This window comes from Amia ocellicauda, chromosome 14, assembly GCF_036373705.1.
Source record: "Amia ocellicauda isolate fAmiCal2 chromosome 14, fAmiCal2.hap1, whole genome shotgun sequence".
NCBI classification, from domain to species: Eukaryota; Metazoa; Chordata; class Actinopteri; order Amiiformes; family Amiidae; genus Amia; species Amia ocellicauda.
This window is the reverse complement of record NC_089863.1, coordinates 14,836,883-14,908,971: the sequence shown is the minus strand read 5'-3', so window position 1 is coordinate 14,908,971 and position 72,089 is coordinate 14,836,883. Positions and strand designations below refer to the sequence as shown.

At 39.7% G+C, this 72,089-nt stretch overlaps 2 protein-coding genes across 2 annotated transcripts in view; both read left to right on the top strand.

The window, feature by feature from the left end:
• Nucleotides 1-12,957: 12,957 nt before the first annotated feature.
• Nucleotides 12,958-46,509, top strand: LOC136768037 (transmembrane protease serine 9). The gene is made up of 21 exons (XM_066722093.1): nt 12,958-13,093; nt 14,448-14,468; nt 14,971-15,133; nt 15,885-16,156; nt 17,061-17,218; nt 17,479-17,749; nt 18,385-18,520; nt 18,971-19,224; nt 19,463-19,554; nt 19,947-20,192; nt 21,134-21,241; nt 24,092-24,233; nt 32,238-32,252; nt 32,575-32,737; nt 35,659-35,930; nt 37,525-37,682; nt 37,877-38,147; nt 43,028-43,163; nt 43,556-43,812; nt 44,053-44,144; nt 44,387-46,509. Exons 1-21 carry the CDS (start codon nt 13,042-13,044, stop codon nt 44,633-44,635), a joined length of 3,528 nt encoding a protein of 1,175 aa, XP_066578190.1. The 5' UTR covers nt 12,958-13,041; the 3' UTR covers nt 44,636-46,509.
• Nucleotides 46,510-67,063: 20,554 nt separating this feature from the next.
• Nucleotides 67,064-72,089, top strand: part of LOC136768808 (prostasin) — a 12,632-nt gene continuing 7,606 nt past the window's right edge. Inside the window, exons 1-3 of the mRNA XM_066723181.1 lie at nt 67,064-67,210; nt 71,900-71,920; nt 72,088-72,089. The exon at nt 72,088-72,089 is cut by the window's right edge and continues 161 nt beyond it. Coding sequence (XP_066579278.1) covers nt 67,075-67,210; nt 71,900-71,920; nt 72,088-72,089 — 159 coding nt within the window. The 5' untranslated portion in view covers nt 67,064-67,074. The remainder of the gene's footprint in view (nt 67,211-71,899; nt 71,921-72,087) is intronic.

The window sequence follows — 72,089 nt, the reverse complement described above, 5'->3', positions numbered from 1 at the left end:
CTGCAATTACATGCTTATTTGATTACCCAGAGAAGCAGAGCCCAGTGAAATAAAATGTAATTAATTTTATTTCAATTAGCTTTCATGTTATTACCTATGAATAAAATAGCTCAAAGAACTAAAAACAGATATACAATAATTCCAGAAATCATTCCTGTAATATATTTTATCAGTAGCAGTAATGGCAGCCTATTGTAGTCTACATGAAGTCTCTGGACTGGAAAGATTTAATCTGTGTGTCTCAAGGGAAACCTTATGGACATTATCACCAGAGAGTAGCAAAGTCTAATAAGGCCCAGCAAACACAAATATAAAACACGATTGGACCTAGGTGTATAATTCCCAGCTGCCCTTCAGTTGCATTCAAGTACTAAGCTCCTCTTTCAAAATCACTGTAAAGTTTTGACAGAAAACTCCAATTGAAATAATTAGGTTACCATTCTATGTAGTTCCACTGCGTGTATAAGCAAGAACTCCAGGGCCGGTTTTACTAACGAGATCAAATATTTCGATTGGATCTGAACTCACTGCGGCCGGATCGTAAAGAAGCGTCAAAACAGGTTCAGGCAAGAAAGGTGTTGAAAAGGTCCTTCTAAGAAGAAAAGGTTATTATGTAGATGGAAAGGAAGTACAAGTGTTACAAAGAAAAAACAAGTGGGAGGAAATGATGACAGCTGATAATAATTGTGCTGGTACTGTTTTATCCAATAATGCAATGGTAAATAAACATAATATGCTCAGGTTAACTTTAAGTATACATTACAATGCCTATAAATACAATAGCCTTCGCTCCCCACGTTCATCAATGAGCCTTGGCCACCCATGACCCTGTCACCGGTTCAACACTTTTCCTTCCTTGGACCACTTTTGATAGGTACTGACCACTGCAGACCGGGAACACCCCACAAGAGCTGCAGTTTTGGAGATGCTCTGACCCAGTCGTCTAGCCATCACAATTTGGCTCTTGTCAAAGTCGCTCAGATACTTACGCTTGCCCATTTTTCCTGCTTCTAATACATCAACTTTGAGGACAAAATGTTCACTTGCTGCTTAATATATCCCACCCACTGACAGGTGCCATGATAACGAGATTATAAGTGTTATTCACTTCACCTGTTAGTGGTCATAATGTTATGGCTGATCAGTGTACACACACACAGCAAGTAATAGTTGCATGCCCTTAATTTGATTGCACTTGTACACGTATTAATGTTTGAATTGGTTCAATGCAATGTAACTATACAGCCAGATAAAGGAAAGGAGAAGAGGTGAGAGGACGAATTGCGCAAGTCTGAAAGCGATAGTGATTTGTTAGAGGATATGTAATGAATTCTTCCACACCGTGTTTATTTTCACTGTGAATGAATTGTACTCTTTGTTTTAGCTCTCACAGTGTCAGCTATGGGGAAATGCGCTCGGAATTCATATAATGAAAAATTACATTAACACAGGATCAAACTCAGGTCTGTGTAGTTCCACTGTGCCCAGATCTGTTTCATGGCAGACATTACAAAAGGCTATGGTTCATGAACAAAATGACACCTGTTTTCAAATGATACTGCAGGCAGGGATGAGCCATTGTAGACTGATGGGAGTGCAGGCAGCCAATGGTATTTTCCAAAACATTAGCCAGGGAGGGTGTTAGTGTTGCCTGAATACTGTTTACACAATTAACCTTTCCACCCGCACATTTGCATTCACACATTCCATACTTGAGGCACCTGTCTACATAATTCATCAACAGACACCGCCAATAAGCACTGCTAAAATTGTGCCATTGCTGATTGATGTGAAATGTTAAAGATTGCAATGCAAGGATTTCAAGCAGATAAATATAGTAACAGTCTTTTAAATAAACTGAGCATTCTTCATGTAAACACAACCTTTCTTTTCCTGCTAAATATTTTCCTATTAAATCTATCTATTGAGTGTATTTACTTCTAGTATACATTGTATCAGGGTGCATGGGAAAAAAGCACTTAAGAAAATAAAATTTAGATATTCAAATCTCTGTGTTAAAATAAAAGCTTTACTATCAACAATATCAAAAGTGTGTGCTGAGCCTCTTTCTCCTCTTCTATCCTGTGACTGGCTAATAGTATGCAGACATTATATATAAAATTAATATAATTAAAAATAAATTACTAAAGAGATACAAACACTAAAAATGAAAAAGTAAAATAAAGAAAAAGTGTGATTCTCCCAAATGTACATACTTTCTCCTCCCTTTCCTCTGCATTGTTCACCCTGTCCCTTATGCAAGCTGTTCAGTCCTCAAACAATTGATCTCCTTTCTCTCAATGTATGAATCCTGTCGTATATCTTTCAACTGCTGGATATACTCTTATTTCAGACACAATAGGCGATTGATGATAATCTACAAAATACTGCTTCAGAGGGGGAGAGAGAGAAGGAAACCAGGTGGAGGAAAATTTTGAAAGGTGAAGTTAAAAAAGGAGGAGGGATTGAGGGCAGTATGACAATAGAGAAAAAAAAGATAAAAAAAACTATCAAAAGCTGTATCCCTGTATGCTTGTAATCTGGGAACCCAAGAAAGGAGGAAACCAAGAGAAAAGAAAGATAAATTGGGAAGAGAACTGACACACAAAATGTACTTCGGGACCATGGCACACTGGATCGGTCTGGTTTTATTTATGACTCTGACCTCGTTCAAAGGTAAGCAATGGTCTTCAGATCCCAATAACAGCATAATTTACCATGAGGCATGTGTATTAGTTTAGCCTCACTCTAGCCTCAGCACTGTCCATGCCTCAGAGACCTGGGTTAGGAGTAAATCTCAAGTGGAATGAAAAACAGAGCTGCAGACCCTGTTTCTGGTTGTCCAAAGTCTCTTCCGGAGAGCAAGGGGTGAACTATTTATCAACGCTTGCACTGCAACCACAGCTTTAGGACTCACCTGAAGAACAAAGCAGGTAGAGGCTCAGTCAAGTACAGAAAATGTCTCAAGGTGATGCACACCTACTTATGAAATTAAAATAAATAAATGCACACATACATAATTGTTTTAATCTGAATATATAGAAACCATGATTTGTATGTTGTATATATGTATGGTGTATATACACTCACCTAAAGGATTATTAGGAACACCTGTTCAATTTCTCATTAATGCAATTATCTAAACAACCAAGCACGTGGCAGTTGCTTCAATGCATTTAGGGGTGTGGTCCTGGTCAAGACAATCTCCTGAACTCCAAACTGAATGTCTGAATGGGAAAGAAAGGTGATTTAAGCAATTTTGAGCGTGGCATGGTTGTTGGTGCCAGACGGGCCGGTCTGAGTATTTCACAATCTGCTCAGTTACTGGGATTTTCACGCACAACCATTTCTAGGGTTTACAAAGAATGGTGTGAAAAGGGAAAAACATCCAGTATGCGGCAGTCCTGTGGGCGAAAATGCCTTGTTGATGCTAGAGGTCAGAGGAGAATGGGCCGACTGATTCAAGCTGATAGAAGAGCAACTTTGACTGAAATAACCACTCGTGCAGCAAAGCATTTGTGAAGCCACAACACGTACAACCTTGAGGCGGATGGGCTACAACAACAGAAGACCCCACCGGGTACCACTCATCTCCACTACAAATAGGAAAAAGAGGCTACAATTTGCACAAGCTCACCAAAATTGGACAGTTGAAGACTGGAAAAATGTTGCCTGGTCTGATGAGTCTCGATTTGTGTTGAGACATTCAGATGGTAGAGTCAGAATTTGGTGTAAACAGAATGAGAACATGGATCCATCATGCCTTGTTACCACTGTGCAGGCTGGTGGTGGTGGTGTAATGGTGTGGGGGATGTTTTCTTGGCACACTTTAGGCCCCTTAGTGCCAATTGGGCATCGTTTAAATGCCACGGCCTACCTGAGCATTGTTTCTGACCATGTCCATCCCTTTATGACCACCATGTACCCATCCTCTGATGGCTACTTCCAGCAGGATAATGCACCATGTCACAAAGGTCGAATCATTTCAAATTGGTTTCTTGAACATGACAATGAGTTCACTGTACTAAACTGGCCCCCACAGTCACCAGATCTCAACCCAATAGAGCATCTTTGGGATGTGGTGGAACGGGAGCTTCGTGCCCTGGATGTGCATCCCACAAATCTCCATCAACTGCAAGATGCTATCCTATCAATATGGGCCAACATTTCTAAAGAATGCTTTCAGCACCTTGTTGAATCAATGCCACGTAGAATTAAGGCAGTTCTGAAGGCGAAAGGGGGTCAAACACAGTATTAGTATGGTGTTCCTAATAATCCTTTAGGTGAGTGTATATATATATATATATATATATATATATATATATATATATATATATATATATATATATATATAGTGAACAGTTTCAGGTCCCTACTAAAGCTACAACACAAGAGGGTAAAATTGCCAAGGAACAAAACATAAAATGAGTGGCAGCAAGAGGGCAGTGTTGCTTTTTTTAAGTGCACAGGAGAGGCGGGTAGAGGCTAGTCTAAAAGTAGACTCTCAGTAATCAACAGGGCCCAGTTTTTCTAAACTTTCAAAACTGAAAAGGGATTCTGATCTTTGAGGTTGGGATTTAGATCTGGTAATCGAATCCTACCTTTAATCAAGCTTAAAGGTTGTTTTGTGGTTATTCAAAACTCAAGGTTGAGATAAGGATAGTTTTGATGCTAAAAATCAGGATATTCTTGATCACACTGGAAGGGTGGATTCAGGGTGGATTTAGACACATATTGTGGTGTTACTACAGTGGGGAATCTTGGAAAAGATAAACGACTATAAATCAGTAACAGTACTTAATTTTTACATTTTATTAAATTGACACAAGAAATTAGATGTTCCAATAATTAACAAATTCCTCAATAATATAAACAAAAATGAACAATTTAAGGAGAGAAAACACTGTCAGCCCTCCCCCCGCTCTCAGATCAGGGGGTATTCATAAAACATGCGGGGCTGTAGCCCCTACTATCACTACTATCCATATTCTCCTCCTCACTCACCTCAGCCAAGACGTCTTAATTCCAATCACTGTTTGAATCCACTGTCAACAACCCCTGCAAACTGTACTCCACCTTCTCCTCCCTCATCGCCCCTCCTCGCCCTCCTCCTTCTTCCTGTCTCTCTGCTGATGATTATTCCTCCTTCTTCTCCTCCAAGATCACAGACATCCACAAGCTCTTCAACAGTCCCGTCTCCTCTGCCATGCTGCCCAAGTCTCCACTGATGAAGCTTCCTTTTGTTCATTCTCACCTCTTTTGGACCCTGGACCCTGATCCTCTCTCCTCCTAGGTCACAAACCCACAACATGTGCCCTGGACCCTCTTCCTACTCACCTCCTCCAAGCAACTGCTCCTGATATACTCCCCTTCATCTCCTCCCTTCTCAATGCCTCACTCCTCTCTGGCTGTTTCACCTCTGCTTTTAAACAAGCTGCTGTCATCCCACTCCTCATGAAACCTACCCTTGACCCCACCTCTCCGCATAACTACCACCCTGACTCCCTACTCCCCTTCCTCTCAAAGACCCTCGAGTGTGCTGTCCGCTGTCAGCTCTCTGCATTTCTTCTTCACTCACTCCTAGATCCTCTGCAATCTGGCTTCCGCACAGCTCACTCCACTGAGATGGCTCTCCTGGCAGTCACTGACTCCCTCAGCTGTGCTCGGGCGGCCTCCCTCTCCTCAGTCCTGATCCTCCTTGATCTCTCCACAGCAGTCAATAGCTGATCACTCCATCCTCCTCTCCTCCCTTGCTGACCTAGGAATCTTTGGGACTGCTCTCACCTGTTTCTCCTCCTACCTCAACGACCGGACCTATGAAATGATATGGCGAGGCTCCTCATCCACCCCCCAACCTCTCCTCACAGGCGTTCCGCAAGGCTCTGTCCTGGGCCTGCTCCTGTTCTCCCTCTACACTTGTTCCCTAGACCCCTTCATCACATCACATGGTTTCTCTTACCATTTTTACACAGATGAAGCCCAGATCTTCCTGTCTCATCCCTCCTCTGTTCCTCTCATCCCCTCTCTCATCTCTTCCTGTTTGTCTGCTATTTCTGCCTGGATGCACTCACACCACCTCAAGCTCAATCTCTCCAAATCGGATCTCCTCTTTTTTCCCCACTCTTCCTCACCTTCTGCTGATCTCTCCACCTCAATCCCCTTGGAATCCACCACACTCTCACCTTCTTCTTCTGGTTAGAACCTAGGAGTCACCCTCCATCCTGCGCTCTTCCAAACCCAGCACATCACCACGCTGATGTAAATTCATCCACACCTGTAGATTCTTCCTGAGCACCATACACCGAATCCGACCCTTCCTCACTGACTACTCAGCTGCTCGTCCAGTCACTGGTCTTCACCTGCCTGGACTACTGCAACTCCCTCTTGGCCGGCCTGCCTGCAACTATTACCCGCCGCTCCAGCTCATCCAGAACTCTGTGGCTCGTCTGATATTCTCTCTGCCCCGATTCACACACGCTACTCCACTGCTCCGCTTTCTTCACTGGCTCCCGATAGCGGCATTCAGTTCAAGACACTGACCCTCACCAACCGCTGTCTGGACCACACTGCACCAAGTTACTTGCAGACTCTTGTCATATTTTCAGATATTTGGCTGCTTTACAGTGGTAAGGAACATAACTTGCATTTGCTTTAAAATTACAGAAATCAATGGACTTTGGGTACTTTGTGGTAAATAATAGAACCCGATTAAAAATGCATAATAAAAATATGCATAGACACTACAGACCTCAAGCTTCTCTGTGTGGCCTTTGATTGCTGTACTTTTGAACTGGCCAGTGACTTTGCTTTACTATTTGGTGGTTTGATTGTGTTTATATTTGTTTAATTATATTATTATTTGGGTGACGGGGTTATTGGTAAATTACTTGGCACAGACCACCGGTAGACATTCCCACGTGGATTCCCCTGGTCATCTAATCAAATTGCTTTCATCTGTCCCCCTAACCCGGTGAATTGGCTAAAAAAGTCTCTTTTCTCTTGAGGAGAGATCGGTGCAAGCAGTAAGCGGGCAGAGCAGCCAGCACAAGAGTAGCCACAAACCCCAAAGACCAGGGCAGGAGGGAAAGCCCTCCATTGCAGTCATCAGAGTGGTTCCCAGCGCTGCCGTTCCTGTGGAATCTCGTGGTCTGGTGACACCCTCTGCTGGGGTCATCCAGGTGGGCCCCATCATCAGCAATCCGGGATCCCTGTCTTCTGGCCAGCTTGTTCCCGGGGGCTGTTCCTGTTACTGCGGTCGCCTGCTGCTAGTCATCCCGGGGAAAGAGTGGTGCTGCTCCCGCTTGAGTTTCCCTCTCCAGATCTTCTAACCTCTTACAGCTGACTCCACATGACACTATAATGTATTCAGGTAAATTCACCAACTATTAGCAAATAGATATTACTTATGATAATATATTTATCCGAATACTATTTTACAGAAAGTTTGATGTAATGGCCAATAAATACAGTCAAAATAAACTACGACCTGAGCATTTTCTCTTTCAAGGTTTCAGCAGTATGGGATTTACTTGGCATTGATTTGACAGGACAGGACCCCTTCCACAGACTTCAGATGGCTACAGATACATCTTAACTTTTCTAAGTGAGTTGAAGCTTACCCAATGAAAACTAAATGTGCAAAGAAAGTTGGCAAAACATTTTGTTCGGTAATTTTCAGGCATGCTGTCGCATCCTTTCTGACCAAGGAAGAGTTTGTTAATTAATTGAGTCTCAAGTTTCCAAGATTTTGTTATGGACAATTGGAAAGAGTGCTAGTATGCTAAATATATGATATGTACAGATGTGGAAATACTTGTCAATGTATACATGTATGTGCATATGTTTGTGTATTGCTGTTTTTGTAAAACCAAAATTCATACTTTGGTAACTTTTTTTAATCAGTGTTAAAGATTAACTCCACACTGTGTGAACTGCTGTCAAGTACCAGTGTGACAGCTGCTTATCACCCACTGACCAATGGTCTTGATGAGAAAACTAAAGATAACATCAAGAGGTATTGTGCATTGGCATAATTCCATCTTTTCTGTTGATTATTCTGCCACCTAAGTGGTGTTCATACATAAAATGTAATTATTTTGCAGTTTTCAAATTTTAACCTATAATTATGTGCAGTTCAACTTATTTTGCCCATAGTATTTTATAGTGATCAAATAGCTTTTTACGCGTAGATGACAGGATGAGCTACCTTGGTTTTAAAGGGGTTCAAATACAGTATGAGTGTTGAAAAGCAGAGGGAAGCACATTGTGATGGTTCTGTCTGACAGGATGAACTACCTAATGTTTTCAATCGGGGCAACTCATCCTGAGCGGTAGAAAAAATTTTCAGACTAGTCTGACAATCTGAGCTACCGGGTAGCTCATCCTCATAGGGAAGCTCAGTTTCTCAGAACGCCGGATTAAATCAAATCCACCCGCTAATACAAACCTGTACAGCATAGCAGTTACAATTAAGGTTAGAAGGTTAGAAGAAATTGGCATATTGCTAAACATGATGACACAATTCTGTAGTTTTGTATCAGCGAGTGGATCAAAGTTTTGATTTAATCCCAGTCTTAGGCTATAATTCAATTGAATTATATCCACCAGAAGCCATCATTTTGACAATATAGGAAATAATAATATCTCACTTATGCAGAACGATGTTTATTTACGTATTTGTATGTATCAACCAAGACATTGCCGTTGATGTATTGAACTAATTCGATCCATCTGTATTGATCTATAATGTATTTTAGACCCATATCAAATAAAATATGGTCGATGCCACATAAGTTTTATTTTTTTTATCATATATTGCAGACAAGGTATTTATTTTTGTATACAATAGGCTATTGATTTCACAGAGAACATGTTTTTATTATTTTCTAGAAAAGTGCAGGCAATAACTATAAAATAAAATAAAATATATAATCTATTGCAAAAAGCCAAATAATTTCTCTAGAATCATTATGCATTTTGTGACCTGTACAGGTATATACATCATTCATTTAGTATTGTGTCATATTATAAAATATTTTTAAAATCCACCAGAGACTCTGTACAAAATAAAAAATGCTGAAATTGGTTAGCTGTGCCCAAATCATAACTGCATGCATGTGAATACTCTGTCTTCTCTGACAACCTGTTGTGCCATTGTGATTTTAAACCTGGTTACACAGGATTCCAGTTTATTTGTTACTGTAAACACAATTCCATTTCGATGATGTCTGTATGACTGCAGTTCTGCCAAATTTTTATTTTTGTTTAGTCTACATGGTGGTGTGCATATAGTATGTTTGCATACTCAGTATCTATCTATATGTATCATTTACACACACACAAAAACAGAAAACAACTTATCAGCTTTTTATTATTATTAAGTATTGTTTAAATATTTGTGATATAATCAGGATATACCCGATTAGGTGAAAATACGCATTTCTGTGTTTTATTTGTTTTATTATATGCTCCAAAGCTGCATGTAGCATATGCGCTTTTAGTTTTCTTGGTAAACCTTTAAAGTTTTAGTTTTTTATTACATATTTACAGTGTTTCAGTTATAGTACATGTATACAGTATTTTCTATTCAGATTTGTTTCATCAGGTTTTTTAAATAGTTGTTTTGCTCTACTTCAGGTGTAGACTAATTGCTGTACAAATTCCATTTATTTAAATGATTTTGGTAGATCAGTTGCTTTAGTAATTAAGTCACTGGTATGCAGAAACGTCCAGCAATACTTTTATAATATATATTTTCATAATTATAAAATATATTAATGATTATGCTAAATATATGTCTCTTTTATATTTTAATATATATTTCATTTTTATAAAGGAGGAAAGTTCGCATAAATAAAGGTCAGGTAGCATTTGATGAAAATCATGAATTGCACAAATATCAGTAATTGGTTAATGTCACATCACAGTGCTTCTTTGAAAGCAGTTAGGCTATGATAGTGTCCTTCTATCTCAGGGTTGTCCAGATGAGAAAGTTAGTATTTTTAGGGCATGCCAGACAAATCAAATCAAATTGTGATATTAAAGTACAATCACATGTACTTGTAAATAAAACATTTTGTTTTAGAAAACACTGCTCACAGATACAATAACATTATACACTGTATCTGAGGTGGGGTGAACTAAGTATGATATCAGAAAATAAAGAGTATGGGTAGGCCTACTTAAAAAACAAAAGGTTTCCAAACTGGTATGCCAGATCACAGTGACAAAACAGTAATGTAATTAAAAGCTTAATAATCACAACACAAATGTGGGATCTGTGCAGTCAATGACAAGGCAATGACACGTTCAACTAGTAACAACTAGATACAACTAGTAAGAGCAGGTTGAAGTCTAAGGTCCAACCTGTCTGTGCAGTCTGACCTGTATAATAATTGGAATGTGTTGTAACACTCACACCCTTATCTATTAGAACACTCTTTAGAAACTTTTATATCGAAAGCTGGTGTGAATCTCCAATTTTAACATGGTTTGCAGGAATGAATATATATATACACTGATCAGCCATAACATTATGACCACCTGCCAAATATTTTGTATGTCCCCCTCGAGTCCCCGTCGAGGCATGGACTCCACTAGACCTCTGAAGGTGTGCTGTGGTATCTGGCACCAAGACGTTAGCAGCAGATCCTTTAACTCCTGTAAGTTGCGAGGTGGGGCCTCCATGGATTGGACTTGTTTGTCCAGCACATCCCACAGATGCTCTATTGGATTGAGATCTGGGGAATTTGGAGGCCAAGTCAACACCTTGATCATGTGATTCATCAGACCAGGCCACCTTCTTCCATTGCTCCGTGGTCCAGTTCTGATGCTCACGTGCCCATTGTAGGCGCTTTCGGCAGTGGACAGGGGTCAGCATGGGCACCCTGACTGGTCTGCGACTACGCAGCCCCATACGCAACAAACTGCAATGCACTGTGTGTTCTGACACATTTAACTGTATGACTCCCCTGTTCCTGACTTCATACATTATGTGTTTCAGTTTTAAACCCCAGGCAGCCATTCGCTTGAAAATCAAGAACAATATTTGTTGCAAACCCAAAATAAAGCACAGGATTTATTCAATAGCAGTGAGAAATATACAGACAGAATGGGAATTCCAGGTCATAGTGGAACATAGGTGAATGTATTTACTAGTACTACTATTACTACTAATAATCATCATCATCATCATCATCATCATAAAAAATATAAATTTTGGATCCAGATAATCAGGGAAATGTATAACGGATGTGCCAAGTAAAATTGATCTAATAAAATAATACACAGATAAAACAAATACACAACTACAAGATGATGTAAAAAAAAGAAGAAACACGTCTTGGAAGTGGGAAAGTGAACAAATTAGTACTAGATCTTGAGACACTTTTTTGACAAACTGCAAGCTGGTTCTTCGGATATTTTTTTCTTTAAATACAAATACTACAAATGCCAGCTACAGTACAGTGTTGATCTTTATTACAATTTGGGTGAGTTCAGCATTTTTTAAGACTATAGACTTTTGATGGATGGTAGGAAACACCCATTACCTAAAATAAAAGAATCTCAAAAAGCTTTTTGCACTCAGATCCGTGACTGAAAAGCTTACAGAGTGGTTGGTGTGAAAACAATAATTACAAATGGCATGCAAACTATTTCTGTAAAAATAACAAAAACTGGTTTCTGATTCTGATTGTTGTATCTGTTGGTATGAAGATAATAAAGGAAAGGTTCCAAGGACTAAACTATAATCTTCAGCTGACAATGAATTACCCCACGCATCTCTATGTCCTGACATTTGTACTGTGCGTGGCATCTAGTGTTGGGCAGGGCAATTCCATGCCTTTAAGGAGGGGTTCTTGCAGCTTTATTGGTACCTTTTAAAAAAAAAAAGGCTCCACCTATTTCAGCACATTCACTACTTTACAGGGTGAGGAATGACTGATTATAGATCTAATCACTTCAAATCTTTCTTCAATCACAGTGATCCGGAACAATTGTTCTGGGGATTTAATAACCTAATAACATTTCAGCAAGTTCCAAACCTAAAGTCTCTGTGGCTCTCTCTAGGACTACTGACCTCTGTCTAGGATGGAAACCCCAGAGTAAAACATAGGCAGGACTGATTGGTTGAGGAGGACTACAAGAACACAGAGTGTAGTATCTCACCTGCTCTGCCTGGATGATCCCATAACCCCTGATGTTAATGTTATGAGGTTATGTTGCAATATCCTACAATTTACATACGTTAGTATGTGGTGTGAAGTGACACACCACATATTGTTATTGTGTAAGAGATGTCACTTCATGCAGTTTGGGCAAGAGGATAGTAAAGTGAAGCAGAGCCATTCTGGCTTCAAAATGCATAGAGATAACATCTCCTATACAATAAAAGACTTGGTTCACACAGTGTGCTAACCTATTATTTATTTATTTATTAGCAGACCCCCTTGTCCAGGGTGACTTACAATATATAAGAGCAATACAAAAGTGCAATAATCAAAACTATTTATTATAAAATAAATGTACATCTTGTGAAACTTGCACCACCAGCATTTAAGTGTCCTGAAATGTTATTGGTAACTGAAGAAGTTTTAAAACCCTGATAATTCTATTGCATGGGATGACCATTTATACACAAGATATAGGAATAGGAATGTGTGTAAATGCTGCTCTGTGATGGGATTTATAAGACATCCACATGTTGTAAATTTAAGGGCAAGAATAATTTGATAATTTGGTGTAAAGGAATGATAATTAATGATCTTTGATAATATTCATGTTTTATAAGAGTGTACATGTGATTTGCATCTGCCTTGCTCACTCCCTTCCTCCCCTCTATCAAGGTATATACGTAGGTGAAGAAAAAACAATGGTGAAAGGTGAATGTGAAAAGAAGGAGGAGCCGTTGAAGGCAGTATCACAATAGAGAAAACAATATAAAAGGCTAAATTCCTTGCATACTTCTCATCAGGGAGGAAACATATAAAAGAGAAACACTAATCGTGGAGAGACCTGACACACACAGTGTACTTCGGGACCATGGCACACTGGATTGGTCTGGTTTTATTTGTGGTTTTCACCTCGCTCAAAGGTAAGCAACGTTCTCCAGATCTAAATAACAGCATCACACAAGCCTCACCACTATCCATGACTCAGAGACCTGGGTTAGGGGTTAGAACTTAAGCGGTTGTACTCAAGTCAAGAGGAATGAAAAAGACCCTGTTGCTGGTTGTCCAAAGTCTTTGCTGGAGAGCCTGGGTCAAACTAGTTTTCTAACTAATTCAAGTTAGGTTCAATCGTGTACACATATTATGCATATCTCTACACAATTTTCACATTTTTTCTATTTCTTCTATTTGTTGGATACCATAGATATACATGCACAACAAATAAGGATAACTATAATTTAACAGTTAGAAAACAATGATTGTGATCTTGAAGGTCAATGAAGGTTTCTTCCTCCTTGCTCTGTAGACCACTATCTCTGAAATGTACTTTCTTATTGTATGATTCTTATTGAGTACCATCTCACAGTGGCTACAGCTTGCTTTGCCTAGCCTGGGACAGGACGCCCCAGTGAGCTTTAACAGTATCACTTTGGACTGCCTTGTGCAAGTGTCCTCTGTGACATCACTGACATTTTAGTGTACTTTTCACTCAGAAGAGAAGAAGCAAAACCTGCCATTGTGTTATATTCACCAAGGAAAAGGATAGGAGGTTGAAGGAGGCAGGTGGTGAATTGAGTGTCAGTCTAAAAAAAAGGGTGTGAACATGAATCTCTTCCAACGAAAAATGTTTTGTTTTGCCTTTGTTACTCTTCATCTGTTTGAAAAGATCAATGTCTCAAGTTTCACAATCGTTCTGTGTCAGTATGCAGCCAAACCCAGGTCATCTCTCAGTGGAGTTGTATTGTTTGATTTGCTCATTGCACTGGATTCTCTTGAATTTTTTTTAATTGGTTGTTCACTTTTTTTTAGATCTCAGCCTCCATCCAATAAGACCACTTGCAAAGACAATATTGTATTGCACTAGTAAGCAAGAAAGGAAAATATGTTGATGTTCCACTCATGAATCTCTTGAGTTGGGGGGGACAGGTATAATCATATGACTAAATCATAGAAACTAAATACAGTCCAATGTTTACACAGCGTTGTCTGAACAGATACCAATAAAGTGGAATGAGCTTAATAAAATAGAAATATAAAGTAAAAAACTGAAAAGAGTCATAATTATTAAACTAAAATGATCACCACAATAGCAAAGGAAGGGGATGTTTACACTACATTGGTATCTCTACATAGAGCTGTGAGACTCTGGACAAGGGAATGGCTGAAGATTTTTTTATATTTTTTAAATCAAGTGTATGTATTACTTAATCACTGTTGTTGCTCTTGAATATCAGAAACTCTGTGAATGATTGTTTTCTTGTTTGTCTCCTTTTACAGAATCACAGTCTCAGCCTAATGGTAAGATTGCCTCATTTCTAATTTGAAAAGAAGAAAATTAATATGTCAAAGGAGGAAGACCTAAAAGAGAATTTCAATTAATGCCAATAGAGAGGACAAGAGAGATAGCAGGGAGATAGCAGAAGATCTCAAAAAAATATAATAATATTAATAATAATACACAAATAATACACACACATGCCCTTGATACAATATTATGTACAGAGAGAACAAGAGAGAATGTAGGGAGGACACAGTAGTATAGTATTCATAATTAAATTATCAATACACACAGCTTACCATGATACCATCATAGGTACAGAAGAAGTGGAGATCAGAACCAACAAATCCACACACTGTCATAAGAGACAGAATAAGAGATCACATCACAGGATATTTCAGCCGATAATGTAAACTAAAGTAATAACATACGTAATTTTGCTTGTCATCAGAGCAAACAAATAAAGATGCAATAATAAATAATAAAGAAAATGCTGCATTGTTATCTGTTTCCCAAATCCAGTCTGTGGGCAGGCCCCACTCAACACCAGGATAGTGGGGGGTGAGTCTGCCACCCCTGGGAATTGGCCCTGGCAGGCGAGTCTCCATTGGCAAGGGGACCACTTATGTGGAGGCTCCCTGATCTCCAGTGAATGGGTGCTGTCTGCTGCGCACTGCTTCGAAGGGTAGGGAGAAAGTGACTCTTTATGTTGCTTCATAAGGAGTCTGAGAGATTACTTCAGGGGCTAATTGCGTAAACATAGACTAAGTCTTTGTCTTTGTATAATAAGTCATACTAAAGAAAGACACTCAGTTAAAACACTCAGTTAAAAAAATCTTTCCTTAGACTGGTCTTAATATGTCAAACACACACTGCATTCCAGGAATTTAAGGGAGAGGGAAAAAACAACAACATGGCGAACTATCCAAGCTCACAGTAAATATATGCTTGTTACTGGAATATAATGCAGAAAAAATATAAACTTTTGGGGTCATTTTCTGACAGTAATGCACTCAAGCACAAGGTGTGGGAAAAAATGCTGTCAACCCGCTCTGTATGCAGTCTGTAAAAGACATGCAGAAATGATGGAAGAATGTGCTAAAATAAATAGTTAAGGAAATATCCACAGGAGAGGCCCTCCCTAAAAATGTAATTAGTGGGATTGGTTATTTAAGAGTTTCGATGTTTTGGGGGATTGACGGTGGGTGGGAGAGCACATTATAAACAAACAGGAAACAGAAAAGGGCCTTTTGAGTGACTCACACAGGAACCTATCAGGCAGCTTTGATAGTAAGTGTTTCTATGAGGTTTCTATGGTAACAAGCTAAACCCCCCTAGCTCATTAATTTAAGAACAGTAAATATAGATATTAAATACAGTAAAAATGAGACTTGCAACACCAGACACTGACGACCACTGTCTCTGTCTCTGTCCAGTCGTCTTAATGTCAGTCAGTGGACTGTGTATCTGGGATTACACACACAGCAGGGCTCTAACCCCAACTCACAGTCCAGGGAGGTCCTGAAGATCATTGTCCACCCCAACTACAACACAACAACCAAGGACAATGACATTACCCTGATGAAATTGAGCAGCCCTGTCAACTTCACCAAATACATCCAGCCCATCTGTCTGGCAGACAGCAACAGCACCTTCTACAATGGCACTGAGTGCTGGGTCACTGGCTGGGGCAACATTGCCTCTGGAGGTAATTTGTGTTAAGAACATATAAAAGTTTACAAACAAGAGGAGGCCATTTGGCCAATCATGCTCATTTAGTGTCCATTAGTAACTAAAGGATCTAAGGATCTTATCTAGTCCCCAAATGTTCAGCTTCAACCACGTGTTGACCAGTAGACATTTTCATACCAAACTTTCAATTTTTTATAGTGAGATGTTTATTTATTTATTTATTTATTTAATTTTAATAACCACATAATTTCAGCTCAGATATTCACATATTCAAAACGATTTCTGAATTGACATGATTGTTATTCATGGAAATTCTACGTGCTTTAAAGAGAAAACAAAAAAATATTTACAGAAATCGAAACTCTCTACATACAGCTCTGGAAAAAATTAAGAGACCACTTAACACTGATTTCTGAACTCTGGATTTTTTTTCCAGAGCTGTATATAATTCAGAAGCTTTGACCAATCTCTAATAAGACTTTGATGGATGGAGTGTAATAATTTATTTAGATTAGGATCTCTGTTGGATGAAGGGACAATGGCCTGGCTGTGTGGAAGACTCATCAGAACCCCGCTACTGTGGAATAGCCAGGGAGTTTGCTGAAAAGCAGGGTTTGGGGAGGATGGAAGGATGTGAAGGAAATATAGGGAAAGTAGTGTTGAGCCCTGTTTGTATGCCTGCAGTGGGCAGTATTACGGTCCAACCATTCAACCACTTGTTTTACTTTTGATTGTTGTGTGAAACCTGCTGGTTGCAGGCTGCTACCAGATTCCTCACTGAATTTCATACATTCTCCTTCAAATGGCTTCTGCATATTCCTTCATTCCAAGGTCTACATCTTGGTCCTTCTTTGCTTCCTGTGAATAAATCTGTACATAAAAACACAGTAAATGAACTTCCCAGCTGTGTTGTCTTTCAGTGTCTCTGGGAGGTAACCAGACCCTGCAGGAGGTTGAGATACCCATCATTGGGAACAATCAGTGTGGCTGTCTGAACGACGTGGTTTTTGGAGCAGGCAGCATCACCAACAACATGCTCTGTGCTGGACTGGTGGAGGGGGGCAAGGACTCCTGTCAGGTGCAGAAACTACTTGCTCATCTTCTTCTTCTTCTTCTTCTTCTTCTTCTTCTTCTTCTTACTGGTCTTCTTTCTGATGTTCTGTAACTTCTTATAGGTCCCTACAATAATAATAATTGACTAGATGGAATACCAGTGCTAATAAGTAGGCGTACTAAGCAAACCAAGACCAACACAATGTCACCCTATGGTATGAAGTCTTTCTTATGTTATTTATTAGTCTTACTGTATCCCCTTACAGTGTGTCTCTCTCTCTTCAGGGAGACTCTGGAGGTCCCCTAGTCTGTAAGCAGGGCACTGCCTGGATTCAGGCCGGCATTGTGAGTTTTGGATATGGCTGTGCTGTACCCCTTTTTCCTGGGATGTATGCCAGGGTGTCCCAGTACAAGGACTGGATCAAAGCGCAGATGGGGGCCAACACTCTGGGGTTTGTGACCTTCACTTCCAGTGGCACTGATGCCGACAGCCATTACATTTGTGAAGTAATGACACTGCAAACATCTACTCAACCCCCTATGCAGCCAAACCCAGGTAATCTCTGATTAGAGTCTGACCACATTCAAAACGTGAATGAGGAATTCTCTGAATGGGATAAAATGGGACTCCTCAAATTCTGAGTGATTTAAGTCCTGGATATGATTGATTAGAGCCCCTTGTAATATCCATGAGAATCATCAAGTAGAGCAGGGGGTCAAACTCCAGTCCTGGAGGGCCGCAGTAGCTGCTGATTTTCCATCCAACAGAAGCTCTCAATTACTCAGTTAATATAATGATCTCCTTATTTAAGACTTTCACATTTTAGTTTTATAGCTGATAACATACAAAATGTTGATTGCTCATTTAATTAGACCAATTAAGGAGCATAGAGCTGGGATGGAATGTAACCCAGCAGATAATGTGGCCCCTAAGCACTGGAGTCTGACACCCCTGGGGCAGAGCGAGTCTTCAAAAAAGTGTTTTAGGTCTCAGACCCAAAGAGTATAATCACTTCTGTGTTATTAATGCACACTGCAGGAGAACAAGAAGTAGAGGAACAAAGTATTAGCCAATATATAAATAGATTTAATAGACAAAACACAATGTTGAAAATAGAGAACAGCACAAAATCAGACATCTAGGTCTTGTTTCTCTGTAGGTTGACTCCTCTCTGTTGTTGTGTCTTAAAGTTGACATCTGTGGATGGCCCAGGGGATCAGTGGACTGGCCATGGCTGGCTAGTCTGGAGCACAACGGAAAACATGTCTGTGGGGGATCTCTGCTCACTAGCGAGTGGGTGATTACAGGTGCAGAGTGCATTCCCAGGTAGATTCAGACTCAGATCACCGTTCTGTCCACACAGCACCACTTATCAGCTGCCCTCTCTGCACTGTACCATAGTCAAGCCAATGACTCTAGACACTATACCTACAAGTGACTCTAGTATCTGTAACACAGATGATTCTTGATGCTGAAAAACTGGTCTTGGAGTAACAAACTAGTGCCTCCATTAGGAATCCCGCTGGCAGGGTCAATTGTGATAATACATTTTGGCCAAGCCTGCCGAATGTGTGTGACATACTGGATATATATGGTTCTTTGAGGTATAACACAATTAAACTTCTTACTCCAAGCACAGCAACTTTGGGGACTTTAGACAACACGACACAGAAGTTACTGCCACTCTACCTGGATGCGGTCGTGCCATGGACGTAGTGTAATATCTGTGCGTGTCTGTATTAACTACTCTCTCTCTCCGTCTCCCTATACATCCAGCTTTGCAAATCTCAGTGAGTGGAGGGTGTTCCTGGGTGTGCCTCAGCAGAGCAGCCTCAACTATGAGGTGTCAGTGGGAGTCCAGAGCGTCATTGCAAGCACATTCAATGGCCCCAACATTGCCCTCCTGAAACTGGACACTACAGTCTCCTTCAGCAACAACATCCTGCCCATCTGCCTGCCAGGACCTGGCATCTATTTGGGCTCTGATCTTGACTGTAGGGTTGCTGGCTGGGCTAGCATGACCGGAGAGGGTGAGTCAGGTCTATGAAAACACAACTACAAGCTATTGATGCTGGATAGATTTTTCCATTCCATCCACCTGAATTATGGGCCAACCTCTGGAAGACCCATTTGCAATGGTTACAAAGCAGACAGAGAGAGTGCTGATAGAGGAAGATGATATGTGTTACCTGTCAGGGTTTTTGAAGGTTGATCATATTTCATTTCACAGTAATGACTGAAAACTGAAATGTGTCTCTTTGCCACCAGGGATGCTTGAGCAAGAGACAGTGAGACTCACCCAGTGCTATGACAACTCCTCTCCTGATACAATCTGTACTGAACCCCTGAACCTGAAGCAGGTACCAGCACCTCTGTCTGACCCTCACTAATACTCTGATTTCTTATTTTAAGAAGTTGTCATTTCTGTCTTTTGGGCTCTTAATGGCACTAAAGTAGTTGCATCCACTTATCCAGTTATTGTGTCCATAATAACCTCTGTCTTTCTGAGGCTCAATACTGTGTATGTCTTGTCAGTCAATCAATGAATCAATAAATCAATGAACCAACCAACCAACCAACCAATCAATCAATCAATCAATCAATCAATCAGCCAGACAGCCATTCAGAGATGTAACGTACCCTAATGTTCTGTCACTGTTACTCTTTGTTAATAACCTCTCTCCTGGTCGGTCTCTCTTTCTCTCTCTTGCTCTCTCTTTTTCTCCTGCTTTCTTTCTTTTCCCCCTTCCAGGGATACCAGGGCAGTCCCCTGGTCTGTAACCTGTTCTCAAGTTGGGTTCAGGTCAGCGTCATCACCGTTGACAAAGAGGATCGCGCCCTCCTGCCCAGGGAGTTCACCGACATAACCATGTACGAGCAATTCCTGTGGGAGAATGTGGGCCCCAGCCTGCCCCTCCTTAGAACCATCGTCAGCTCTGCTCCCAAGGCCATCCAGACAGTCTCGCTCATTCTTTTCCCACTGCTGGCAATCTGGATGTAGGCAGTTTGACGAGCTCATGGCCGACATCTTGTGGTTCCTCATACTAGCACAATAACACTAACTTTTTTCCTTAAAAATAACAAGAGTTCTTTCAATGGATTTAAAGCCCATCATTGAGAACAGATAGAGAGTTCGTTTGACCCCGATGACACAAACACATTTACATCTCTTTCCAAAAAGCTTTTCCAAACTTTTCCACCAAGGTCAACTACATAATCTCATGAAAGGTGAACATACCTGGTGAAATATACATATTTGTTTTCTATAGAGAGATATGTATGTTGGGGTGTGCGGGGGGGGGGTGTTTAGAGGGTGTAGCCTTCTTTGCTGGGTTATGCTTAACTAAAATATTTGCGTGTCTTTTAAAATGAGTAATGGGTCATTGTTGATTGATATGAGTGTGAAATGTTAAATATTGCAATGCAAGGCTTTCAGGCAGATAAATATAGGAACTGTCTTTAAAATTCTTCATGTAAACACAACCCCTTTTTGCCTGCTACATATTTTCCTTTTACTTCTCGTAATAATTGTATCAATGTGCAGGGAAAACAAAATCACAAACTGAGATATTCAAATATACTATATATATATATATATATATATATATATATATATATATATATATATATATATATATATATATATATACAAATATGGTACAATAAAAGATTTACTATCAACAATATCAAAAGTGTGAGCTGAGCCTCTCTAATCTTCTATCCTGTTACTGGTTTATAGTATGCAAACTTCAAAAAATATATACAGTACTGTGCAAAAATTTTAGGCAGGTGTGAAAAAATGCTGTAAAGTAAGAATGCTTTCAAAAATAGACATGTTGATAGATTATATTTATCAATTAACTAAATGCAAAGTGAGTGAACAGAAGAAAAACCTGCTGCCATTTTTCTGCACCCCAGTTCGTGTGTTTTCGTGCTTAGTTGAGTCGCTTGGCCTTGTTGCCACGTCAGAGGTATGGCTTTATGGCCACCAGCCTGGGGCCCCAGGCAATTGCCTGGGATGCCTACTCCCTTGCAATGCCCCTGTTTGTCAGTGCATTCATTTAGATTGATAATCCAGGAAAAATAAATGGATCTTAATGCAATGCAGTAACCCAATCAATGTTTGTAAAAGCAACGCAGTTTAACTGAAAACACAAACCGCTTTGTGCGCGCCTGTGTGCTGCTGTAAGGCCAGAGGCCAGTGTCGGAGTCACAATTGAGGGAGGTTTTATTATTTGTATATACAGTGTCTGTCTTTTATGCCATAAAACATGTTGAGAATGTTCATGTACATTATGTTGAAGATACTTAAAAACATATTTTCAAAAAGATTAATATCTCTACATGTTTACCTTTCCCAGTACTTGTTGCAGTGTAGGAATAGTGGGTGAGGCAATGGAAGTGTGTATAGTGCAGGGGTAGTCAATAGGCAGCCCGTGGGCCAAATCCGGGCCACCAGACACTTTTAAATGGACTGCAAGAATAATTTAAATTAACTTATTAGCATGATTTTTTTTTTTATGTATGTATTGTTATGGAGGATTGTTGCACTCAGTGCTTGTTATTGTGTTGAACCTAGTAGCAGCCCTTCGTGGTTATTAGCCGATAGGATGTGACTACAATAATCTTTAACAAATTAAAATTAAAAGTGGTCTAAACCCGTTTTAATACTAATATTTAGATTCATTTCAACGTTTCTATTTTTGTACTTTGTCAAATGAATGTACTAAATATAAGCAACGGGGTAGATTACTACAGTAATTCACAGACTTGTGTGTGTGTTGGAAAGGGTCATTTGAAGGAGTGACCGGCAACCTCCTCCCCCCCCCCCCCCACCATGTCTGGACCTTAACTATACCTTGACCAAGTAATTTGGACTCTGACACAAAATAATTGACTACCCTGGTATAGTGCATTGTGTTACACAATTCTTGCATGCAGCAGGCTCAAGAAAAAAAAAGCGATAGGAGTAAAGGGGGGGGCCTGTGCCACAGTAGAGCTTTATTTCTAGCAATGCCCCTGCCGACCACTGTGTCTACGGTGCTCGACGTTGCCCATTTCTTCGTGCTTCTTCAAAAGAGCTTGGACAGCACATCTGAAAACCCCTGTCTGCCTTGAAATGTCTGCCTGGGAGAGACGTTGCTGATGCAGTAGAACTACCTTGTTGTCTTGTTGCTGAGCTCAGTCTTGCCATGGTGTATGACTTCTGACAGTTAACTGTCTTCAGCAGCCTCACCTTGTTAGCTGAGTTTGGCTGTTCCTCACCCAGTTTTATTCCTCCTACACAGCTGTTTCTGTTTCAGTGAATGATTGTGTATCAACCTACATATTGAATTGATGATCATTAGCACCTGTTTGGTATAATTGTTTAATCATACACCTGACTATATGCCTACAAAATCCCTGACTTTGTGCAAGTGTACCTAGAAGAATTGATGCTGTTTTGAAGACAAAGGGTGGTCACACCAAATATGGATTTGATGTAGATTTGTCTTCTGTTTACTCACTTTGCATTTAGTTAATTGATAAATATAATCTATTAACATGTCTGATTTTGAAAGAATTCTTACTTAACAGCACACCTGCCTAAAACTTTTGCATAGTACTGTATATACATATATCTTTATTTTTATTTTTTCCCCCTGGTGGCCGCTTTTGTTCCACAGTGAAGCCAAGACTCAACACACACCATAATATAAAAAATGATGAACTATTGTCAGAGGTGGGTCAATTGCAGGCACCAGGACCCAACTCAATATATTAAGGTCAGATAGTATCCTCAATATTGTGACCCTAGAACAGCTGTCACAGTTCAAAACACATCCCCAGTTCTCCACTAGATGTCACCATCACCCTTCTTTCCCAGTCACCTCTCCCAGCTCCCTTCATTCAATTATTCAGTCACACTCCTGGAACCCATGTGCACTTCTGTGATCACCCCCTGCTCCCACTCGCCCTGCACCTCTCATACTGTTTCTCTGCTCCACATTTAAACCCTTCACTCACTCCCAGTAATTGTGAAGTTTTTACAGTCTTTACTACATCTCCGAGTGGTACTCTCTGTGCCTTGATTATTGCATTGTTCCCTGGATTCCTTGCCTCCCAACCACCACTTTGGACTTTCCTCTTGACTCTGTTTGCCTGATCGTCCGACCCTTGCCTGTGACCATGACCACGTCACTGCCTTGCCCTTGATTGATGTGTTTTGCCAGTACCCGACCCATGCCTGTCTGACCACCTCTATCCCGCACCGCAACTGGGTCCCCGGTTCCCGTGTCCCGCAATACGTCACAGCAGCATTCACAGGGTAGACCGGTGGTAAGGTAAAATAAACAACAAGATAAAACCCCAATTAAAATCTACACATTCAAATTCTACACCTGTACAAAAAAGGCATAATGCCCCCTGCTGGCTAGGGTGCAAAGGAGAAAATAAAGTAAGAAGAAAAAGTTGTAGGACATGCAGTGGTGGACAGGAGAACCTGGGCTGGTGAGGCAAGAATAAACCTCTGTAAGTTGTAACTCAAACAGAAAGGTCTTCCTCCTTATTTTCCTTCTTTATATTCCACTCATATGGTGTAAAATGGTAAAAGAAAAAATAGTTAAAAATACATTACTAAAGAGATTCAAATGCTTAGAGTTAAAAAGCTTAAAAAAAAAGATTAAGAAAATTCCCATGCTTGCGCCTTAACTCTCCCTTGCTCACTCTGTCCCCTATGCAAAGTTGTTTATTCCGGGAAGAATTTGTCTCTTTTCTTCAAGGAATAATTCCTGTCATATATCTTTCAACTGCAGTATGCACTCTTATTTCAGACACAATAAGCAAATGTTTATACAATACAAAACTGCAACAGAGAGCAAGAAAGGAAGAAGGAAGCAAAGTATTCGTGCCTGATGGTCATCTGGGAACCAGAGAGAGAGGAGGAAACAAAGACAAAGCAAAGACAAATTGGGGAGAGAACTGTCACACAAAGTGCACTTCGGGACCATGGCACATTGGATCGGTCTAGTTTTATTGGTGGCTTTGACCTTGCTCAAAGGTAAGCAATGATCTTCAGATCCCAATAACAGCATCATTTACCACTAGGTGTGTGTTAGTTTAGCTTTGCTTTAGCCTCAGCACTGTCCACGACTCAGAGACCTGGGTTAGGGGTTAGAGCTCAAGGAGTAGGGCTAAAGTGTGAACATAAATAAATCTCAAGTGGTAGGATAAACAGAGCCGCAGACTTGTAATCATGCAGTGTATGGTCCAAACATTATGAATTTATATATGTATGTGTATGTATGTATGTGTATGTATGCATATATTTATATGTGTACATGTGTATATATATATATATATATATATATATACACACGCACACACACGTTATGTGTGCATATGTATATATACAGCTCTCGAGACAAAAATCGAGACCGCTTAACATTGATTTCTGAAATCGGAGTGGTCTCTTAATGTTTTCCAGAGCTGTATATATATATATATATATATATATATATATGTATTTCTGTATATGTTTTTTACTTTCTTCTAAAATTGGTCACTGCTGGATTACATTTACCGAGATAACAAGTAATCGGCATTATGTTGTAAGGTAAATAAATATGAAAATCAACACAGAAAAAAAAATAAAGAAAAAAGGTGTATTCATTTGGAATACAATGGAAAATGTATCAGATACAAGGTTTAAGTTTCCTTCCTCCTTGCCCTGTAGTCCACTGTCTCTGAAATGTGCTTTAAAGGGACATATACCTATGATTCCTACCACCACACAGCGGCTACAGCTTGCTTTGCCTAGCCTGGGACAGGACACCCCAGTGAGCTTTAACAATAGCACCTGTGACTGCGCAGTTTGGAATGTCTCATGCAAGTGTCCTCTGTAAAATCACTGACTGTTTTGAATATATCTTCTACTGAACTTTACTTCTACACAGCAGGCACACACATGTGGTTCTAGATACATTTACTAGATTGATATGGACCTGTATAACATTGGCCAAATATACACTAAGTGGACTCTTATTAGAATGGAAAATGTTTTTAAATGACGCATCCAGAAAATCGGGCGCAACGTTGTTCATATTCCCAAAGCTGTTATTCCTTATATAAATGAATTTCAATATACATACATTGAATTTTGGCATTTATACAATGAAACTTGAAATATACAAGCCAGGCAAGTATATATTCTCAGCAAAAAAAAAAAAAAAAAACCCACGTCCTCTCACTTTCAACTGCTTTTATTTTCAGCAAACTTAATGTGTAAGTATTTGTATGAACATAAAAAGATTCAACAACTTAGACACAAACTGAACAAGTTTCACAGACATGTGACTAACAGAATTGGAATAATGTGTCCCTGAACAAAGGGGGGATTAAAATCAAAAGTAACAGTCAGTATCTGGTGTGGTCACCAGCTGCATTAAGTCCTGCAGAGCATCTCCTCCTCATGGACGGCACCGGATTTGCCAGTTCTTGCTGTGAGATGTTACCCCACTCTTCCACCAAGGAACTTGCAAGTTCCTGGACATTTCTGGGGGGAATGGCCCTAGCCCTCACCCTCCGATCCAACAGGTCCCAGACATGCTCAATGGGATTGAGATCCGGACTCTTCGCTGGCCATAGCAGAACACCGACATTCCTGTCTTGCAGGAAATCATGTCCAGCGAAGGTGGGTTTGTGCCCATAGGTGACGTTGTTGCCGGTGATGTCTGGTACAGACCTGCCTTACAACAAGCCTACAAGCCCTCAGTCCAGCCTCTCTTAGCCGATTGCGGACAGTCTGAGCACTGATGGAGGGAATGTGCGTTCCTGGTGTAACTCTGGCAGTTGTTGTTGCCATCCTGTTCCTGTCCCACAGATGTGATATTCGGATGTACTGATCCTGGTCTCTTTAGTGTCCTACATTTTTATAACTGACTTTAATTGCCTACCATCTGTAAGCTGTTTCTTAACGACCATTCCACAGGTGCATGCTCATTAATTCATTGAACAAGCATGACCCTTTACAATAAAGATCTGTAAAGTTTTGGGGATTTTAACAAAATTATCTTTAAAATACAGTGTCCTGAAAACATTTATTTTTTTGCTGAGCATATATACAGACAGGTGAGAAATTAATTAAGAAAAAACAGAATAAATGAGTGGAGGAACATAACGAATCCAGATGCCTCCAAACAGGTGTACTGCATGATACAATTAAGCAATTAACATCCTATCATGCTCTGTGGCATGTATACTAATGCTGAGCAGACCCAGCTGACCTCGATTTTGGATCAAGATGGCAAGAGAACAGGATCTAAGTGACTTTGAAAGAGGGGTCATTATTGTACACATTCAATGACTGATGTTTGTGCGTTACTGCGATTTGTAAGGAAAAACAGAAGAGCAACTCCTTCCCAGGTGACTGAGAATGTCAATGCAGGACGTGATCAGACTGTCAGCAAGAACAGTCCGTCGAGAACTACACACAGAGAGGGGTATTGTAGTAGGGCTGCAATGCATAAACCCCTCATTAAAAAGACAAATGCACATTTGACAGTTCAGTGGTACACAAACCATAGGCACTGGTCTACAGAGATGTGGAAAAAAGTGATATGGTCAGATGAGTCATCCTTCAGCATATTCTTGACAAGTGGGCGAGTGCATGTGTGGGACATCAAGAGAACGGTACAGGCCTGACTGCTGGACCCCTACAGTGAGGGGGTCCGGAGGCTCTGTTATGCTGTCGGGGGCATTTTCCTGGCATGGTCACTGCAAATCATTACAAAGTTATTCTGAGTGATCACCTTTATTTTATCGTGAAACATTTCTCTCCTGATGGGAGTGGTCTCTTCCAGGATGACAATGCCCCATCCACAGGGCACGAGGGCTCACTGAATGGCTTGATGAGTATGAAAATGATGTGAATCATATACTATGGCCTTTGCAGGGCCCAGTTGTTCAAAAACTTTAATCTGGATTAGAATAATCCTGATATGGAAATCCCATGTTTTGCTATCCAGGACCAGGTAATCCATTTGACTTCTTTGCCGGTTTTTCAAAGCAACATTTGATTGGATCACCCTGATCCAGATACAAACTTTTCAAGATTACCAAATCCAGATTACCAGTGCTCTAAATGGGACTACGTATCTTAAAGTAGGCTATTAGCTATGTATAGAACAACAGGTAGAATAGCCAGCGTGGGGTCACTTTCAGTGTTATTTGAAGAGACAGAAAACAGCACAATAAAACAATTCAAACATCTCCTTCCATTTCAATCTGACTCACAACAAATAAATAACTGCTTTTGACTGGTTTATCTCTGATGATTGTGTCATTGTAATTAATATACAGTGATGAATGACAGTTAAAATTAAATTTATTATTTTTGTTTGATATTGACAGCTGTTTAGGAGATTGTTTTATGGGGACAAAAAAGGCTGAACTGAAAGGCTTAATAGGTAGTCTTTATCACTCTAACGGTTAAACAAATCAAGTGCAAAATATAAATAAATGTGTATATATACTACATGATACAAATGTTGTATCATTTGACCAATTTTAAAGTTTTATTACATTTTGATCCCGAAATCCACCCTGAATCCACCCTTCTGATTTTGGATCAAAGGTATCCCAATCCTACTAAAAAGTTTTGAACAACACATACTGAAGGTTGGATCCAGATCAAAAACAAGATTGGATTATGTGATCTAATACGATTTCAGAATCATTTTTTTCTTTTGAACAAGTAACCCATTTTCAAGATTTGATCCAATGTGATAGCTGAAATCCAATCAGTTTACTTCTGAACAACCGACGTGTTAGACCACACTCTCCTCCACCATCATCAAAACACCAGATGAGGGAATATCTTTTGAAAGAATGGTGTTCATCCCTCCAGTAGAGTCCAGAGACTCATAGAATCTGTGCCAAGAGCATTGAAGCTGTTCTGGTGGCTCATGGTGGCCCAACACCTTACTGAGACACTTTATGTTTTTCCCTTTAATTTGTCACCCGTCTCTATAATAACTTTTATTTAATATAGCACCCTTTCACACCGAAGTGTCTGAAAGTGATTTACAAGTTAAAAGCAAGACACAAATTCAAAGGATACAAGAAATGAACAATAAATACAATAGTTAAATAAGAGTAAAATAAAATAAGGACAAGAATAAAATATAATATTCTAAGATGTACATATGTATTCATAAATATTGAGTTTCATTGCATGAATCTGAACTGCCCCACCCCTCCTCAGACACTGGAGGTGGAAAATAACCTGACCACTGTCCCCTCTGTGACTAGTGCCTTACTTGATGATACAGAAAGCAATAAAACAGGACTTCCTGATAGAGTGTGTGTGTGTGTGTGTGTGTGTGTGTGTGTGAGAGAGAGAGAGAGAGAGAGAGAGCGCAGTGGAAAGTCAGGTCTGGTGCATGTATGCATGCTTGTGTTTTTGAGTGGATTTGTATAGTTTTATTGTGGTGGATTATCAAAACACAAGCACAAGGAAACATTCTTTAAAATTGCTTTTCCTAACTGTAAAGGCAACAAAATGTTGTGAAACAAGGAAAACAACTCTTGAACCTGTTTATGTCAAATTATTGTCACACTCAGTCATTTAACCCTCAACCCATCCAACCTTACTTCTCTCAAAGCAAACAGAATGACACAAGGCCTTAAGACTGAGAGGGGGGCAATGTGTAATCAGATAATAGCAACTACATAGAACCTTAATGTGTTTGCACACCAGTTCATTTAACATTAGCTCAGTGGATCACCACATAGCATTTGTAGCATTATGTTGGGTGTATTTTGATAAGAGCATTTTAGCTCTGAGCTGAAGCACTGATCTAAAGAAGACCTCTCCCCCCAAAGTTATCAGATTTCCTTAACTCATCAGCTGGGAACTGGTTTACATCAAAGTGACAGTTTTGGGAGGATGGCACCGAGAAGAGGCCAAATAGTTTGGAATCCTGCTATAAAATGTCTGGAGAAAGGGGCCTGTAGGTAATAAAAACTCTTTGAAAAGGACGAGAGCCGAAATCCCGACACAGAGCTATGAACCCGGGCCAACCGGCATTTCCAAAAGATGGCATGGATTGACATCAGTCATAAATCAAGCCCCCCTCCAATAGGACACTGGTGGCTGAAACTGAAATCCAATCTCACAAACTCAAGAACCAATCATCTATTGATCTGACAGGCGTATAAAGAACAGCGCACGGACTCTCTCTCTCTCTCTCTCTCTCTCTCTCTCACCTAAACCAGAAACTCGCTGCCACAGCTCAACCTGTAGCTCTGTTGCCCGAACCGGAACCAGAAACCAACCAAGTCTTTGCCGGCAACAGAAGAGTTAAACTGGGAGAAGGAGATTGAGCCGTATGAAGAATTCTTTTAAAGGACTTTATTAAATAAAGAACTTTACAGACTGCGCTGCCCGCCTGTGCCCACCTGATCAGTGGAGTTTTACAGCTGGACAATTGACTAAGTCGACTGAATATGAAAGTGTCAGTCATTTAAATAGCTATTGAGTCCTAAGAAACTTGACCCTTGGAACCAAATAAGGCCCTGCTTTTCTCAAAGACTTTGTCCTGCTTGCCAAGAAGATTTTGTGCACAACCTTGGAGCCTTCAAACCAGTGGAAAACCTGTTTGGAAAACACTCTACATTCGCAAAACCCCAACTTCCAGGTGCATCGACTGAGTGGAAGTTCTTGGACAAAGCCGAACCGGACTGCCTTTGTTCCCAACCACAAGGACCTCGTGCCGTGTGCTGTTATCTGAGCCCGAAGACAGAGAGGCCTCTCTGCGACGAAGTTCATATAAGTTTAACAGTTTGGAGTTCATGATTCATGACATTTGAGAAATCAATTAGAAATGTTAATCCGTTAAAGACATTTAGTCTTTGTTTTTGAATAAATTTGACAATTTATATCTTTGGAATTGGTGTCTGCATCCAATTATTACAGAAATTTAGTTCTACAAGATTCCAGGATTCGTGATAACGTGATACTATAAATTCACTTCTTTAATTGAAATTTATAAGTGTACCTTACGCTACAAGACTGTACATATAATTGAGGAAAGACTCTTTCATTGCACCATTTCTTCAGCAATTCCCATGTCCAGAGTTTCTCAGCTCTGCCATAATATTGGAATTGAAAGTGTGATCCCCATTTCTTTGCTAAAATGTGTAGCGTAAGGTACAAGTGAATTTATAGTATCACCTTATCACGAATCCTGGAATCTTGTAGAACTAAATTTCTGTAATAATTGGACACAGACACCAATTCCAAAGATATAAATTGTCAAATTTATTCAAAAACAAAGACTAAATGTAGCACTACACTAATTATACAAAAGGGAAAAACTAATTCAAATTCAACTCTAGATCAACAAATCAAAGGCAAATCACTTCCGTGACCAAATTAAAGACCATGGGATCGCATATGATAACACACAAATCGTTAAACAAAAAAGGTTATAAACACATTGACTACAATACCGGTTAGTAAGACGAAGGTGAGTCTCTCATTAGTATTGTTAGTCGGACATTAAATAACTACGCAGGTTAGTATTTATGTCAGGTAACTTCTCGTTATATATATATCAGTCTCATTTACGTTTAGGTGCCGAGAAAGATCCTATCATTACTTGTTACCACAATTTCCCTTAACTGATTATTATTCAATGATTAAGGATAGGCAGGCCACCTATAATCTGGTGTCTATTAACTTGTGTCAATTTCAGACAGGAATGAGAAGATATTTCTCGGCATTGACAGATTTTATTTCTAAAATTATCAACAAAACAGTTTAATGCAACACACATTTATATTTAAGAAAACTAAATGATATTACACATTCTAGAGTTATGAATCACAGAATAACATTTCTAATTGATTTCTCAAATGTCATGAATCATGAACTCCAAACTGTTAAACTTATCGGAACTTCGTCACAGAGAGGCCTCTCTGGCTTCGGGCTCAGATAACAGCACACGGCACGAGGTCCGTGTGGTTGGCAACAAAGGCAGTCCGGTTCGGCTTTGTCCAACAACTTCCACTCAGTCGATGCACCTGGAAGTTGGGGTTTTGCGAATGTAGAGTCTTTTCCAAACAGATTTTCCACTGGTTTGAAGGCCCCAAGGTTGTGCACAAAATCTTCTTTGTAAGCAGGGTTTCCACCGTAGTTACTTGAAGACAAAGTCTTTGAGGAAAGCAGGGCCCTGTTTGGTTCCAAGGGTCAAGTTTCTTAAGACTCAATAGCTATTTAAATGACTGACACTTTCGTATTCAGTCGATTGTCCAGCTGTATTCACTCCACTGATCAGGTGGGCACAGGTGGGCAGCGCAGTTTCTAAAGTTCTTTATTTAATAAAGTCCTTTAAAAGAATTCTTCATATGGCTCAATCTCCTTCTCCCAGTTTAACTCTTCTGTTGCCGGCAAAGACTTGGTTGGTTTCTGGTTCCGGTTCGGGCAACAGAGCTACAGGTTGAGCTGTGGCAGCGAGTTTCTGGTTCAGGTGAGAGAGAGAGAGAGAGAGAGAGAGTCCGTGCGCTGTTCTTTATACGCCTGTCAGATCAATAGGTTTGGTTCTTGAGTTTTTTAGATTGGATTTCGGTTTCAGCCCCCAGTGTCCTATTGGAGGGGGGGTTGATTTATGACTGATGTCAATCCATGCCATCTTTTGGAAATGCCGGTTGGCCCGGGTTCATAGCTCTGTGTCGGGATTTCGGCTCTCGTCCATTTCAAAGAGTTTTTATTACCTACAGGCCCCTTTCCCCAGACATCTCACAGCAGGATTCCAAACTATTTGGCCTATTCTCGGTGCCATCCTCCCAAAACTGTCACTTTGATGTAAACCAGTTCCACACTTTAAGGACATCTGATAACTTTGGGGGGAGAGGTCTTCTTTAGATCAGTGCTTCAGCTCAGAGCTAAAATGCTCTTATCAAAATACACCCAACATAATGCTACAGTCTCAAAATGGCTGTTGCTCTGGAATATAAGGGACTCAGTGAATAATGATTGTTTTGTTTGTTTCCTTTCTTGTAGAATCTCAGTCTCATGGTAAGATTGTTTAACTTATTACTTCTCTATTTTTTTAAATCATAATGTTTAAATTAATAAAAATAGAGAACGAGAGAAAACAATAGTATTAATACATAAAATGCATACAGATACCATATTAGGTACTGCAGAGTAGAAAAGATAAATATTCACACAACGGAATAGGAGACAGAATAAGAGCTAGAGATGACATCACAGGATACTCCAGCCAATGAAGTGAACTAATGCTTTTAGAGTAATATAACAAGTCAAGGCAAAACTAGAAAAAATAATACTAAAAAAACAAACAAAAAAACACAGCTGTTCTGTTTCCCAAATCCAGTCTGTGGACAGGCCCCCCTCAACACCAGGATTGTGGGGGGTGAGTCTGCCCCACCTGGGAACTGGCCCTGGCAGGCGAGTCTCCATCTGGACGGGTCCAATGTATGCGGAGGCTCCCTGATCTCCAGTGAATGGGTGCTATCTGCTGCACACTGCTTCCAAAGGTAGAGAGAAAATGAACACTGCCATTTATCAGCTCCACCACTTGGCTAGGAGCCAAAGTATCAAAAGAAATTCACACTCCAAAAACCCAGACTCTGCTATTAGCTAGGACCCAAAGTAGTAAATCAAATCCCAAGTTAAATTCAAATGTTAGCAATGTAAGCATTTAGTGACTCCAGCATCCTCCAGTGGCAGGCAGTCAGCACTGGATGAAACGTCGGATACAATACACAGTCCTACTAAAAATAGAAAAACAAAGTGATTAAATTATGCAAACGGGCTTAATTAGCAGCTTCTCTTCGCAAGTCAAGTCTCCTTGCTCATAGAAGTTTAATACATAACTTTGTTTGCTGAGTACAGGTTTCTTATGTTTAATAGAAAGAAACTCAAATCTGCCCAGGACCTAGCTAAAAAAGGATTACATGTATAAATAACTCAGAGGCAGGGCTGGTTCTAGACATTTGGAGGCCCTATGCCAAATTTATGTTGGAGGCCCCCCATCTTGATTGGTTGACTAGCATATAGGGATGTCATGGTTATGGAGGCCCTGCCTCCAAGCCCGAGGCCCTAGGCAATTGCCTATAGGTAGCGCTGACCCTGCTCAGAGGCACACAAATATTAAAACTGATTCATTCAGGGACAGTGGGAAATGTAAGAGTGCAACTTATCAGTCTATGGAGTAGCGACTGGAGACACACTAGACCCCCACGGCTCGGAGAGGCTGAACACAAACGCCCCAGTCTTGCCTGCTCTCCTGTCCACTGCCTTGCTTCTTGGCTGGTCTTCTCCCCGGGTCGCAATTTTTCTGTTTAGAGTCCATTCTTAGGTGCTCTTGTCTTTCATGTAGCTCGATACTCCCTTATCTCACTTACCGGTGTTCAGCTGCTATGTTAAATAGGGTTCATCCAATGGTGGACTGTGCTCAATTATTCAATCGTGGGAGGTAGTTTCGTCCTTTAGCAAAGGGAATGCACTCTACGGTCAATGCAGAAGCTGTGAATAAATTATACACATTTTAAAATAAAAGTTAATAAGTGATAATGTGCACATAGTAATAATTAAAATCAAATTGCTGAAAAGAAACAAAGTCTTCTGCATAGACACATTAGTCATGCCCTGTGACACAGAGACTGTTGTCATTGGATCAGGTAGTGGTTGTGTCACAGAGTGGAAGTTACTCCACTTGGATGTAAAACTAGTATGCAAGCACGACTACGCCACCTAGCGATTATCCACAGCCGCTAGGACCCACTATGAGGTGGTCAATTCCCCAAATATGTCCACTCTACATAGACTACCTCTTAGTTCTCCCTTTGATTTAGGTTCTTTAAATTGGGGGTTCACAAGCCAGGAACACAACACAACACAACACACACAGGACGGTTGTACCATTAATCAAATTTATTACAAAGATGTGTAAAAATCAGGCAGACTTCTTTAAGCTAAAACACAAATAAAAGATTAACAAAAAATAAATAAAGTTCTAGCAGGGACTGTTGGTCTCTTCAGGCAGCACCAGGAGCTGGAATGTGGCAGGCAATAGTCCATGTGTCATAACAAAGTAAAAAGAGGGGCGGGGACAAACAAATCCAGCTTATGCTCTCCTAAGGGGTTGATGATCCAAAGAAACCACAATGTCCATATACAGTCCATAAAATAGATCTTCAAAGGTAAAAGTAAAATTATTGAAACATAAAAGATCTCTGAAATGATTATTAAAATACAAAAATACTAAGAACAAGGGATGCAAGTGGAAACCTAAAAATATAAAAGTAGCAATGTCCACAGGTTCTGTTGGTTCTTAGCCGGTAAAACACTACTGTCGTTCTAAGGATCTGGATCTGGATCTGGGTCTGGGTCTGGATCTAGATCTGGATCTGGATCTTCCCACCCTGCCAGCTCCAAAGCTGGGAGCTTTTTACCTCTGGCCTTTCAGGTGTTCCTCATTGTCAATTATTGACTCTTGCAGAACCTGGCGAATAAGCGGCGGGCTCTCGTGAATGTGTGATGTGTGCGTATTTAAATCAATCAAATAAAACTCGTGCATATCTGTGATGTGAGGAAGGGAAACAAACAAACATCATTAATAAGAATCATTGTGATAATATAAAGAAAGATTTAAAGTGAATAAGTGAGGGAAAAAATACAAATCAAAAAAATTAAAATAGGCTAACATGCATTATTTCAATGCCCCGTGGGTGACACTTGTATTGTGTATTTTGTTGCTTTCTTTTCAAGGAACTCGGTAAATGCATACATATTGTTACCGCCAATATAATTAAAATGTTCGCTTCTTCATGTGGCCGATCACATACAAATATATATTTTCTATGTTTAAGGTTTTTACAGTTTTAAGTGAGTCTAAACAAGGGAAAGCTAAGAACCGTGACATTTAAACGATTTTGAGCGAACTTTCGAACATCAGTAGATTTAATTTGAAATTCAGAAAGTATGGTCACATGTTTACATGTATTATATATAATGTTTGCCACACTGATTGCACACCAATGCAGTTTTCTCCAGCAGGATGTTCACTATCTTTTCAAACATGTTTAAATGTCTTACTGATCCAAGCCATTGATCCTGTGTGCCATTTTCCCACCATACATTAATGTAATCTAAAATTTAATCATCTTCCGCTAGGTAAACACACATATTCTTTCTTGGGAAAAGTTTCTACCGCGTCTCTTGCATCCAAAGCGGCCACCATTATTGTAGTTACAATTTCAAAATGCAGTGGCGTTGCATCTGGCTACATAAAGGGATGTAACAGTACATGCCCTAGACCAGTTTGAGACTCAGCTGCTACGATGTACAACACAGTACACCAGAGGTGCACCTACATGGCCAGTGGAAATGAAGCATAAGATTGAGACTTTTGATTCGAGATAGGGTTGACCTCTCTGTCTCTGTCTCTGTCCAGCCCTGCTATGTCCAGTCGGTGGACTGTGTATCTGGGATTACAGACCCAGCTGAGCTCTAACCCGAATGCACAGTTCAGGGGGGTCCAGCAGATCATCGTCCACCCCAGTTACGACTCTACATCCAACAACAATGACCTTGCTCTGCTGAGACTGAGCAGCAACGTGTCCTTCACCAACTACATCCAGCCCGTCTGTCTGGCGGACAGCAACAGCACCTTCTACAATGGCACTGAGTGCTGGGTCACTGGCTGGGGCAACATTGCCTCTGGAGGTAAACATATATTTTTTTACATGTCCGTCTCATTCAACAAAAGGGGTCTAATTTGAGGTTTTTAGCCGATTCTTCATCACTCCTCTAATGCTTTATGAGAAATTTACCCTGAAAAACTCCCCTAATAAGCAGATTCTGTATAGAACAAACACATGCATAGCTGTGTAGTGTTCAGATGTAACAGTAATGAGGTAGAATGCATGAAGGATAAACAGACTTATTTATTTCAAAAAAATGGGTTAGCTTTCAATTATAATATAATTCCCAAGAAGGGATGATATGATTTTACCTTTGAACTGGAAGCACTTGAAGCCTGCTACCAAAGCTGCTGACAGGCATCTCTGTGCTGTGTGAGAAATCCAATTTGTAAAGAATCCACAGAACAACAGAGAATCTGTAAGGTCTTTCTTAGTAAATAGTAATATAGAGCAACAACAACAATATAGACTGCAAAGTCGCAAGTGTACGTTTAACTCTGAGAGTGTACACTTTACACTGAATAAGTATACATATAAGTCCCACCAAACCAGTGGTAAATTCACACTTTATCAAGTGTTAAAATAAACTAGTTTCAGGAGTTGTCTAATAACACAAAGTGCTTAAATCAACTTCATGGCAATGCCGAAATACCTCCAATGTAGGGTTAAAATGAACTCTGCAGTGTACATTTGACATTTTTTATCAGATGTACATGCCCTCTAATGTGGGTTAAACAGGAAATATAACAGTGTTAAATCAAAACTAACACAGTTACATTTAACACTGTCCCAGGGCATATATGGTTCCACTATAAACACAGTAAAAAGTCAAATATATATATTTACAATTTAGTTTAAAGAAAATAAATAAATTAACATTGGAATTTCAACACTACAAATTTTGCAGTGTAGAGACATAGGTGACAAAGGATACAGAGGAGTCGATGAATATCAGTTAAATGGTGATTAATATGCAAGACTAACAGGTTATATTGGCTACTGAAGAATAAACAATATAGATAATGAGTAAATATGATGCCCCTCTGTCCTGCCCTTTGGTATGGTCACACCCACAGGGTAGCCATACCCAAGTTTGCCAGCAGAGGCCTCTATTGCCACATCGTTGCCATACTTCGGCTCTACGTTTAGCTATCCTGACTATTGAATTATAACTTAAATCATATTCCCCACTCTTCAGCCCCCTTATTTAAACACCTCTCCAATGTGCATTCAAAGTGAAGTCTTGTCTTGCCTCCAGTTATATCATTCTAAGCCTCTACCAGAGTTGTAATGACTCAAGTCCATTTTTGGATGACTCGACGCAAGTCAGTAATATGAAATGAAATGACAGTCCAAGTAGCAAGCTGTCCTTTTCTGTGCATAAGTACAACATTGTTATAAGTTCAACTCAAATATGAAATTTTCTTGATTAAATGCATATATTTTACTTGGTTGCATCAATTTTTAATTGATACAAAATCCTACTTGATTTTTAAATATGATTTCTCATAATAATAAAACTAAACTGGATTCTTCCAGATTCACTAATCCTTCATGAATACATCAATACAAATAAACACACTGTAAATTAATGTCCCAGCTGTGATGTCTTTCAGTACCTCTGGGAGGTAACCAGACCCTGCAGGAGGTTGAGATACCCATCATTGGGAACAATCAGTGTGGCTGTCTGAACGACGTGGTGTTTGGAGCAGGCAGCATCACCAGCAACATGCTATGTGCTGGACTGCTGGAGGGGGGCAAGGACTCCTGTCAGGTAGAGACACTTACGATTATTATGGTCTTCTTTCTGATACTATGTATGTTCTTCTGGGTTTCTACAATAAACAATTTGATTAATTGTTTGTGCTGATTAATACAAAACAACAAAGACAAACACAATGTCACCCTCTTATTTGAAACTTTTCTTATGTTTCTTCTTAGTCTTACAGTGTCTCTCTTTCTCTTCAGGGAGACTCTGGGGGTCCCTTGGTCTGTAAGCAGGGCTCTGCCTGGGTTCAGGCTGGCATTGTGAGTTTTGGAGAAGACTGTGCCAAACCCAATTTTCCTGGGGTGTACACCAGGGTGTCCCAGTACCAGGACTGGATCGAATCACAGGTGGGGAACAGCACAATAGGTTTTGTGATCTTCACCTCCAACGGCATTGACCCTGACAGCAGTTACATATGTGAAGTAACAACACCGAAAACAACTACTGCACCAATTATTGAGCCAAACCCAGGTAAGACCTGATACAAGTCCGATGTACACCTGACAGAGGCTGCCAACACTTTTTAGGAAGTGATTGATGCGGCAGCCTGTAATTCAAAATGTAAATGAATCGACCAGCATTCTCAAACTCTTAAATGGGAGGTCGCTGATATTGCCTCTTCTATTTAAAAAAAATTAAAGTTAATCAAGATGACACCAGAACTGACCTGCTGCAAATTAATAAATGTAATGTCCACATAGTTACCATTTAAGAGAATATGGTAGATTTGGAAGACAGGAGTCACCACTGCACTATAAAGCTGGTTGGTTTTCTGGAAAGGGGATGACCGCATTCACTATTTTCAGTGGGAAATCCCACAATGGTACCCAGACCTGAAGCCCTTCCATGACCACCCCTTTCTGGAGCTAACTACAGCGGATCGTGTTTATGCCAGAGGTCCTTGGGATTCCCACAGACCCCACACTCTTATTGTCCAGTGTCTGTGTTATAATGATCATCAGCAACTTCTCCAGTTTGCACAAAAATCTGCTCTGGTCTTTGGGCAATGTCAGATGATATAATTTTATGTGGACTATTCTGCTGCCACTGCCATGAACAGGGCATTTAGGAAAATCACAGTGAAGCTTCGCACTCAACGAGTAGATCATTTCCTGGAAGTCAACCACAGTGGGAATCATTCATCTTTTCCTACTCCTGATGAAACGGCTTCCTTTTTTGTCCAACACTTTCAAGATGCTACGAGGTGAGCTGACCCCTCACGCAGAGCCCTGCATTTCTAAGCTCTCAACCCAGATCAGGTATTGAAATCAATGTACTAGTTACCAACATTTTGCTACAGTTACACTCATGGAACAGGGACTTATATTTTTTGTACTTTTTTCCTTGTTCTTTGACTGTCTGTGACCCTACAGGTTTGAGCAGTATTCTATTTATTCAACCTGTGCCACTATTCAACCTGGTGGTGTTTTTTGTTTGTTTGTTTTGTTGACCACATAGCTCATTGTTGTTCAATTTGCAGTCTGTGATTTTTCAATTAGCAAAGTGGTCGGCTCACGGCAGGCCCATGAAATGTTGGTTCATGATGACAAATGTTGTATTGGGTTGGGGGGAGGGGGGATGGTTTGGGGGATCGTTCTGGGATGTATGTTCTATAGGGAGGGGGTTGGATTGTTTTGTTCCCCATCTTCTTTTTCTTCGGGGGTTCTTGAGGAGACAATGCTTGGTTTTTGGATGGCAACCTAAGAGGGGGAAATGTTGGGGACCCCAGCTGTGTTCTTGTTCTTTGTTACCATAACCACACAACTATATTTATTCTTGGTCTTTCTATAGGATCAGAATGTTGTGCTTGTATACTTCCCTTCTAGTGTATGTTATTTCTAGTGTACATGTCTCCTCACATGGAGCATGCATAATTTTGTACATGTCTCTCTGACGCTTAAACTCTCCTTTGATATCCATCACTAATCGGGTTAGAAATATTAAAATATTGTCCTGGAATGCCCGAGGCATAAATATTCTCAAGAAGTATATTAGCTGTGTTTTGCATGAGAAAAAAAAAAAGATGCTGCCATGATACAAAAGTCTCATCTTTGTATAACTAATTTGTTATCAGATCTCTCTGAGTTTAATTATAGGCACTGATATTAATTTCATAATTAATCCAGCTATAGACGAATCATCTATGCAGCACTGAAGTTCCCAACAAGCTGCATCTGCAACCCTTAGGAGATTTACATTTGACCTTGGTTTAGTTGATGCATGGCAAATAGTTAATCCATCTGCTAAATACTTTACTCTACTTTCTTCCAGAAATAAGTCCTTCTCTATGATTGACTTCTTGCCTGAAAATCTTTAATTTCTCAACTACACATTGTCGATATTCTATCATTGACTTAATCAGATCACAGCACGATCTCTCAATTGACTTCTTTTCGTACTTAACTTCAAGCCAAACTTGATGAGTTTCTTGCTTTTAATTGCATTTCAGTCAGTGATCCTCACATATTATTTGATGCAGTAAAAGGTTTTATTAGAACTAATGCCACATTCTTTTATTCTAATCTCAACAAATCTCGTTTATATAAAATCCAAAATTATCCTATAAAAAATTTGCTGAAGAGATATTTTTTTGAAGCCACTGCACTTTAGATATAGCTAGGAGAGATCTAAACGATTTGCTTAGACGACGTGCAGAGTTCTTTATACATAGGGCCAGACAGAATTATTATTTCAATGGTAGCAGATTGAGCCACCGTCTTGCTTTACGGCTTTGCAAAAATGAAAGCTTTGCCAACATCTTTTCTATTACAAATGCAAGGGGTGATATTATCATTTACCCAGCTTTAATCAATTCTGAATTTCATTCCTTTTACTTCAAATTATGTAGCTCTGATATTACATATGACAGTTGCAAATGTAAACAATTTTTTGAAAGCCTGCAGTCTTTCACATAGCGAGTCTGCAGACCTGGGTTCTCCAATCTCTTGATTTGAATTCAAAGATGCACTGCAAAGGCACAAGAACAAGGGCAGATCATCAGGTTTGATAGGACTACAACTGAGTTTTTCTTACCTTCTGGAATCAGTTGGGGACCCATACTATTGGAGATGGTGCAGAGAGCCTTAGAGTGGGTTCTACAGGTATTATCTCTTTATTACTGAAGCAGAAAAAGTACCCTTTCCTCTGTTCAAGTTATTGCCCCCTGTCTGTAATCAATTCTGATGTTAAACTGTATGCCAAGGTGCTTGCACATAGACTTGAAGTTCACATGACCAAATTAATCATCATGATCAAACAATATTGCCAACTGATTACGTGTGTTGTCTCCGGCATGAAATGTTCTGTCTTTGGATGCTGAGAAGGCTTTCGATTCTGATAGAATGGGGCTATCTCTGTTCTGTATTAGAGCATATGGGGTTGGGCTCTGACTTCATTAAAATTATTACAATTTATTATTACAATGTAAACCCCTCAATCTCTTTTCAATCTCTAGAAGAACTCAGCAGGGATGTCCACTCTTTCTGCTCCTGTTTGCAATTTCAATAAAGCCCCTTACACAGGCAATTCATTAAACTGTGGATTTTGTTCCCTATTAGCATCAAAAACACACATCGCATTTCACTCTAAGCTGATGATGCACTATTATTTTTTGAAAATATTCCCTAATCAATACCTGCCATACTTGATATTTTTTGATTATTTTAGTGCACTTTCAATTTATAAGATTAATTGGTCTAAATCATTTATTGGTCTAAGCTTCACTACCCTTAAATTCAGGAATGATAGATATGACTGTTCCCGCTAATATTCCAGTGGTTAGGCATTTTTGATATCTTGGTGTGGAAATGTACCCATTGTTGCAAATTACTGTACTAACTTAAATTAATTACTTGGAAGAATTTAGATAGATTTAGACAGGTAGATGCAGCTTCCCAATATGCTACAAGCCTGTATTTCTACAATAAAAGTAATATACTGCCACACATAAACTTTATCAGTTCAATGGTGACACTACAATTTATTGGATTAAATTGCAATCTTTAATCTCCACATTTTTGTGGAATGGTAAATGGCCATGTCTTAAACTTCATATTTTGCATTGCGAAAAATCATCAGGAGGATTATTTCTACCAAATTTCAAACTTTTGGTGATTTGTATTGCATTCAGCAACAGTTTGGCTTGAGGCTGGTGCACATGTCTTTTGGCAACAACTAGATGAAAATCTAGTCTCACCTCACAGGTTACAAGAGCTTATTTTTTCTGGTATTTCCCTCAGACAATGCCAATTCTAATTTGTTCCTATCATTTGGGCGATTGGTCCAAAGGCACATTGGAAGTTCCCTCATTTTTCACAATGCTGTACTACTATCTGGTAGCCTACCTTTTATTTTTCTTTGGTGGTATAATAACAGAATTCACATTCTAGTAGATGTCACAAAAGACAACTTTCTTTGCACATTCCAGGACCTCCAATCGCAATATGGTTTGCATAGTACTTCTTTTTTTTTCTATTATGCCTTTGTTCCGCAATGCATACATGTGGTGTTCCTTTGGCTACAGAACTGCCGTCTCGCCCTGTACTCAATATACGGAATGTAAGCGGTAAAACAACAGGAATGGTGTTCATGTTCTATTTCCTTCTACTGAGAGCCTCATATAAATCACTAATAATTAACAGTATTTGGAACAAGGATTTGCCCTCTGCTGATCATGATATCTCTTGGAACAGTGCCTGGGACAATTTGAACTGTGCTTCTAATTCATTGATTCATTTTAACTTAATCAATAGAATATACTTGACTCCCCGGAGACAATTTCATTTTTTTCATATGGTATCGGAGTGTCCAGATGTGGCTGTGTTTTGGGGTCAGGTTTGATCAACCCTATCCAATGTTCTTGTGAAAAATATCCCTTCTCTCCATTAATCCTTTTATTCAATGATGATTCAGAGCTTGATTTGTCTGTCTATGCCACAGAAACGGATTTGGCTGGCTGTCATTACTGCCGAAAATTGATGATTGCTCTGTATTGGCAGAATGTGTTGCTAAATATTGTACATTTGTAGCTTTCGGTCACAAGGCTGCATGGGGCCAGTGGACTGAGGGCTAGGCAGCGGTGGCTGACAATATTAAAACTTTACGAATCCTATCCTCAACTACTGCTTGCCTGAACAAGATTGTTGATATTCTCTGTGGGCTTGGGAGGGATGGATTACCACCATTGGGGCCATGGAGTGAGGGGTGTTTTGAGCAAAAAGAAGACGAAGATGACGAACAAGAAAAAATAATTAAAACAAATAAATAAAAAATTGATAATAGAGATTAACAACCAAAAAGGTATCTAGGTATTGTTTCTCTGTAGGTTTACTAATTCCTGTTGTGTCTTACAGTAGAAATCTGTGGTCGGCCCATAGGATCAGCGGACTGGCCCTGGCAGGCTAGTCTGCACCACGATGGGAATCACGTCTGTGGGGGATCTCTGCTCTCTAGCCACTGGGTGATGACAGATGCACAATGCTTACCCAGGTAGACTCAGATCACCCGCCCTGTCCACACAGCACCAGTTATCAGGGCCCTGTCTGCACTGTACCAAGGGTTACTCTTATATCTGTAACACCAATGATTTTTAATGCTGAAAAACTGGCCTTGGAGTAAAAAAAACAACAAGTGGCTTTAGCCATTAGGGGTCCAGCACAATATGTATTTGTCAAATATAAGAAGACATGCAGGGTCAATTGGGATGATATACTGAGCCTGCTCAGTTTGTGTTATACTGGATATATGTGGCACTGTGTTCATTAAGCTTAAACACATTAAAAATAGTTACTCCAAACAAAGCAACTCTTCAGACATTGTGACACTATTAGTGTCTGTTTGTTTTAACCACTCTGTCTCTCCCCATCTCCCTCTCTGTCCAGCTCTGCAAATCTCAGCCAGTGGAGGGTGTTTCTGGGCAGATTGAATCAGAATGGATTCAACCCTTTTGAGGTGTCAGCGGGAGTCCAGAACGTCATCCACAGCACCTTCAGTGGCCCCAACATCGCCCTCCTGAAACTGGACACTACAGTCTCCTTCATCAACAACATCTTGCCCATCTGCCTGCTAGGTGTCGGTACCTTATTGGGCTCTGGTCTCGACTGTCAGGTTACTGGCTGGGGTAATGTGACCGGAGAGGGTGAGTCAGGCCTATGAAAACAACTACAGGGACACTGTTGATGTCAGATGATGTCTTGATTGTTCCATTCCTGAATGACAGGCCAACCTCTGGGAGACCCATTTGCAATGTTCACAAAGCAGACACACAGAGTGCTGCTACAGGAAGATGATATTTGTTCCCTGTCAGGGTCTTTGAAGGCTGATCATATTTAACTTCACAGTAATGACTGAAAACTAATGTCTGTCTCTTTGCCAGCAGGGATGCTTGAGATAATGAATGCAAGGCTCACCCAGTGTGTCAACGCTTCCTCTCCTGACATAATCTGTACTGAACCCCTGGACCTGAAGCAGGTACCTGCACCTCTTTTTTAAGAAGTTTCTTATTTTCTTTTGGGCTCAGAGTGACAGTAAAGTAATTGCATCCAGTTCATTATTGTGAGCAACAAAACCTGTGTCTCTATCAGGCTCAGTTCTGTGCATGTCCAATCAATCAGCATGCCTGCCAGATATAGAATGTACTCTAATGTCATGTCACTAAGTCTCTCATGTCTCTATACTGGTGTCTGTGTGTCTCTCTCTGTGTCTCTCACCAGGGATACTTGGGTGGTCCCCTTGTCTGTAACCTCTTCTTCGCATGGGTTCAGGTCAGCGTCATCACCGTCAACAAAGAGGATCGCGCCCTCCTGCCCAGGGAGTTCGCCTACATAACCAAATTCGAGAACTTCCTGCGGGAGAATGTGGGCTCCAGCCTTCCCATCCTTAGACCCATCTCGAGCTCTGCTCCCAAGGCCATCCAGGCAGTCTCACTTATTCTTTTCCCACTGCTGGCAATCTGGATCTAGGCAGTGTGACCGAACTCATTGCCGGCCTCTTGTTGCTCCTCATACAAGCATACTAACACTAAATGTTCTTAAAAATAATTTATGAAGCATATCATTGATTTGGGAGAGGATACACTATTATTAGGCCTTATAGAGAAGCAGAGCCCAGTGATTCCATAGCTTTAATTTTATTACTGGAGCAATCAACAATCTCAAGTACTGTTCTCTTCATTCAGCTTCGCTGTGAAGTCTTCCCAGAAAACACTGATCAAATTAATCGAGTTACCCTTCCATGTAGCAAATAATAGCAAAATACCTCTAGTTTGATTACACCTGTAAACATATTATTAGGTGCCAGCCAAAAGTTAAAAAACAGCATTTTACAATCTAAAACACTCAGGAGTTAATCATATTGTTTTAAAGTTTAACTTTAAATCTGACTTAATACAAATTAAAAAAAATATTATTAGTTGCTTTATCAATTTGTTTGTTTATGTAGCCTATTGTGCACGGAGGAGATTAAGAATAGATTGTCATATAATATACACACCAACCAACATTACCCTAAACATGACCCTGTCCATTTTACCAGCTTCACATAGCAAAGTCAAAAAATCGGAAGCACATTAAAAAACTCAGAATAAAAAAATAAAATAAACATGTGCTACCTACAACTAGGCTATTACTGCTGTCTACTAAAGCCTTTCTCAGCACTGTCACAGTCTCACCTGCTATTCCTTCAGATCACCACCTGAGGTCTCTCTCTCCCGAGTATTAATCCCTGTGCTGCTCTCTCTCTGTTCCCGGATCAATCAGTCACATTACATTCCTTTCATTCACGTGCACTTGTTCTGTCTTTCCCCTCTCCCCATTGGTCTTTTACCCTTTACCCAGTCGTCCCATTCTCCTTAACACAGTATATAAACCCCTTTGTTCCATAGTCTAATTGTGAAGTCTTGCATTCTCTCTTGAATCATTTCTAAGCACTATTCCTTGTTTACTGACTGTGTTTCGACTCCTGTTTTCCTGTCCTTGACCACCTCTTTTGGATCTCCCAGTTTAACCTGTTTGCCTGATCGATCGACCCTGAACTGTTTCTGGTTTCCCTTCTGGATTTCCCCTCTTGGATTGTTTGCCTTTCTGCTTTGCTACTAAAGAGCCTGCATTTGGATCTATCCACCTTGCCTTCGAGAACATTACAAGCACCTTCTTCTGCAATGTTATTTTTGTTATTAATATTGTTGATGGCCCCTTCCCACACCTATGGACTTTACACTTTTATGTGCATCGCTCCATTTATATAGACATGGAGAGTTTACATTGGCAGGATTTCTGAATCAGATCTCACTGTAAGAGGATTTGAACAGGATTTGAAGTGTCATGTAAAAAAAATATTGAGAGGCTATGCTCCACAAACACATTTACATCTCTTTCAAAATGATACTGCAGGCAAGGATGAGCCATTGTAGATGGATGGGAGTTTGAAGTCAGCCAATGGCATTTTTGTTAGCCAGGCAGGTTGTCCAGAGTGTTGCCTGAATACTTTTTACACATATGGACTATGCTTTAACACATTTGTATGCCTTTTAAAATTAGAAATTAGACATTATTGATGTGAGTGTGGAATGTTAAATATTGCAATGCAAGGCTCTCAAGCAGATAAATATATTATCTGTCTTTTCAAATAAATTGTAAACACAACCCTTAGTAACCTGCTATATTTTTTCCTAAAACATCTATAAATTGTGTTCCTTTTACCTCCAGTAGACAATGTATCAGGGTGCAGGGGAAACAAAATCACTTAAACAGAAAATATAACACAGATGTTCAAATATACATCTCCATGTTAATATACAATTTCAATCTTCAGTAGCTTAAGTAGCCCATGTGCGGAAGATTCATACATTTAAACCTAACAATTGTAAATGAAAAATAAAAAAACTCCTTACCAGTGCCACCTGCCAAGTCTGTTTGGTTCTTGTGGTAAAATCTATGCCTCTATCAGCAAATAGTAGTGTGGTCCTTTTAGATTTACCAACAGTATGCAAACTTTTATGTAGTTATGTGACCAACCTCTTTTATTTAAAAGTGAAGACAAGACTCAATGAACTCCATAATGCAAAAATGAGGTGGATCTATTGTAGGGTGACTATGCTACTATGAACAGGCACCAGGACTTAATAACTCAATGTTAAAGTTCGTCAATATTGTGACCCTGGAGCAGAATTCAGGGACAGACAATCACAAGGTAATAATAATAATTACAACCAAAGATAAAACTCCAATTCAAATCTACACAACAAAATTCTACACCTATACATAAAAGGCATAATGCCCACCACTGGCTACGGTGAAAAGGAGCAAAGGGACCATTCAATGTCCTACCTTTCAGTCTTTGAAATTCCCCCAGTACTATCCAACATCTCATGGAACTTATACTGGCTCATATGCAGTGGACCCAATTTTGAATCTAGTTGGACGTTATTATTGTCTTTAGTAAGACATTCAATGAGAATTTGGTGCATTTGGGACAAGTGTTGGGGAGTTTGGGATGGGCCAACTTGAAGATTAAGATGAATAAATGTCAACTGTTTCCTTCACAAGTACAGTATTTGTGACGTGATTTCTGGCGAAGGGATCTCATCTGACCCAAATAAAGTGGAGGCTAGTCAGTCATGGCCTGTACAAAAGATGTCGATATTCTAGGATTAGATTCTTATAGACGCTTTGTAGCTGAGTTTGCCACTAAGCCCAGCCTCTCCATCGACTAAAAGAGGAGGGTGCCAAGTTTTTGCCTACCATCATGCTTTTGATGTGCTGAAACAGTGTCTGATCCATTCTCTATTCTTGGTCTACCTAGAGATGAAGATCCAGTTTCTACTGGATACGGATGACAGTAACGTGGACATAGGGGTTGTTTCATGGGGACTGTGAAAGAGTGATATCTTATGATAGCCATAGTTTAACTAAACAAAAATGCTATTATACCACCACCAAAAAGGAACTACTTGCATTAGTAACGTTCTGTGAGCACTTTCAACATTTCTTGCTGGTTAAGGTGTTCACTCAAAGAACTGATCATGGGTCATTGTGGTAGTTGCACAATTTTAAAGAACCCGAGGGCCAGTTGGCATATTGGCTGGAATGTTTGGCACCATTTCAGTATAGATTTGTGCATCGCCCAGGGTGACATCATCAAAATGCAGATGCATTATCACGGCAACCACAAGAGGGCACAGTTGCCCCTGCCTGTTTAATTCTAGCTGGTGAGACCAATCAAGTGGCTGACAATACATTCCAGCAGGCCAAAATGGGGACCCTGATTTGAGTAAGCTAATACAGTATAAGACTAAAGGAAGAGAGCGGTGTTCAGTACTTCCACCTCATCTTGAACAGAGGAAGATCTTGGGAGTGTGGGGGCAATTGACAGTGCAAAATGGCCTTTTAAAAAGATTGCTAAAGGACCCTACCCAGTTGATATTAGAACAGATTGTGTTGGCAAGGTCATTAGTACCAACTGTATTGCAGTCCTTGCATTATGGGGGGGTCATCTCTGGGTAGCAAAACTGAAGGTGAAGGTTAGGGATCGATTCTATTGGCCCGTGTAGGCAAAGGAAAATGAGCACATGGTTGGGAAATATGAAGCTTGAAATAGATTTAAAACTACAGGTGTTTCCCCCCGTGCCCCCATGTGCCCTGTTCAGATAGACAAATGGTGTTCAATCGCCATATATCAATGATCGTTTAAAATATGATTCCATGGTTCATGATCTGTATGACAGACAAAGAACTTCCACTTGTTTCAGATTGGTAGCAGAAAGATTAAATGCATACTTTTAGGCACCCCTGCCACTAGAGAAGAGAGAGAGAGAGAGAGAGAGAGAGAGAGAGAGAGAGAGAGAGAGAGAGAGACTTCAACTTCACTGTGTCTGCTGTTCTGCGGTTCTGCTGTGTGTGGTGGTTAATGACAGGTTTACTGCCCTTCCTCCCCCTCCCCCTTTCTCTCAGGTTTCATTTATCAGATTAGGTGTGATTATCCAAGAAGATGTCCATGATTTCTTCCCCCTTTCCTCTGCCTTGCTCGCTCCTTCCTCTATGCAAAGCTGTTCATTCCTGCAGGAACCAATCTCCTTTCTGTCAATGTATAAATTCTGTCTTATCCTTCAACTGCTAGAGAGAGACAGAGGGAGAGTGAGAGAGAGAGAGAGAGAGAGAGAGAGACAGACAGACAGAGTGCGAAGGTGGCAGGAGGGGGAGAGGAAATCAGAATGTTGAAAGGTGAAGTTATAAAAAGAGGAGGAGGGATTGAGGGCAGTATGACAAAGAAAAGCTGTTTCCATGCATGATTGTCACCTGGGAACCTGAGAGAAGGGAGGAGAGAGAGCTGACACACAAAGTGCACTTTGGGACCATGTCACACTGGATCGGTTTGGTTTTATTGGTGTTTTTGACCTCATTCAAGGGTAAGCAGTGGTCTTCAGATCCCAATAACAGCATCATTTACCAAGAGGCGTGTGTGTCAGGTTAGCCTTGCTCTAGCCTCTGCACTGTCCATGACTCAGAAATCTGGGTTAGGGGTTAGAACTCAAGGGGTAGGGCTCAAGTGTGACCATAAATAAAGAGGATAGAAAAACAGAGCCACAGAACATTTTACTTGTTGTCGAAAGTCTCTTCCAGAGACTAAGCTCTGAACTAGTTGGTGTAACATATCTCACTAAGACAAATGAGTAGGGTTTAGAAAAATCCCATGTTAGGCAGTGGTACATACTTTTCCTGCTGGCTTACAACTGCAACTATATTAATCACCTGTAGATGTCACTACACTACATCCCTCCTCTTAGACGAGTACTTCCACAAATCTGAACATGAAATACAATTTACAGTTCCTTCTAACATATTTCAAATTACTTTTCTTAATGTCAGCCAAAATTAACTAGCTTTTCTCTCTTAGATAACAAAACATAAAATTACTTCTGTTCAGAAAAATAACAACTTAAATATTCTTTTCTTTTGTTTGTTCACCATATAAAACATAAACATGTTCTCATTGTAACTAAAACCACTGATGACTAGGGGTAAACTGCCCTACCACTGAGACAGTGCCAGAGATTATTCTGCTCCAGTAGGCTACTGTCTATCTAACATAATCATTAAGTCTGACATGAACAATTCTAGCATGCTGAGGCCTAGGCTCCAGTTGTAGAGCCTCAACAGCTTGCTCAGGTGGTCTGCTAGTCTCAGCCCAGAATTCTGCATCCACAAGGCCGTTTGTGGACTGTGTTCCTGCAGGTGAAATCCACCTTCTAATAGATGAAACATGCTGCATGATCCTCTTGCATGAATTTCCTTCTCCACCACCAGGTATGGTTCTGGCTCAAAAATGGAAGAGAGTTTGTTGTGTTCAGGTTGATGTAATAGGACTCTGTCACCCTGTTGGATGGTACTCTCAACAGCCTCCCTGCTTTTATCATCAGTCTGCCTCCCTTTCTCCTTTTTAGCTGCATCAGTGAGCCAAACAGCAACATCCTGCGACTCAACTCCCAACTCAAGTGTGAGTGGTATTCTTGGCAGTTTGGTGCGCAGCTGGCGGTTGTACAGAAGCTCTGCTGGGCCACGGCCAGTGACAGAGTGTGGAGTGGTCCTGTAGGCCAGTATAAATGTGTATAGCTCTCTGCGCCAGTCTTTAGCCTCAGAATGAGCAGTGTGAATGGCTTTACACAGCGTTCGGTTCTGCCTTTCGACTTCACCATTTGCCTGAGGCCAGTATGGTGTGATGCGTCGATGATGAATGCCATTCTCTCCCAGGAAATCTTTAAATTCATTGAATGTAAATTGTGTTCTGTTGTCAGAGACAATAGTTTAAGGGAGTCCATGAGTAGTAAATGTCTCTGTTAAACACCTGACAACGTTAGTAGCAGTGATGCAGTTAAGCACACTCACCTCCACCCATCTGGAGTAATAGTCCATCGTGACAAGGAGATGCTCTCCTGATGGAAACGGTCCACACATGTCGATGGCAATGATCTGCCATGGCTTAGCTGGCAGCTCAGTGTGCACAGCAGGAACAGATCTCGATGTCTCAAAGTGTTCAGCTGGAATCCTGGCAGGACCTGATGAGCTGTTTTGCCTCCCTGTCTATGCCTGGCCAACACACTTTAGTATGCAGCCGATAGTGGCACGCATTCAATTCAAGACTTTGACCCTCACCTACCGCTGTCTTGACCACACTGCACCAAGCTACCTTCAGTCACTCGTCTCTCCATACATCCCCTCCAGACCACTGCGCTCTTCCAGTGCCAGAAGACTAACTCTGCCTCCTCTCCACTCTCCTTCCTCCAGAGCCGCTCCTTCTAATCCCTGGCCCCTAAATGGTGGAACGACCTGCCCACCGAAGTCAAAACAGCAGAGTCCTTGACCTCATTCCGGCGCTTACTCAAGACACATCTCTTCCGACAGTACTTGTAATATTAGTCCTCTATCCCTGCTAGATAGCACTTCACAGTTTTATTATGCTTCTCGCGTTCTTGATTGTTTTCCTCCTTGCTCCCTTTCCCGTAACCCTTGTCTGTAACCCTACATCTTGACAGCACTTAGCTTTCACCGTCCAGGATGTAGGAAGTCACTTACTGTACTTGTAAGTTGTAAATTGGAATTTGTAAAATATATTTTGAATTGCTGTTTTAGCCAAATTGAATTTGTAATGATTGATGCCTTGTACTTCTCTGTATTTTTGCACTTTGTTTGCACTTATGTTGTAAGTCGCCCTGGATAAGGGTGTCTGCCAAGAAATAAAAATAATAATAATATATATTTTTCCTGCTGTCTTACACACTGTAACCATATTAACCAACATATCTGGCCACACCACATACTGACTGTTACTTTTGATTTTGACCCCGCCTTTGTTCAGGGACACATTATTCCATTTCTGTTAGTCACATGTCTGTGAAACTTGTTCAGTTTATGTCTTAGTTGTTGAGTATTTTTATGTTTTTACAAATATTTACACATGTTAAGTTTGCTGAAAATGAAAGCAGTTGAAAGTAAGAAAGTAACCTGCCTAATATTGTGTAGGTCCCAAAACAGCCCTGACCCGTCGAGGCATGGACTCCACTAGACCTCTGAAGGTGTGCTGTGGTATCTGGCACCAAGACGTTAGCAGCAGATCCTTTAAGTCGTGTAAGTTGCGAGATGGTGGCTCCATGGATCGGACTTTTTTGTCCAGCATATCCCACAGATGCTCGATTGGATTGAGATCTGGGGAACTTGGAGGCCAAGTCAACACCTTGAACTCGTGATTCATCAGACCAGGCCACCTTCTTCCATTGCTCCGTGGTCCAGTTCTGATGCTCACGTGCCCATTGTAGGCGCTTTCGGCAGTGGACAGGGGTCAGCATGGGCACCCTGACTGGTCTGCGGCTACGCAGCCCCATACGCAACAAACTGCGATGCACTGTGTGTTCTGACACCTTTCAATCAGAACCATCATTCACTTTTTCAGCAATTTGAGCTACAGTAGCTTGTCTGTTGGATCGGATCACACGGGCCAGCCTTCGCTCCCCATGTGCATCAATGAGCCTTGGCCGCCCATGACCCTGTCACCGGTTCACCGCTTTTCCTTCCTTGGACCACTTTTGATAGGTACTGACCACTGCAGACTGGGAACACCCCACAAGGGCTGGAGTTTTGAAGATGCTCTGACCCAGTCGTCTAGCCATCACAATTTGGCCCTTGTCAAAGTCACTCAGATCCTTACGCTTGCCCATTTTTCCTGCTTCTAACACATCAACTTTGAGGACAAAATGTTCACTTGCTGCCTAATATATCCCACCCACTGACAGGTGCCATGATAACGAGATTATCAGTGTTATTCACTTCACCTGTCAGTGGTCATAATGTTATGGCTGATCGGTGTATATATTGTATATATGTGTATGTATATATATGTTGTAAGCAATGGTCTTCAGATCCCAATAACAGCATAATTTACCATGAGGTGTGTGTGTTAGGTTAGCTTCGCTCTAGCCTCACCACTGTCCATGACTCATACAAATGGTCACTGCAGGATTCCATTCACCCAGATAAGCAGTAATAAGGATTATGTTGTATGCTAAATGAAAACACAAATAAACACAGAAATAACTAAATAAAAATATGCATATTTCTATACAAGATGTATTATATTGTAAAACGGTGAGAAAAAAATCAAATACAAGGTTTTGGGCTACTTCCTCCTTGCTTTGTAGACCACAATCTCTGCAATGTGTTTAATGAGACATATCTCTGTGATTATGCTGTGTACCACCACACAGTGGCTACAGATTTCCTTGCCTGGCCTTGGAAAAGTGAGCTTTAACAGTAGCACTTGTGACTGTGTACTTTGGAGTGCCTTGTGCAAGTGTCCTCTGTGACATCACTGACTGTTTAGTTTACTTTTCACTCTGAAGAAAAGATATTTCCCAGTTAACTTTGAAATATATATATATTGTAGTATGATATTTATACATTGAAACTTGATATATTGGCCAAAGTTCTAAATATATATTGGTTTGATATTTATACTTTGAAGTTTGATGTAAATATATTGAAATTTGAAATATATATCAAGTTTCATTGTATAAATCTCAAAATTCTCTCTCTCTCTCTATACAAATATATATATATATATATATATATATATATATATATATATATATATATATGTGTGTGTGTGTGTGTGTGTGTGTGTGTGTGTGTGGTATATTGGTTTCAATTGAAATTACCAAATGCATTTCTTAGACAATTGTATAATGTTTTAAGACTTCTTACAGACTTTCAGTTCAGTCCTTTCATTACCTCACAGATAATCTGCCAGTAAGTCTGAGTTCAGCTACATGGCTACTGATCTGCTATTTTAACTGCATGTTGTGTCTTCTTCATCCAAAAGCTTCCACGATTAAAATAAAGGCTACCCAAAATTATCAGTAATGATTGACCAAGAAGCATTTCCTATTTTTAAACATGAATATGAAACTGTTCCAGTTTTTCTTTTGAGTTTCATTAGAATAATGGAGTAGACTTGGAGTTCTTAGAAATATTCATGTTGGTGTGCCATGGTATTCACAGTAAAGCACACTAAAGGCATGTTGAATCCATAGATAATACAAATGCAAAACTACTAAAAATACAGAAGCCTTTGCATTACATTTACCAAGGCAAATGATAAGGGGTTGGAGGGGTGAAGGGGTGAATTGAGAGACAGTAGCATTTGACCCCAAGAGCTGCAACAGCATTCATGAACGTAGGATGTGTCAGTCCATCCTATGTGCAAAAATTAAAAGGGTGTGAACATGAAGCTCTTGCAATGAAAAATATTTGACTCTGTCTTGGAAAAACCTTTGTGCCTTTTGTGTGTGTATGGGTGGTGCAAAGTCAGGTCTGGTGATGCGTGCTGAACACAAGCACAAAGAAACAGATTGTTAATTAATTATAATAGTTTTTCACTTACCTCAGATCTCAGATCACTGTAAAGACAACAAACATATTTTGCATTAGTAAACAAGAAAGCGTGTTGTGAAACAGTTGGAAGTCCCAACTCATTAATCTGTTTACGCCCTTTTCACAAATTCATCTCACATTCAACCATTTAACAGAACGTCCTCACCTCATCCAAATGTACTTGACACAGGCAGGGCAGACAGAAGGACACAATGATTTAAGACTGAGAATGTGCGGATATGGTGGCCACTACATAGATACCTAACATGTTTGCACACCTGATTTGTTCTTGTTTGTTCCCTTTCTAGTAGAATCACAGTCTCAGGCTAATGGAAAGATTGTTTAACTTATTGCTTCTCTTATTTTCAAATCATCAGTTAAATGTATCACCACATAACATACCACATAAGGTTGTTCACACCTTTAACTCCAATGTCCTCAAAGAGCTGTGAGACGCTGGACACATCTTTCCTTTAAAATAAAAACAGTGTATGTAGTTCCTCATCACAGCTGTTGCTCTGGAATATCAAAGACTCAGTGATGATTTTTTCTGTTTCTTTTCTTGTAGAATCACAGTCTCAGGCTTATGGTAAGATTGTTTAACTGAATGCTTCACTTATTTTCAAATCATAATCTTAGCAGGAAAACACAAAAGAGGATTTAAGTGAATCCAAATATAGAGAACAAGAAATAAAACTCATAACAGTATTAATAATTAAAAAATACAAATAAAATAGACACAGATTCCGATGATACCATATGAGAAGAGTTTAAGGGATAAGAAACAACACATTCACACACTGGCATAAGAGAATCAGAGCTAGAGATGACATCACAGGATATTGATGATGTAATCTAAAGTTTTAAAGTAATTCAACATCAATCATTTTGTTTGAACATACGTAATCAAGGCAAATAAACAAATAATACTTATTATTATTATTATTATTATTATTATTATTATTATTATTATTATTATTATTAGGCTTCCATGCACTTATACCCACTGTGCCACAAATTGGTATGCATGACATGCACCGCTTCAGACAAGTTACACATTTCCTGCACACTGGAATGCAGTACACACATGAAACTCTGCACATGTGTGTATGCCTCTGCCTTGAAGAGAAAAACAGAAAATGAAGTTTGTGGGGTACACGGTTTAGCCGTAATGTTGGATTTAACATGAATCCGCGTGCGAATATGAAAAGGGTTACTACTCCAGAACGATAAAGCCCAGTGCCCTGAAACTGTGCATGTATTACATAGATACTGTAATCTATCAAATGTGCAAAAAGCAAGTGACTGCGTGCAAGCACATGGCAGCCACAAGCAAATTACTGAGCATGTATGCAAAATACGCGTATTTATAAAAGCATGAACGTTGACCCCCAAAAAAACCCATGAGCCATATTCAAAAACTCACCAAACTTGGCACAATAATAAATGACAATGTTATGCTTGATTGTGGTGAGTTTTGTCACCAACGGTGAAACGGTGCACTGGTACCAATGCTGAAGGTCATGTCACATGCAGCACTGAATATCTACAGAAGAGTGAATCCTAAGGTGCTTAGTTTTCAGTGATTAACACTAGTACAAACATCTGTCAAAGCTGAAAAAGCCAAGTTGATTGGACAAAAAACATGGCTGCTATACACCAATGAAAATGACAGCCTCAACCATATACTGACATTAGTTATGTAGACCTCTACCTCCATCATGAGGACAAACTTGGAAATTGCATTCTGTATCTTCAATGCAGAAAACTTAAAACTTTCAAATGTCCATAAAACGCTTATACATGCATGAAACCTCACAAAACTCACAAGTGTTGTAGAAACCACTTATACCTACAAATGCAGTGAAAACTTCACATGATGGTGTCATGGTGTTGCTAAATATTGTGATAGGAATCTAAATTGTGAAATGCAACAAAAATCTTCTTCTCCAAAACCTAATGGCACATGCATATGCCACTTCACACACATGCATACCTTATGCCCCACTATTACGCTTGTTCATCAGAAGTTCCCTGGGTGCACGCTTTGTCCGCCATGTAGCATTCTCTGATTCCATCTTTGGTGCCTTGTAATCCATGCCACTTATACCCACTGTGGCACAAATTGGTATGCATGACACTAGTACAGATAACTACCAAGGTTGTTAAAGGCGAGTTGCCCCAGTGAAAAACATGGGTGCTGTGGGCCAATGAAAAAAAACATATGCGTCGCTTCAGACAAGTATCACATTACCTCTATACTGGAATGCAGTACACAGATGAAACTCAGCACCTATGTTTACAGTGAGGGAAAAAAGTATTTGATCCCCTGCTGATTTTGTACGATTGCCCACTGACAAAGAAAAGATTAGTCTATAATTTTAATGGTAGGTGTATTTTAACAGTGAGAGACAGAATAACAGCAAAAAAATCCAGAAAAACGCATTTCAAAAAAGTTATACATTGATTTGCATGTTAATGAGGGAAATAAGTATTTGATCCCCTATCAATCAGCAAGATTTCTGGCTCCCAGGTGTCTTTTATACAGGTAACGAGCTGAGATTAGGAGCACTCTCTTAAAGGGAGTGCTCCTAATCTCAGCTCGTTACCTGTATAAAAGACACCTGTCCACAGAAGCAATCAATCAATCAGATTCCAAACTCTCCACCATGGCCAAGACCAAAGAGCTGTCCAAGGATGTCAGGGACAAGATTATAGACTTACACAAGACTGGAATGAGCTACAAGACCATCACCAAGCAGCTTGGTGAGAAGGTGACAACAGTTGGTGCAATCAGTCTCCCTCGGTCTGGGGCTCCATGCAAGATCTCACCTCAATGATCATGAGAACGGTGAGGAATCAGCCCAGAACTACACGGGAGGATCTTGTTAATGATCTCAAGGCAGCTGGGACCATAGTCACCAAGAAAACAATTGGTAACACACTACGCCGTGAAGGACTGAAATCCTGCAGCGCCAGCAAGGTCCCCCTGCTCAAGAAAGCACATGTACAGGCCCATCTGAAGTTTGCCAACATCTGAATGATTCAGAGGAGAACTGGGTGAAAGTGTTGTGGTCAGATGAGACCAAAATCAAGCTCTTTGGCATCATCTCAACTCGCCGTGTTTGGAGGAGGAGGAATGACCCCAAGAACACCATCCCCACCGTCAAACATGGAGGTGGAAACATTATGCTTTGGGGGTGTTTTTCTGCTAAGGGGACAGGACAACTGCACCGCATCAAAGGGACGATGGACGGGGCCATGTACCGTCAAATATTGGGTGAGAACTTCCTTCCCTCAGCCAGGGCATTGAAAATGGGTCGTGGATGGGTATTCCAGCATGACAATGACCCAAAACACACAGCCAAGGCAACAAAGGAGTGGCTCAAGAAGAAGCACATTAAGGTCCTGGAGTGGCCTAGCCAGTCTCCAGACCTTAATCCCATAGAAAATCTGTGGAGGGAGCTGAAGGTTCGAGTTGCCAAACGTCAGCCTCGAAACCTTAATGACTTGGAGAGGATCTGCAAAGAGGAGTGGGACAAAATCCCTCCTGAGATGTGTGCAAACCTGGTGGCCAACTACAAGAAACGTCTGACCTCTGTGATTGCCAACAAGGGTTTTGCCACCAAGTACTAAGTCGAAGGGGTCAAATACTTATTTCCCTCACTGTATGTCTGTGCATTGAACATAAAACCTGATAATTAAGATTGTGAGGTACACGGTTAAGCCGCAATGTTGGATTTAACATGTGTCAGTGTGCAAAAATGACAACAGCTAGTACTCCGGAACCCTAAAGCCCAGTGCCCTGAAACTTTGCATGTATTACATAGACACTGCTATCCATCATGTCTGCAAGAGACAAGTGACTGTGTGCAACAACATGGCAGCCACAAGAAAATGACTGTGCACAAATGCAAAATACACATATTAACAAAAGCATATTGACCCCAGAATAACCTATCAGCAAAATTCAAAAACTCACCAAATTCTGTTACATTATGTCACTTATGACAGCAAATATCTTCAGAACTATAGCCTAATGAATTTAAATTGTCAGTGATTGAACTAGAAGAAACATCTGTCAAAGTTGATGAAGCCAAGTTGATAGGACACAAAATCTTGCTGCTGTACACCAACCAAAATGACAGCTTCACATGTCAACCACATCATGACATTCCTTATGTAGACCTCTACCTCCATCATGAGGCCAAACTTGGGAATTGCAGTCTGCATCTTGAATGACACAATTAAAACTTCACATCTATGCTAGAATTAAGTGAAAAATACAATGGCACCTTTCAAAATTGATGCATGCAATCAATACATTAATATTATACTTCACTGACATTGAAATAACAAATGACAAAATATTGAAAAACTCAAATCTATACTACATTGGATTAGAATTGAAAAGTACACATTTAATAACACATGCATTTAAACTACAAATGCCTGTTCAAATCCGAAACCTACTTATACAACATTGAAGCCTTAAAAGTTGCATGCAACTTCTAGTTATTATTATTATTATTATTATTATTATTATTATTATTATTATTATTATTATTATTATAGTTTTTTTTACGTAGCACTGTTCTCTGTTTCCCAAATCCTGTCTGTGGACAGGCCCCCCTCAACACCAGGATTGTGGGGGGGTGAGTCTGCCCCACCAGGGAACTGGCCCTGGCAGGCGAGTCTCTATCTGGATGGGTCCCATATATGCGGAGGCTCCCTGATCTCCAGTTAGTGGGTACTGTCTGCTGAACACTGCTTCGAAAAGTAGGGAGAAATGGAACGACACTTGCAGGCAGTAAGAGTCACAGACTCTAATCTTGTTCACTTGAGAGACTGTAAGACTGCTGACCTCTCTGTTTCTGTCTCGGTATCCGTCCAGTAGTACGGTTCTCAATCACACTGGGGAAATATTACATACTATTACACTCCCCACCTCGACCTGCTGTCCTCATGACTACAGGCAGAGCACAGACCTGAGTAAAGAATCCCAAACCCTAATTAAGCACCGTCAATTTCCCTGTTCATTGCACTGTGGAAGAAACTCAAACAGGTTAGTGCATTCATTGCAAAGGCTTTATTTTGTGCAGTGGACAGGAACAAATGCATCAAAACAATACAAAGTTGCTCTGTCTCGATACAAATAGACAGAGACTTTTATACACAAAAGTAAACAAAAATGTGGTTATAATTAAGTAATTTCTCTGTTATCTTTTAAACGAATAAGTCATTTCTTCATGGATGACAGCTCCCAGGCTAATGCATAGATAAGGGAAGAGAAACTTAAATCACACAGTTTGACAATGTCTCCCTGATGCACATAATTCTTAGTCCAAGGTACTTCCTGGCCTGACACTAATCTTGACATATCTTCTTTAAGTATACCAGTTGTAAAACCTCACAAGAGAGAAATTCAATCCTTCCTTCCACAGTACGATACCTGGATGGAAGTGCAGTAGGGTGATAGAGAGTTTTTGAATGAGCATTTGGAGTGATTAACCATTTTGTATGAGAACCCAACACAGAACGAACAGATGAACTTGAACTGGAGAATGACTACGGCTTTATCTCAAAATTCCACTCATGTGTTTTACTTGGCAAGCCAAATAGCGTCCAAAATCTAGTTAAACTAGGAAACTAATCACAGAATAGTAAGTGCCCAACACAGGCTAAGCTGTCCAACACCCTGCAGTTACATAAGCACAATACATTAGCTCAAGCATTTAAAACCAGAAACCATAGATATTGAAGTACAGTAAGATTGAGACGTTTGACTCCAGACATTGTTGACCTTTTTGTCTGTCTCTGTCGAGCCCTGTTAGTCCCAGTCAGTGGACTGTGTATCTAGGATTACAGACACAGCTGTGCTCTAACCTCAATGCACAGTCCAGTGGTGTCCAGCAGATCATCATCCACCACAATTACAACTCTACATCCCACAACAATGACCTCACCTAAATGAGACAGAACAGCTCCTTCTCCTTCACTGACTACAAAAAAAATGTTCAGGAGTTACCCAAGTCAGACACAGGACAGGTGAAAGAGAGAGAGAGCTATTTTATTGTGTTTTTACTTTCAGAAAGTCTTAGCATTCCTAATCTTGATTTTTGATTTGCCTTAATTGGAATAAATCTTATTCCTAGTTTGCCTCAATTGTAGTTAATTCAGTCCAGCTGTTGTGGGGTTAGACTAGAGTGAAGGAAAGGTGACCTAGTTTGGGAATCTGGAGGTGGAGTCAGTGAGTCAGTGAGGTGTCAATTGGTGGCCAGAAGCTGAACACAAAGTTATTTAAGCAGCTGCAGAGAAAGAGCTGCACTGTTTCTCTGTGACAAAAAAAAAAAAAAAAGGTCAAGCAGTTGATTTAGGGGACAAAACCAAGAGACCAAGAGCATATTCGTATAGCTGTATTTTAGTTTCTGCTTGTCTACATGTGATCTCGCGTTTTTTTGTTTTGTTTTTTACAATGTATCTGTGCTGTGTGTAGACGCTGAATGAGTTTAATTTTGATGGTTAAATAGGGTTTCAAAGACAGTAGTAAAGCTTGCAAATGAAGGTCGCAGTCCGCCTCGGTGCTGATTATTATTGCCGTGTGTTTCTCGACTTCTACTCCGCGCTTGGGAATGCCCACATCCAGTGACGTCAGCGTTCGGTTCCCAGGCCGGTGGAAAAGCAGGCCGGTTCGCAAAAAGTTCAGCTGGTTCCCAGGCCGAGCACCAGCTCCGGCTTCAGCTCCGGCACCATGTCGGTGGAAAAACGCTATGGGTGACGCAGAGTCTGGGGTCCTGGGGGCCAATGGTAGTAGGCCACCAACTGAAGCAGGGCCTAAAACCGAGGCCTGCACACATGGACAATGAAGCTGCTAACACTCCTGCTGTGGAGGAAACAGCCCTGTGGGGGCCAAATCAAACCAGTTTTACCTAATACAAAAAATAAAACAAAAACTTGTAGGCTACCCTATTAGAGTAGAAAGTGTCATCTGACAAATTAAGATGTGACAGGATAAATGTTTGTACTTTGCGGTTTGTGGGTAGGTTAAAGCTTTGATTTAGTCTAGCCCTAAATAAGAAAATGTTGTACTTCTATTAACAACAACAACAACAATAATAAAAGATATTAACCCCATTACTAGTCTGCTGCATGTCATTAGTTAATTACTGTGGTGATTATTTGCTATTTTATTAAAATTTTAATAGGCCTTTCCTGCAAAGCTAAAATGGCCCTATTCCCTAGAAAATAGTGGAACTTGTATCTCGTTGGTCGAGAATGACAACCGTAGCAGAAACTGCTTACTGAAGTTAAACCAGTTCTACAGGATTTTAGTGACCCAGGTTTTCATAAAATATTCAGCTGATACCAGCCCAATACATTTGTTTAAATTTTACAGAGTTCCTTATAATCACCATAACAATTACAATACAAATAGTAACCCAAATAATAATAATGAACATATTGACCTTCATAATTATACCAATATTAAATAAATAAATAAATAAATAAATAAAATAACATAATCAGAATATAATGAAGAAGAAAAGTAACTTGGAGTATGTACTCGATAACTGCATCCTGCTCATTATATAATTATACACACAAGATTAATGGTGTTAATGTTTTCTATTATTCATTTTATTATTATTATTATTGATGATGATGATGATTCCAGTACTTTTCACTTATTTTGTATTACAGTAGAACTAATACAAATAATATATTATTGTTATTATTATTAATACTTTTAGGTTATAACCATGCAAAACACACAAGACACACACAAAATGTATTCTTAAGTTTCCTTCTGGGACTCATTCGCTGTTTTTTTATGGCTGATTGTATTGCATTCTAGTGAAGCTGCTTTGACAGAATACTATTATAATATTATTATCCAACCCCCTTTACCCAGAATAAAAGTCGTTGATGTTGCATCTGGTTTGAAATGCCTGCTTTGTTTTTGTTTATTGCATGCAAAACAAAATGCTGTGTTTTCTTTAGCGGAGTGTTCTAGTAAAATTTTCGAACCAGTCATACTGAAAAGAGCAGGTTTTGTTTTCAAACCCAATTGATCATAATACTGCCTTAACTTCAGCTGCATGAAACATATATCCACTTTGGCATACCATTTTGTTTTCTGCTATATGATATATCCACTTTTGTATATCAATTATGTTTTCTGCTGTGTATGATATATTCACTTTTGTACATAATACATTTAATTTGTATTTTTTTATTTATTATTAAACGGCCCCTCATAATCCAATTTATGTCCTTATGCCCCATGACTGGATCCCCCAATCATGGCGCCACCCTTGTTCCTGCGCGGAACTAGCATTTCCCGCTACTTAACTATACACAAACACACAAATTGCCCCACCCCCCAAAACACACATAGGCTGTGTCTGAAATCGCCCACTTGTTCACTCATTCCCTATTCCCTATATAGTGAGTGACAGTGAGGGCGCTATATTTCAGCAGTGAGGGAACGAAATGAGTGAGCGATTTCAGACGCTGAAGTCGGGAGCTTTCGCATATATATATATATATATATATATATATATATATATATATATATATATATATATATATATATATATATATATAATAACAGTAGCGTTTTCATTCTTTTTATCTTTGATGACATATATAGTACACAGTTCTATTACTTTTATGAAAAATAAAATATACAGAAACATGACAAGTTGATTTATACCACCCTAAATAGTGCATTATGTAGTGGATAGGGGGCGGTTTCGGACACAGCTAAATACAGACACTGCAATCTCATTTGTCCCCCAGTCCCAGATCACTACACTACTTAAAGTTGGAAATACATTGAAAATGTATTAAAAACCCAGGAGGCCATTTTTGTCATTTCTGTTAAAAGATTACCTTTAATTATGTTTACAAATCCTGATCTTGGTCCAGCAAATTTTATACTTTACATTTGAATCATCAATTTATAAAGAATGTATAAATTAGAACAATCTAATTTTTGTTTTCTTTTTTATTCAGGCCTTGGCTTCACATAACTCAAATGCAAACTGTTAATAAATATATTCTTCTCTCTCCTCTCTCTCTCTCTCCTCTCTCATTGCCTGTTTCTTTCAGTGGGCTGGAATGCTACAATTCCATGACCTCATGGCTGTTATGGTAACCATACTTTGAAATAAAAAATCCCCTCTTTACCTTTGTATGTCTGTCAATGGAGAGGCATTGGAGAGAGAGACAGGGTAGGGGTGTGACTATGGATAGTGTCAGTGTTTATGAAGCCAATAAAAAGAAGATATCTAAATGATGGGCAGTTTTTGGTCCAGCCCCAGGGTGGCATGGCAGTAGAGAACCCCATTGTGGCTCTTATGGTGACATTTCCCCTGTGCTGGCCAGGTACCTCAATGATGGCCAATTAACATTTGTTTTACTTTCTTTTAAATCTATTTCATACAATTGATCTAACTCACAGTGGTACAATGTAGGACTATTTTTCTCCCTTTGTATGTGTAAAATATAATTTACTGCATTTGTGCTTACAGTATTCTTTCTGAACTCTATTGTCTCACGTAGAAATATGAAACTTTTGGTTTTTGTATTTCTGTTCCTTTTTTGTTTGAGTACACTCATATAATATATAAAATCTTAGTCTTTACACTGAAATAGCTTCTGATAGTAGAGTTTTAAATATTAGTGTGATATTGGTTGTCACATTTAGACGCAGAGTTTTATTGTGATCAGAGAGTATTTGAGTGCAGTATTTAATTTTGCAAGATTTCAGTGGGGTTTGCAAATTGACTAACTGTATTGTGTTCTGTATTTACAGTTTTGAGTACATGAGGTAATTTCAGCAAATGTGTGTTAACAATTGGGAAGAACTGGACAAAAGTAAAAGTCATATGTCATTGTCATGTGCTTGGGATATCTGCAGTCAATCACAGTTTCAACTAGTAATAGCTGGTTGGAGTCTATAGTTCAACTTGCTTTTCCAGTCTGGTCTATATAATAATTGACACTCCCTTTAAGCACTGTTTGCAGGCTTTTATCAAGTTATTTTTTCATACGAAATTACATGGCCAGGGTGTCTGGCCTTTGTAAATCAACACACCCAGGTGAATGAACCGTTGCAGTACTTTACACCACCAGTGGCCCCCTGAGTTCTATATGCACCCAACTCCAACTTAATGAAAACATTCACTAATGAAAAAACATACCTGAAAGGTTAAAAAGGCAAATTCCTATACAATTTTTAAGATGGTTGTGCACATTTCTGCTGAAAGCCAAATACTTTCTGTTGTATTGCAGGAAGAAAATCTAAGAGTGCACTGTGTCCTTCTGCCAGACGATCTTCTATTTGTATACCTAATACAAGAAAAGCCAATTATACCACTTACCAAAACATCAAGAATTTGCCATTGAAAGCCCCATGCAGACCACTGAAATGTTAACCTAACATTTTCAAACAACAGGAGGATTTGAAAAAAATAAGTCAGTAGCAGGAATAGCAGATCTTGCCAACATCATCCTCAAAACTCCACTACGACCAACAGGTTCCCATTGATTTGAAGCTAAGAACTTAATTTGGATAAACTGCTGGTAGATGAATGGAACTCACAACTGAGAATGCATATGCTCCTAAGTGTAAAACTCCTGTTCACCAGTTAAGTGTGAAGGTGACTTTGTCAGTATTGCTAGAACTGGCTTGACCCTTTGGCCTCATGATCTGTAAATGACCATGCAACTATGCAAAACTGTCACATGATTTTCTTGTGAACTAAAAACGCAGGCATTTGAAGCACATCTATTCACAACAGACATCATATTTTTCTTGCACTTGTATTACTTTTTGTCTCTCTACTACTAAAGATAAACACAACTAATACAAAAAGTATAAATATTGGATCCACTTAAATTGTGGAGAATAATGGGTAATGGACAGTGTACGTGCCAAGTAAAATGGATCGAATTAAATCAGTTTAAAAAATAATAAATTCATATATTATACATTAATAATAATGTGATGTTGGGGGTCTGGAGGTAGTGATGAAACACTTCTTTTTATAATACTTTGGCTGGATGCAGACTAATTATTGTAAACAGATTGTATGAACAAACTCCATGCTTGTCTTGGTTTGTTTACCTTCTCATTACAACCCCTCTTCCTATAATTAACTCCTTGACTTAATTATCCTGCTATTTAACATAGCCCTGGATAATCAATCAATCAATCAATTTTTAATTGTATAGCGCCCAGGATAGCCACAGAGCGCTTTACAGACTGGTAAACATATAACAAATGTACATCAAAATAAAATACATAAATTATACAATACAATAAATAAAAATAGACCTTTAACATTTTAAGTGATCTAAAATAAAGTAAACAAACATTTAAATAAATAAACTATTAGGCACAGAGGAGAAAAAAACTAAAACTCCTATGGATGGCATGTAGGAGAAAATGAACCTCTGGGGGTCCATGGCCTCCACTCCAGGCAGTATAGTTGTTACAGCAGCAAGGAGATCAGAAAGTTCTTGATCGGTGCTGCAGGCTGTGATCTTCCCTCTGGTGGGGACCTCTCCTGTATTTATACCTATACCTAACAAACACTTACCAAGCAGTTTAAGGCAGTTTGTGGAACTGAAAACCAGTCAAAGCTTTAGCTTTCTATTTAACATATTACTACTATATTTATAATTATTATACTAATTTATTATTTAACTATTTTATATAGATAATTTATTAGTATGTCAATACTTTAAATGAATTATACCCATTTAAGAACATGTTACTAAAATACATTTTGCACAATTACAGAAAGTATGTTATAATAATAATAATAATAATAATAATAATAATAATAATAATAATAATAATAATAATAATAATAATAAATGGAAGTTGGAAGGAAAAACAAATTAGTACAAAACCAATTCTTGTAGGATTCACCTAAGACACTTTTTTGAGAAACTGCAAACTTCAGATATTTATTTTTAAGTATTATTGTTTTGTATGTGTTCATGCAACGCGACGATAGGGAAGATCTCGACTCGTTTTCCTGGCTGCTACACAAATACCACAAATACCAGTTATGGTACAGGTGTTGGCATTATATCATGGCTTGTGGGGGGAGGGGGGCAGCATGTTGTATTACTTGAGTTTGTTGATAAATTAATGGACACACCCAACATTTACAACCAAAGCACTCATCTCTAAAGTATTTTAATCTAAGACCCATATCTGACAAACTGGTTGACATCAGCACAATGAATACAATAAGCATTGGCATCTGAGCTGTTACTATGAATAAGACAAAAAGCGGTTCAAGCTTGTTGTGTCTGTTGGTGTAAAAATAATTAAAGAATGTTTCCTAACCCTAAATTGTTTCACATAGTTGCAGGCAAAGAAATACACGAGGTAATGTTTGTGTGCCGACCAAACCCAACTCTAGCTCAGGAATGTTGTTAGCTAATATGCTCCATTAATCCTATTTTTCGCATCTTATTGATAGATGTTTACAGCACTATGCCTAGTGAGTTTTTTTTTTCCCCACCACTGACTAATACTTATTGTGTTTTTAATTTGTAATTTATTTAGATATCCAGTGCAGGCGCTGCACACGTATAGGCAAAACAAGTGTGTAACATCTTCATCTCTCATCTGAAAACAGGTGAAACCAGGTGACATTTTTGAGAAATAATTGTTCAGTACAAATCCAATTATAACATTTTTTATAGAAAGCCGTAAGTGTGTTCAATCACAATGATCTGATCATGTCAATAATGTTATTATTAAGGGTTTGGGGTGGGGTGGGGGGGTTCATTGCTGATCACATTGCAGGAGGGTCACTTAGAAAGCTGTCTCTCTCTAGGAGCAGGGACCCAGTGTAAAACAGGCAGGACTGGTTGGTTGAGGACTACACTAAAGAGGGCGTAAAGAAGAGTGACAGTAGTGACACAACAGCATAAAAAGCTGTTTCCATGCATGCATGTCATCAGATAACACGAGAGAGGAGGAAAGAACAAAGAAAGACACATCGGGGAGAGAGCTGTCACACAAAGTGCACTTTGGGACCATGGCACCATGGATCTGTTTGGTTTTACTAATGGTTTTTACCTTGAAAGGTAAGCAATGGTTTTCAGATCCCAATAACAGCATAATTAACCATGAGGCGTGTGTGTTAGGTTAGCCTTGCTCTAGGGGTAGGGCTCAAGTGTGACAATAAATACAGTTCACATAGAGAATTAAGAATCAAGTGGATTGAACAGAGTTTGGGCATCATGGGGCTGCAACCACAGACACTTTTGCTGTGACACCAAACATGACAGCAAAATCATGTTGGCCCATTCCTTGACTCTTTTTTGTTTTGTTTTGTTTTTTAGCTAAGACAATTAATAAACCTGTTCTTTGCAAATTAGACATACTTTAAAATAGGGCAGTAACTAGTACAGGCAGTAGCTTGTTTTTAGGAATCAATCAATTTTAACAAAAACAACAATAACATTAAAAATGCCATAGCTCTGCACTAAGTTGCGCACTAGCTAGTATGGTCGGGATCATCCCCAGATGCGGACTGAAGTTAGTGCCATTGCAATGAAGAAAGAGCAGAGCTGGAGACGAGCTGATCCCCAGTTTACGGTACTAAGGATGAAGTTTGTTGTTATGCTACTAAGCAGGACGTGAAGTCAGTGAAGAGGCCGGGCCTCGACTCTACTAGCAAATCTGAGCGGTTGTTTGCAGCCTATTCAGAACACCAGTGGAGACATGCTGATGCTCACTGGCAATGCTAACCGTGTTAAAATGTGAAAGCCATATAAAATACATATCTAAGGCTACATTGCTTTTCCCATTGCACTTTTTTCCACAAACGAGACCCAAACCTATTATCCAGACTAAACATTTAATATGACGTAGGTCTTAATTATTTAAGAAAATAACGAGTGTAACGCACCAGCGCCTCCCACCGCAGCCCAACAGAGCCCCTGTACAGAGCTCTCAGCGCTGAACACAGCCCTGCCCGGGCAAGGTGTACCAGTACTCTATTGGCATATACTACTAAGCAGGCTATAGGATACATTCAGCCCACTATATATAACTTAATATAATGCATATAATATTGCTTTACAATTCCAACCAACTGGACAATAATTCCTACAGAGCTTTCTATAGTCTATATTCTCAGTTATTTCATAGCATTTAATGAAACCTTGCAGCCGAATATTTGTACACTGGTTATTTTATTTTATTTTATTTTTTGTAGCTGTGATGTCAATTGTATCCATGTACACCAGAGCATTTGCTGCTATACTTACGTTAAAAAATATATAGTCAATGTCAAAAATAAAAAAGTAAACGTATTTTATATGTGATAAATACATAAATAAATAAATACAACATTATTTGTGGTTATGAATAGTTCAGTTACAAAAGCTTGCAATACATTGGGATTTTTCACATTTAGTCCCATATTTAGGGCTGGATTAAATCAAAACTTTGACCACCTGTTAATAGAAAACTACAAAACTGTACATCATAGTGGTTACATTTATGATTAGAAGAAACTGCCATCTTACTAAAAATCAAAACGCAACTGAAAATTTTGATTTAATCTGGCCCTCAGTCTCATCTACGGACCGCAGCAGTAACTTTTGGTTTCGTTGCAATGGAGACCTTTTTTAGTCCACAGCTGGGGACCAACTTCAGCCGACAAGTTCATTGCAATTGGTATTTAACTTGTGTACTAGCTTAGTACAGAGCTGTGCACTAACCACGGGATCATCTCCAGTTGGTGCGCTGCTTTCAGTTAGTTGCAATTGACCCATAGTAATTAGTGCTATATAAATAAAATAAAATCACTAATCGCTGCCGAATTGCAGTTTTAGTGACAGGACTCCGTAATCCTAGTGTAACTTCAGGTGATCATGAAAAGTATATTTCTTACAAAGACAAATAATCTGCAACAAATTTTAAATTCACTATTCCAACTCCCAGCTGGAGAAAGGAGAAGAGAAGGTAGTTATTCTCAGCACAGGGGCGATTCTAGGATTTTGGAAATGGGAGGGCCATAAGGGGGCCATGATTATTACAGAGGGGGTCATGACCTCTTCCAGGGTGGTCCGGGTGCAAGCTTCCCCGGGCAGATTGTTTTGTAAAATGGATTTTGAAAAGTCAATTTGTAAACTAAGATTGAAGCAAATTACAAGGATAAACTGGGAAATTCATACAAATCCAGCAAAAATGTACCACCTATTTGCTACCATTAGCTAGTGACAAAATAGACAACAGTGATACCTTACTGCCATTAACACAATAGGCAATTGTGACAATAGGCAACTCCACCCACCTCACCCCCAAAAGTGCTTCAATATGGATACATCCCTGAGCATTTGTTCAGTGCAAGGGGAATGGTATTAGTGAACAAAATAGGGTCCCCTTAATATGCAAAAATAAAGAAAGAAAATGCCTGATTGGACAGAATGGGTACACACTGTACATTAAGAAGCCCCTTTTAAGACACTAGCTAAAGTTACTGCTCCACTGATAATTATTTGAAACAACCAGAGCTTGTTAGGGTTACCATATCTGACCTTTCAATAAAGAGGACACAAAAGGTGGGGCTGGCAGTGGGGGGCTGGAAGTGTGCACAACAAAGTGTTATGATCATTAGACCTATTGCCTGTTTTCCCCGACCATGAATCTAGCAGCTAACCTATCCTCCATTGCCCTGTTTGCCAGTTCAAGACCTCACACCTGCTTTTGACTTGTCTTCACTGTTCCGCACCTGGGTCTACTACTCTTGGCAGTCTCCCTGTTACAATGAAACCAGAATGGACTGAATGCCCATCATATCAAAGTGAAAAATATAATCTTTAAATTGTTCTAAATTAATTACAAATTCTGAATGTGGAAAAGTCCAAGGGGGGTGAATACTTTTGAGAGCCACTGTAACTTATAACAATCAATAACATGAACGATTAGTATTGTTTTTTCAAAAAATATGTGCATGATTGATTTAGATAATAAATAAATTAATATAAAATGTATTAACTTTTCAGAAACAAAATGCGATTATATGAAAATACATTTTAACACTATAACAAGGTAATATAGTACAAATATAAAACTATGAAGAAACAGTAACAACAACTAAACACTAGTGATTTGAGAAGGTGTGAGAATATGTTCATTCTGCTGTGACCCGCGCCTGTCACTGCTGTCGCCGTTTCTTCAAAGAAAATCTCTAAAACATCCTAGTGATTTTCAATGCATAATCGCCCTCCGCAAACATGTCTTTTCGCTGCCCTGTCAATCCTGCCCTCTCACTCACTCTCTCCCTTCTCATCTCAACCTCATTTATTTTGTAAATTGTTAACACCCCAACTAAATAAAACCTTCCTGATTGGTTGTTGAAGTATTTACAGCCGTCAGTCATTTATTATCAACCAATAGTTGCTCATAAAGGCTTGACATAGGTGAACACTATCACCTCACATTATTCACACCTATCATTATTCATATATGATTTAATTGTAGCGCTGCTGGAGCAGAAGGGTTAAACACACACCCGGGACTGTAGTTCAGTGTTGGAAAAAGGACAAGCAAGGCAAATACAGGACATTTTTAGATATTTAAAAATTCTGTCCGGACGGAGATTAAAGGACTGAAAAAGAAGACATGTCCGGTAAAAGCTGGATGTATGGTAACTCAAAGCTAGTGTAGCTTAAACAACCAATTTACCACAAACTGTCTTGTCTTGAAACTAACCTGTAGTCTGGCAGTGGCTGAGCGCATGCATGGAGCGGGTGTGTTAAATTCATAACTCCTCCTCTCTTGCCTGGATTCTTGCCGGGAGGTATACACATTAAAAGGACAACTTTAGTAAAATAACTCAGGGGGCTAAGCAGATTTTAGCAGGAGCCAGTGCCCCTATGACTCCCCCCCCCACCCCACTCCACCCCTGTCTCAGCATAACAAGCCAAGTTGCAGATGGCGGTAATATAAGAACATAAGGAAGGTTACAAACGAGAGGAGGCCATTTGCCCAATTGAGCTCATTTGGTGTCCATTAATAACTGAGTGATACAAGGATCCTATCCAGTCTATTTTTAAATGTTCCCAAATTTTCAGCTTCAGCCACATCACTGGGGAGTTTGTTCCAGATTGTGATGCCTCTCTGTGTGAAGAAGTGTCTCCTGTTTTCTGTCTTGAATGCCTTGAAGCCTTGCTCTCCTCTGAACTGCCTCTAGAGCAGCGATATCTTTCTTGAAGTGTGGAGCCCAGAACTGCACACAGTATCCAGATGAGCTCTAACTAGTGCATTGTACAGTCTGAACATTACTGCCCTTGTTCTAAATTCTACACTTTTGACAATATACGCTAACATCCTGTTTGCCTTTTTTATTGCTTCCACATTGTTTGGATGGAGAAAGTGAGGAGTCCACATAGACTCCTAGGTCTTTCTCATGTGTTACTTCATCCAGTTCTGTTCCTCCCATAGTGTAATTATAGTGGACATTTTTATTACCTGCATGTAATACCTTGCACTTGTCCACTAGCTTGATGTTTGGTATTCTTTTGATATTCGACTCACGAAAGCCAATGTGAATTATAAATTGCTTTATCTCCCCAACGACAAGAAGATCAGTTGTGAATTGTTCTTAATAGCCACGAAAGCATTGGGGTGTACACTTTCCTACAATGATATGTGCAGAGCTGTGAGACTCTGGACATGGCAATGGATGAAAAATGTTCTTCAGTTTTCCTCATCAATTGAAATGAATGGTGATATATTCTTGTCTGTTTCCTTTCTTGTAGAATCACAGGCTCAGGCAAATGGTAAGATTGTTAAACTTATTGGTTCCCTTCTTTAAAGTAAGTAATACAACATAATTAATTCTGTGTGTACATAGGTCAAATGAGAAATAATAATAATAATAATAATAATAATAATAATAATAATAATAATAATAAATACAGCAGTGTTCTCTGTTTTGAAAATCCAGTC

Bases quoted from the DNA above. Each gene is read 5' to 3' on its own strand.
- LOC136768037 (XM_066722093.1), top strand. From the start codon at position 13,042: ATGGCACACTGGATTGGTCTGGTTTTATTTGTGGTTTTCACCTCGCTC. The intron at 15,134-15,884 runs GTAGGGAGAAAG...GTCTCTGTCCAG, and splicing joins GCTGCGCACTGCTTCGAAGG to TCGTCTTAATGTCAGTCAGT. The intron at 38,148-43,027 runs GTAAGACCTGAT...TGTGTCTTACAG, and splicing joins AATTATTGAGCCAAACCCAG to TAGAAATCTGTGGTCGGCCC.